The 64,923-nt window shown below is 44.3% G+C and overlaps 1 protein-coding gene across 7 annotated transcripts; it reads left to right on the top strand.

The window, feature by feature from the left end:
* The first annotated feature begins 15,402 nt into the window (after window positions 1-15,402).
* Window positions 15,403-47,687, top strand: SEPHS1 (selenophosphate synthetase 1). Of its 7 annotated transcripts, none has more exons than XM_075926027.2 (11): window positions 15,598-16,404; window positions 16,789-16,913; window positions 17,971-18,034; window positions 18,600-18,866; window positions 22,376-22,479; window positions 28,789-28,896; window positions 30,251-30,405; window positions 31,275-31,365; window positions 35,871-35,970; window positions 37,881-38,093; window positions 46,381-47,687. In XM_075926027.2, the coding sequence occupies exons 4-11, from the start codon at window positions 18,674-18,676 to the stop codon at window positions 46,593-46,595; spliced, it is 1,179 nt and encodes a 392-aa protein (XP_075782142.1). In that variant the 5' UTR covers window positions 15,598-16,404; window positions 16,789-16,913; window positions 17,971-18,034; window positions 18,600-18,673; the 3' UTR covers window positions 46,596-47,687. The 7 variants fall into 7 exon arrangements, with proteins under 7 accessions (XP_075782147.1, XP_075782142.1, XP_025037454.1 ...); XM_025181669.3 differs by having other exon boundaries at window positions 16,789-16,985; XM_014570479.4 differs by lacking the exon at window positions 16,789-16,913.
* Window positions 47,688-64,923: the final 17,236 nt, after the last annotated feature.

Below are 64,923 nucleotides of genomic sequence, written 5' to 3'. Positions count from 1 at the left end.
AGGAGTGGCATGTGAGTTGGCAAAAACTGGCAATTATATTTATCAGTGAGAAGTAGGGAAGAGTGTGAGAAACTCCAGGGGCCATTTAAATGTAACGTGGTTCAAATGTCAATGGGATTAAAAAATCACATATTTTGCAAATTTACTAACACATGAAACTGTTGGGGGTCACTATGTAACATATAAGGACCCAGTCCTGCAAAGACTTATGCTTAGAGCATGTGTAGGGAAGCTAAGGCCCAGGGGCCAGATGCTGTCCCCAGCTTGCCTAGATCTGGCCCCTGGGGTTCAGGGCTCCTCCCCGCCAGCATTGAGGAACCCGCGCTGGCACTCCAGCCCCTGCTGCTCCCTGCATGATTGATTTTTCTGTGGGTCAGCGGCCCCCGACCCAAAAAAGGTTCCCCTGCTCTAGCTTAGAGTTACACACATGCATATTCATTGCAGTCAGTTGGGACTACTCTGACTATAAAGCTAAACACATACAGGAGTCTTTTCAGGGTTGGATCCTAATTTACTTCTTCATCACTTATCACCATCCCCTCACCACCCTCCACAACTTGAATGAGGACCCTACAACGAATACTTTCATGATTCCCAGTTAGTGTTCAAATAAGTTCTATTTTCTAGTTCTGATACAACATATTAGCTGACCCAGCAACATTGCTTAAATGTAACTTGGCTATCTATGCTCTTTGACAAAAGGAATCTAACTCCTAATAATACTGAATCATCAGAGGAGGAGACCTAAGAAACTCAGTCTTTGATGGTGGTTTAACATGTAGCAAGGTTCAGAAGTGCTGCACACTTAGTAAGCTACACAGAAGACTATCTTGCTTCAATGCAGCTTATGACCTGTGTAATTCGTAAATACTGCAGTAGAGAGACATAGAACAGAGCAGTGGCATCTGGACAGCTAGTTTTTTTTATTTTATTTTTGTTTTGTTTTTCAAGCCAGATAGCTCTGAAGTCCCCAAGGAAGAAATCCTTAACAAAAAACCCCTTAGGCTACGTCTACATTGGCCCCTATTCCGTAATAGGGATGCAAATGTAGAACTTTGAAATAGGCAAATCCGCGGGGGATTTAAATATCCCCCGCGGCATTTGCATTTTCATGGCTGCCGCTTTTTTCCGGGTTGTAGATAAGCCAGAGAAAAGCGCCAGTCTGGACGCGATCCTCCGGAAAATAAGCTCTTTTCTGGAGGATCTCTTGAAAGTAGGAATAAGAGATCCTCCGGAAAAGAGCTTATTTTCCGGAGGATCGTGTCCAGACTGGCGCTTTTCTCCGGCTTATCTACAACCCGGAAAAAAGCAGCAGCCATGAAAATGCAAATGCCGCGGGGGATATTTAAATCCCCCGCGGATTTGCCTATTCCAAAGTTCTACATTTGCATCCCTATTACGGAATAGGGGCCAATGTAGACGTAGCCCACAGGAATGGCACACAAAAATATTATGTATTTCTAAGCTTATACTTAAGAATTGTATGATAATACAGGAAACAGTTAAATTACAATGCAACCTTAGGCTGTGTCTAGACTACATGGCTCCATCGATGGAGCCATGTAGATTAGGGTTGTAGGCAAAGGCAAATGAAGCCGCGATTTAAATGATCGCAGCTTCATTTAAATTTACATGGCTGCCGCGCTGAGCCGACAAACAGCTGATCAGCTGTTTGTCCACTCAGCGCGCTAGTCTGGACGCTCCCCTGCCGACATCAAAGCCCTTTGTCGGCAGCCCCTTATTCCTCGTGGGATGAGGTTTACCGGAGCTGCCGACAAAGGGCTTTGATGTCGGCAGGGGAGCATCCAGACTAGCGCGCTGAGCGGACAAACAGCTGATCAGCTGTTTGTCGGCTCAGCGCGGCAGCCATGTAAATTTAAATGAAGCTGCGATCATTTAAATCGCGGCTTCATTTGCCTTTGCCAAAAAAACAAATCTACATGGCTCCGTCGACGGAGCCATGTAGTCTAGACATACCCTTAATGTTGGCATTTCCTGACTGCCAGGTGTCCAACCATGCAGCCTTAGTGTTCTCTTAAAACATTTTGTGTGGAATATTAATGTGGTTTACTCACCACAGGTGCATCTCCTCACAGAGTAGTGCTGAAATACTTTCCATAGAGGGGGTGACGAAAGCCAGCCCCTTATCCCTATCTGCACCCTCGCCCCACCCAGCTGGGCACGGAGCAAGGCTGTGTTTCTGGGAAAGGGGGACATGGTAGGGGTAAGGGAGCCAAGACAGAGGCCACACAGCTGGGAGCAGGCATGAGGTCAGAAGCAGAGTGCTGGGTGGACAACTGGTACCCCATGGGGGAGGGCAGCATCAGAGCCCCAGGTGTGGGGCTGGCACCCCATGTACAGAGCCAGGAGCATATCTGGGTGTGGGGCTAGCAGCTTGGACCCTGCCTCTAGGCCAGGAGAGAGCCCCAAATAAAACCTGCAAGTGGTGCCATACCCCACCAAATTCTTCATTTTCACGGGTATGTCCTCATAGCTGCATCTGGAGATTAGTTCTACTCAGTCTGATGCCCACTTCCTTCCTTCCATTGAACCACAGTCCCTCTTGCTCTCTAGGCTAGGGCTAGCACTGTGGAGCTATTTCAGGATACCGGAAGTAACCCAAAATAGCTATTCCGTGTCTTAAGAACAAGCTTGTTATATTGAAATATGACAGGCTCGCTATTCTGACGTCTCTGTAAACCTCATTGCATTAAGGGATGTTTTGGAATAGTGCTTTATTTTGAGCTACAGGTGCAATGAAGACGTACCCTAGGAGTCACAATGGCTTCTCTTAATGGCTTGGCTCTCCAGCCAGGTCACCAGTTTTGCCCTTCCAGGGGAACAAAGTTTTACTAAACATGCTGGCTGTGTGCCATTCTGGGCAGTCTTCCCAATCAAGTGATGGGTAGGGGAACGCAGGCCCATCTACTACTCCATGGTCCAGCCCGAGAACCCTACAGTCTGCAGCTAAGGTCTGCACTATCTCAATCCTTCTCACCATACCCTGCCCTCAACTTCCTACTTCAGGCTCTGCACTGCAGCTCATACAGAGAAGCAATACAAGAGATTCTAGCAAACCAGACCTTCAACTTGGCCAGAGACCACACTGATTGCACCAGCCAGTTGTATTTCCTGGTGTGTGCTCCTATGAGAAGCCAGTCCTTGCAGTCCTGCTGAGAGTCTAGCGGGAGGAAAGCATTAGCTAGAACAAGCATGTAGAGAAGCCAAAAGAAAATCCCATTCACTGATTTGCTTTTCAAGCTGTAAATAAAACTATAAAGCTCACCAGTCACAGACCCTATTGTTAGACAAAGCCCAAACTGACCAAATCACTGTATGGATTAGCAGCCTAAATATACTATATATTGCTGTGTTGTCATTTGCAGAAAGGAAGGAGTCCAGGGAGCAGTGTAACTCCCATGTGGCTGTTCCTGCCCTCTGCTGTTACCTTGTGAGCTATGACTTTAGGGGTGGAAGATTTTACAAACTCAATCCCTGATGGGAAAATGGGAGGAAACTGCAAGTGGAAACCCCTCCATCAGAAAACTTGCATCCATCTCATCTAGCTGAAATGGGGTGTTCAGCCCACACCACCCCTTAAGGGGTCCATGTAGCTCAGAAGGGGCTAGTTACCCCAGTGCACTATATCTGAGGGAGACTTAAGCTTGACTGTCAAGCAAAAATCAAAGATTGAGCCCACCTGGGCAGGAGTAGTGGGGTGAAAGGGCTTGTATAAAGCCAGGAAGTGAAAGCAGAAGAAAGCTGTCTTACAGTGGTCTGCAGTAGGGATGTAAGTGACTAATAGACTAGTCGACTATCTGACAAGCAAAAGCTTATCAGATAGTCAACACACTAGTTGACTAGTTGCTTTCCCCCGCCCCTCTTGCTGCCTCTATCAGAAAGAGGCAGTGAGGGGGCAGCAGGGGGGGAAGAGGTGCTGGGGGAAGCTGGCTTAAAAGCTGGTTCCCCCCAGCTCCATGGGAGGGGGCGGGGCACAGCGGCGGTGTTCCACCTTTGGAATGTACAAGAGTCTCTGCTGGGGCTCTTGCACATTTCACAGATGGAACGCCGTGGCACTTCCATCTTTGACATGTAGCAAAAGCAAGGCGGTCCCTTGATACATTTCAAAGCAGAAGCGCCCTTATTGACTAATCGAATAGTCGATGGAAATTCCATCGACTATTCGATTCGTTGATTAATCTAATTTTAACATCCCTAGTTTGCAGTCACTTTCTGGGGCTAGTGATGGGAGGAGAAAACCTGGTAGGGAGAAGTGGAAGTCCTGGCATCTGGATCCTGTAGGAAGGGTAAACCCAGAGGAATGGGGGGAAAGGAAGGAAATTTATCAGAGCTCTTGTAATTTTTGGTGTTTGGCTTAAAGCCCAGCTCCTAAAGTTGTGGGTAAGAGGTCTGGGAGATAATGCCCCATATCTCATTGTCTGCCCCCATGCACTTGCCAGTCCCCCTGACTTGGGGCCAAATTAAAGCCAGCACCTCTATGGAACAAGCTGAGAATCTCAGCTTTCTTTCAAAGTAGGGGCATGTCTACATTGCAAGGCTATTTCAGGATACCTAATAGCTACTCTTCATCTTTTGAACGTGTCTGCTATTGTGAAGTATAGCGGACCTGCTATTTCGGCATCTCTGTAAATGTTCCACGAGGGATAAGGAATGTCTCAAAATAATGTGTTATTTCGAAATTTGGCACTGTGTAGATGTGCTAAATTTCGAAATAGCCTATTTCAAAATCAAATCGAAATAAGATACGCAATTTGCATTGGGCAAATTGCATATCTTATTTTGAGCTAAGGGTGCAGTGTAGATGCACTATGTTTCTAACCCTCCTAACTGTGGAGAAAAGCTTGATGATATGAGTACTCTTAAAAGACTCACATTGTGAGACAAAGAAAAATAACCCACAGTGTATTATTTCACTTAAAAATCATGAGTTGTTTCTTTTAATCTCATTACTTTTTTTGTACCTTCATCTCACAATGCAGTGGGTTGGCAATTGTGAGATAACAAAAAGTTTGACAACCGCTGGTTAAGAGTACTAGCTTGTCACTTATGGAGACACGATTTTTGTTTAGACTTAATTAAAATCTCTATCAAAACCTCTAAGTACATGTACATATCTTATATAAACATGTACAAACACACTTACTCAATTTGCACAAAACATCAACTGATTTCCTACTCCCATTAGCCATACATCAACCCACCTTCTATAAAAGGTCAGAAGAGACTAGGAGGTTGCTCATTCTAGTTCCCATTTGTCCACATGATAAAAATATTCATGCAAACAGACAATATCCACTCGGGAACGTGGAACAGCTGAAGAACTTGAAGTACATTAACAAATCTACATAGGGAAGTTTGCAAAGCAGCTAAATGTTATTAGTCCTGTCCACTTATAGGGGTTCATCCTGTAAACTCCTCAGCACCTCCAACTTACAATGACTTCAGTTGCTTGGTATCTTGCAGGGCTGGGCCCTGGAATTAAAGAGTAATTAAAAACAGAAAAGAAAAGCAACAGTTTATTGTTCTTCATTTTGATTTATTTTAAGCAGTTCCACAAAAGACATTCTTTGAATTAGCAATCAATTATTTAATTAGGTACTTAATTGAACTTAAGAATATGCTAACAGCCTTTCTGATCTTTTCAGCAAGTACAAAATATGTTATCCATAAGAACAAAGTATCTACATTTGTGAAGAAAACTTACCAGGCATGTGCAGCCAGACAAGTTTTAAGCTAAAGTGTCTTGGCTTTTATTGTTAATGTGTTTTTTTTCTTGGAAATGAAATCAATTTAAACGAAATATGAACCATTTATGAGTTATACAATCAAATGAAAGAGACTGAAATCTGGACCCTTTTATTATTTTAGATTCCAATAGATCAGATTTGGTTTTGTAAACATGTTAACAGTGCATGCCACGGAATGAGACTCTGCATGTGTATTGTTTCAGCTTGGTGCATGTTTTCATTTATTTAGTTTGAGTAGCTGCAATTCTCGTTACCCTCCATTCCCCTTTCAGCTATTGCTGTACAGTACTTGATAGGCTTCTTCCTTTTCTCACATCAGTGTAACCCTATTGGAGTTTTATCTGATTTTACACTGATACAAGAGAAGAATCAGGCCCATTATCTTAATAAACCATGATGCGTCTGAAACATGTCAAGAGAACATACAATGTGGTCAAAATTCTGCCATCTGTGACAACCACACAACTGATTTCTTTGGGGCATCCAGCAACTTGAGGCTGCAATGACAGTAGAATTAAACTTTCTGAACAATTATTCGGTGAAACATGTTCCAGCCCAAGGGGCCATAACAATCCTTACACCCTATGTCTCACCCTGTATTAAGTGGGACATAAAGAGCACAGAGTAGGGATGTAAAATCCTGTTTAATTAGTTAAATGGTTAAACATTAAGTTTCACAGGTTAATTGATTAAACGGAGACAGGTGGCAGGGCCACTCCAGCTCAGCTGGGCTAGAGCATCCCTTGCCTGGGGACAGAGGCTGATGGCTTCCCGTCTGTACAGGGTTGGAAGCAGCAGCCCCACACAAAAGTCTGGAGTAGAAGGGGTGGGTAGAGCAGCCCTCTGCAGGTACCTGGGTACCAGATAATTGTTACCCAATAAGTATCACCAGCAACATCCCTAGCATAGAGAAGTTTGAGTGTGCTCCCTGAACTAGACTGAATATCATCTATGTTCCTTATGGGTATTCAGGTTTTTTTTAAATAGATTTTACCAGGTCTTTTCAGATTTAAACACAAAGCTTCTTTAAAAAGAGAGATGGCAGCAAGAACTCCTGCGTCTTTTACCAACTCACTTTTGGGCCTGTGGCAAGTATGTTGGCGTTATTGTCAAGGAATGGGAGCTCCCAAACTTTGATTTTGTTAATTAAAATAGCTGGTGGGAAAGGACTGGATATTAAAAAGGAACTCTTATAAATGGTGATAGAGTTTTAAACTGCCACCCAAGGAAAAATCTACTCTCTGGTCTGGCAACATCCATTGTCCAGCATGATTTTAGTTAGCTGGATGTCCACCTCTCATGGGTGTGGCCAAGTTTCCTACAGTCCCATAAAGTTTGCTTACAGCCACCAGTCCTGGCTGTCAGTGTTCTGTGCTGTTATTTAGCTCTACTTTATCCCTGTCTTCTAACACCCCCGTAAGCAGTGGAAGTGTTGGTAATGCTGCTAGACAATATTAACTTCCCGTGGTTAGGCAAATTCTTTGGTTCAGCACCAGTCAGGACTGGAGGGTGCTGACTAGAGAGGTTCAACCTGAAATAACAGAATAAATGTTTGAATTTAATAACCCATCAAATAAATATTTAAAAACATGCACCATTATAGTTCTTACACTAGGGTGATCACTACAGTACCTGAGCACCTTGTAGTCACGTTGTGGGCTAAAACATACCCTAAAATCCCACAACTAGTGATGAAGCAAGAAGTTTCACTGAATACTAGTTCAGTGGATATGTCTACCCAAGGTATAAAAAGTATCATTTCAAAACACATTCAATGGGGCATGTTATATTTTAACAAGTGTTAGCTGGTCAAAATGAACTGGGGGAAGCCTAGTGTAATACCAATAGGCAGAACCAAACCAGGGACCTCTGGAGTTTAGTGTATGAGCCTCCACTGCTGTGATGGACAGGAGGAGTCCTGTCCAGCAGCTGGTGACCCAGGGGTTAAACTCAGGTAGCTAGCAAGGGTGTTGGCAGGGGGCTAGAAGAACCAATAGGGATACAGTGTTGACATTTGAATTGGTTATAGATACCTGGTCTGCTCTTCCTTTGGAATTCTAAGTTAAGGGCTGGAGGGAGCAGACACAATACTCAGAATTACCATGCCTATGGGAGTGAATTGGCCTTGACGTATGGATCACTATGGATTGTGAGAAGAGGGGAAAGGTCATGATCAGGGTGTTTTTCTTTGTTTTGGTTGTTTGGTTAAACTTCTCTGTATGAACCTATGCCTTCCCTCCCCCACTCACTATCTAAGAGATGTTCTGTTCTCTGTGTTTTAATTTGTTTTACTCAGTTGCTCTGTAACACCTAGCAACCAAGTATGCTTTATCAAATATATCTTTTCGTTTTGCTAATAAAATCACCCTTTCTAAGGCGATGATTTGAGTCTTGTGTCCTAGAAAGAAACAGGTCTGTCTGTGTGTTTGTCTGCCTGCCTAAGACTGAGTAGTCAGCTACCAGAGACTGCAGTTGTTTTCTCTTTGGCTGTGTCTACACTGGCGCGATCTTGCGCAAAAGCGGCCGCTCTTGTGCAAAAACTTGCTGCCTGTCTATATTAGCCACGTGTTCTTGTGCAAATAAACTGATGTTCTAATGTATGAAATCAGGGCTTTTTGCACCAGAACGCTGATGCTCCTGCTCAGGAATAAGCCCTTTTGTGCAACTGTTCTTGTGCAAGAGGCCAGTGTAGACAGGCAACATGAATTTCTTGCACAAGAAAGCCCTATGGTTAAAATGGCCATAAGAGCTTTCTTGCGGAGAGAGCATCTACACTGGCATGGATGCTCTTGCACAAAAGTACATCTCTTGCGGAAAAGCACGTGCCAGTGTAGACGCTTTCTTCTGGAAGAGTTTTTGCAGAAGAACTCTTCCGCAAAGGAGTTTTTGCGTGAGAACACGCCAGAGTAGACGTAGCCTTTGTTTTTCAAGCTCTCTTGTGGTAAAAGAGCTTGGGGGCACCCCTCTGGAAGAAGTCTAAGTGCTTTCTTCCTGGGTTCAAGAAGAAAGGGGTTTTCTTTTGTTTCACTTGGTGGTGGCAGTGCCCCCTCCCCCAAAAAAGTCAGTGAATCTATAACTCTGGGGAGTTTTTTTAAACAGACCCTATAGAAGCAAGGTATTTAAGATCTCTTGTGGGCCCTATCTTCTGTACTCGGATTGCCAGAGTGGGGAACAGCCCTGACAACCAAATGAGCCAAAAGCCAGCTAGTTCTCAGCTAAGGCTATAGAGCAGACTCATTCTCTGTGTAAGTGGTCTAAATGCCACTGGAGTGTAAGTGGGCTAAACGCCTTTAGAGGAGACGGTGATCCACATCCAGAAGATGTGTGGATTATACTAGGCTACAACATGATAATGTGTGTGTTAAAATACAATTTACCGAATCTATGCTAGCATTTTAAAATATATTAGTTGACACGTGTTAGAGCAGTAAGGCTTTTCTGTCAGAAAATACTGATTTGATAAAATCAAAACATTTTGCTAGAACATATTTATTTCATTGACATTTTCTATGGAAATTTATCAAAACATTTTGTTCTGATTAGATTGTTTAAACTTTTACATTGCATTATTAAATATCATATAAAAATCAATTTGATAAAGTTGAAACATTTTGACCAAATCAAAACAAACATTTTTCTAAAGTTGAAATATTTCAGAATAATTTGTTTAAATGAAAAACACCAAGATTTCTACTCTTTGTCACAGTTTGGGATGAAACAAAATGTTGAAACATCGGACTTCCACAAGGGATAGGAATTCTGTTTTCATTCAGCCCTACATATTATCTAATACATTATAAAACAACACCACTTATCACACTGTTGGCAAACCCAGTAAAGGTTCAGACTCTAAATAATCATTTAAATGTCAGAGCCCGGGTCTAGAATAGAGAGTTATTTTGAAATAACCCCACCTTATTTAAAAATAATAAGCGGAGTATCCACAGGAAAAGTTTTTGTCCAGCTGCCCCTCCACCCTCAGCAGTGCGGCCTTCCTGCTCCCTGGTGGAGGTGGTGGTGGGGAGGGGGGACGGAGAGACCGGAGAAATTGGTGGATCCTTGCCCCTGTCCAGGGTGAGCAGCCCCTGGCTGGCCAGCCCTGACAGCACCAAGGAGAATCTCTCCTTCAGTAAGGGGCTGTTCCAGGGCTGGGCTGGGTGAGTTGGGATTGTGATTAGCCCACTTGCTCAGCGGTTTCATGAGCTGGGTGTTCAAGACCCTCTCCACCCTGTCACACTACACCACCAAGCCAGAGGCAGTGTGGGGCCCACCCCCCTCCCAACTTGACCCCACTGAAGGCAGCCCACGGCCTGAGCACATGCTTCCAGACGTAGCCTCCGCAGAACCCTGAGCTGGAGCCACTGCCCAAGGCAGTGGAGTTGGGGCAGGAACCAGTGGACGGGAGCCTCCTCTGTATGGGGAAGACACCCTCCCTCTTCCCCCGTGCAGTTGGAGCATCAGTGCTGGCTTCCCACTGCAAGAGGGGCGGCAGAGGGAGAAAGCCCTGAGCCTCCTTGCACAGGGAAGAAGTGCTCCCCCTCCCGGGCTGGGGGAACAGCAGCATGCAAGCCTGCTGTCGGGAGTCTTTCCCTGCACTCCCATTGGTCAGAATCTGGTTAATAGGAGCAGTGGGAGGCTGAGCCTCGTATGGGTGCAGGCCAAAGACAAGTAAGTGCCCCCTCACGCTCCCCCAGGCCCAGACCCTGCCCTCCCGGAGCCCTCACTCACTTCCCCACTAAGACCCCGCCTCCCTCCACCCCCTCCATTGGCCAGATACACCCTGCTCCCAACTCATTCCTGCCCAGACACCTGCCCCTACCCTGCTCCTGCCCTCCAACCCCAGACCCCTCACTCATTGCCAAGATCCTGCCCCCCCCACACTCACCTCCCTGCTGAGACTGCTCCCATCCTGCTCCTGCACCCTACCTCCCACCCAGACCTTGTACCCCCATCCCTATCCCACTCACTGGCAGCCCTGTCCTCATACACTGAACCTCTCATTTTTGGCCCCACCCAAGAGCATAGGAGGCCCACAAAATCCACTAAACCTGGAACCCTAGAAGAGTTAATCTGGCCTGAGGACTTGATCCTCAGTCCTCCCCCTCTCCTCATCATGGGGCCTGAGCACCAGAGCACTGAGGTGTTTCAGTTAGGCGACACATCAGTGAGGGTTGGAGGGTTTTTTTAGGTACTTTTTTCCCTTCTCGTGTGGTCCCCAACTGATTTTTCTATGGGTTAGCGGCCCCTGACCCAAAAAAGGTTCTCCATCCCTGCCATTAATAAAGGCAATGCTGAAACCTTTTTGTGTTGGACATATTTTACTTTATTTAAAACTAGCAGAAATACCCAGCGCCGCCCAGGGAAAATATAGTAAAAGGTGTGATGAATGAACTACGTCAATGACATTAACATAGCATATTTTATTTGAAATACTTTTCTCGTATATATTACTAACATATCTAGTACTTTGTCTGTTATCATAGGGAAAGGATCTCGTAGTTGCAGTTTATGTGACACAGTTAACGAAAGAGTCCAGCAAATACCTATGATGAGGCACCACTAAAAGTTAATTAGTGGCCCAACTGGGGCTCTGGGGAAACCGATTTCGAGATATAACCAATCCAGTGATTGAAGTTAGGAAATCAGGAGTATCCATGCAAAGTTTTGTGTTTCTATGATCAGGTGCTACTAAAAGCTAATTATCAGTAGGCCCAATTGGAGCTCTGGAGGAACTGGGGGAACTGATGTCAAGATCTAACCAATCCTGTTAGTAATGTTAGGAAATCAGTACTATCTGTTCAAAATGTAGTGTTTCTAGCTCTTACCATTTTGGAGGTCTTTCGGAATTATCAGTGGGCCCAATCAGGGATCTGGGGGAACCGATTTTGAGATATAACCAACCCAGTTATTTAAGTTAGGAAATCAGTAGTAACCATGCAAAATGTGGTGTTTCTAGCTCTTACCGTTTCGGAGATCTTTCAGGACAAACAAACAAACAAACTTTCAGAAATATTTATAAGATGAAATCTGGCCAGAAAGGCCTGTTGGGGCCCAGCCTTCATCTGGCTGGAGCGTCCTATTCCCAGCCCTGGCCCTTGGGCAGGCCCCGTGGTCCAGCCCCAATCTAGCTACAGAAACGGCAGGTGGTGGCCCCCCTCCTGCTGTGGCAGGAGTAGGAGGAGAGGCCATGATCTGGCTGTGGCAGAGAGAGAATGATGAGCATAGCAAGCAACTCCCTAGTAGTTATTCTGAAATAATTTCCTGGTGTAGACATGAGTGTAGGCAAGTCAAAGGCAGTCAAACACTGAGTCTTTCTGAGCATTCAGTTAAACTAACTTTTCAAGCCTTGCCTTTGCTAGGAAAATAGATTGAATTTATTTTAATATATTATAATCCTAATATAGACAAACAAGCTATAATTGTAGTATGTTACCTGGATGAAGTAAACTTTATGTTCCTTTGTGACATTTACCTCTAATGTGCTTAAACTCCAACTTCCATTACCTCCACTATAATTTTCATGTTAAAAATGCAGATCGCCCCCCCCCCCGCTCCTTCCCCCTCCCCGCAAACATGGTCAAAGGTGGTATTAAAGTATCTACTGCTGCACCAAACATTTTTATTTTTCAGATTTGGACTTAAACTCTCTCTTGCAGTATTTGCAATCCAAACACTGCCACCTGGGACCAGCCCACACAAACCACATGAAAGAAAAAAAAATTATCTTGTAAACACCTGAAACTGACTCTACAGTTTATCGCAGTCCACATGAAAAATGTGAACAAATGTAACTGGTTAAAGTAATATTTTTACATTTTCTCTTGATGTTAATACTCCAAAGCATTATTTGCAGCACAGGTAAGGATTTCTTTTTAAGCATAGATTTTTAATCCAAATATCCCTATATGTTGCCTTTATATAGGGCTTGAGAAAATATTTCAGATGCCTAATAGATCAAGAACTAAATCTTGTCATCAGGTTGAAATGCAACCATGCAGAGCCATGCACCTCCTGATCTATACTCCTTTTTTGCTGTCTCCTTCTGGTCAATCAAGATCCTAGGGTTTCAATCAATGCTGCCACATAACATCTCACCAAATTAGTTACCATCTGGAGAGTCTTCGTGTTAGCCCCCAAACACACTGAGTCCTCTTCTGGGGTGAGAAGTAGGGGCTAATGTTTCTCTTCTCCAGCATTGTCCCCCCAACTCTGTCCCAAAGCAGGAAGGAGCAGCTGAAGAACAGAGAAGTCACAGCCATCTTGAAGACCCACAGTAATGGGCTCCCTGTCAATACTACCCCACCAATCTGCTCTTGGGTGGGCAGATCTACCAAGTCATCAGAGAAGGTTTCTTATGGGGAGTCCACACTCATATCCTGCAAAAACCCTCCGCTGGAGTGGTTTTAGAACTAGCCTCCACTCTTTCCAAAATCCTCTGCTGGGTGGCAAGAGCCAATCCTCCCTAATGAAATAGTACCATTTTCTGTCTTCTCCCCTTCCACAAGTATGCAGAGACCTCTTCTGGGGTAGAGGGACCCATGCTCCAGCTAATGACACACTGCCCAAAGTTTCTCTGCTCATAACTGCACCACTACCCTGTCTCCCCGCAGTTTTGTCGCACTGTAAGTGGTATAAGCACAAAGTGGAAAAGAGTGCCCACACACGGAGTAAAAGTGGTATAATTATGTTGGTACATTTTCCTGTGTAAAAGACAACATTGCATTACTGACCCTCCAGGACAGGTTATTTGGGCTACCTAAGGGCTAGCAATGTGTAGCATTTGCTTTTTAAAAGAAAACTTAAATTAACACTCAAAATCACCTTATATGATCTGAAGAAGTGGGTTTTGCACACAAAAGCTCATGATACTATATATATGTATTTTGTTAGTCTATAAGGTGCCACTGGACTTCTCATTTTTCTTTTGTAGATGTAATGGCATTCTCCAAGAAAAATCCTAAAATCCTGCTTGGATTTTTTTTCAAGCTCTATGTGTTGGTATGAATTAAAGAGGTTTTTTTTTTACAAAGTGATTAATACTTCTCTCTGGAAGAAGAATGTGCTTTGAAACTGAAATAATCTAGACGGAAACATATCAAAACCGAGCTAGAAATCTTTCAAACAATTCGCAAAATATCATGCAAAACACAGTGCAATTTGCATCTGCTAGCTGCATGCTTAGGATTCCCCACTCTCCCAGGTTCACACAGAAGACTCAAAGACGTTAGCAATCCCCCACCTGGTGTATGGCTGGCTCTCTCAGATGTATACAGCAAGAAACCTAGTGGAGTTAGCGAGCCTCTCACACTCCACTCCCCACAACTACACGTGAGAAAATCAGTCGAGTTTGCAGTTCCCCCGCAAAGGGGAATCCTTCTTCCCGGTGGTGGCAGGGCCGGGGATCCCTGGGGGTTGCACCCCCTTTCCGGAGGGCGGGGGGTGACATGCCGGGGATCCCGGAAGTCTTCATGGCCGGGGATTCCGGGGAGCTGCATCCCCATTCCCTAAGGGAGTACAGGGCCGGGGATCCCGGGGAGCTGCACCCCCCACTCCCCACGGGGCTGCAGGGCCGGGGATCCCAGCGAGTTGCACCCCCACTCCCCACGGGGCTGCAGGGCCGGGCATCCCGGCGAGTTGCACCCCCACTCCCCACGGGGCTGCAGGGCCGGGGATCCCGGGGAGTTGCACCCCCACTCCCTACGGGGCTGCAGGGCCGGGGAGTTGCACCCCCACTCCCCACTTGGCTGCAGGGCCGGGCAACCCGGGGAGTTGCACCCCCACTCCCCACGGGGCTGCAGAGCCGGGGATCCCGGCGAGTTGCACCCCCACTCCCCACGGGGCTGCAGGGCCGGGCATCCCGGGGAGTTGCACCCCCACTCCCCACGGGGCTGCAGGGCCGGGGATCCCGGGGAGTTGCACCCCCACTCCCCACGGGGCTGCAGAGCCGGGGATCCCGGCGAGTTGCACCCCCACTCCCCACGGGGCTGCAGGGCCGGGCATCCCGGGGAGTTGCACCCCCACTCCCCACGGGGCTGCAGGGCCGGGCATCCCGGCGAGTTGCACCCCCACTCCCCACGGGGCTGCAGGGCCGGGGATCACGGGGAGTTGCACCCCCACTCCCCACGGGGCTTGCAGGGCCGGGGAGTTGCACCCCCACTCCCCACGGGGCTGCAGGGCCGGGCATCCCGGCGGTTAGAGGCCTCCCCAGTCCCGGAGTCTCTCCCGGCCCCGCTCCAGCGCAGCCCTCCGGGCGCCTCGGCTCTTTCCTCCCCTTAAAGGGAGGTAGCTGCAGTTAAAGGCCCGCGGCGCCCGTGCTGGGGGGCGGACGCAGAGCCCGGCAAGGAGTATTGGGGGGGGGTAACCTCCCCCCGGCTCGTGCCGCGCGGCGGAACTCGTGCGCGGCGGGGAGGGGGGGGGGAATTAGCCCCCCGAGTGGAGCCGCGCGGTGTCCGCTGGGGGTGGGGCGGCGCGTGGGGAGAGGGCTAACCGCCGGCCCGTGCGCGCGGAGTCCTGGGGGGGGGGCGAAGGCCGGACCGGGCGGTTTTCTGGGGGGGGGGGGGTTAACACCCCGAGTCGTGCCGCGCGAAGTCGGCGAGGGGGAGGGGGGCGCGAAGCCGGGCGGGGGGGGGGGTTCTCCTCCCCCCCCCCCGCGCCCGGCGGCGGCATTTCCATTCAGGCGGCGCTGAGGGAGCCCGGCGCGCCCGGTGCATTGTGGGACTGGGCTGGGAGTCCCGTTCGCGGGAGGAGGCGGAGGGAGGGCGAGGAGCGAGCCGGTAAGAGGGAGACCTGGGGAGGGGGGGGGCAGGCGGGGAGATTTAAAGGGGAATCCGCCTCCGCCGTTAAACACCCGGCCCTGCGCCGGGCGGCGGCCTCCGCGCGCTGCAGCGGCCGGTCGGGGCGCACGGGGCACGCTTGGCCCCAGCCCCAGAGCCCGGCCGCGGGGGGGGGGGGGGGGAAAGGGGATGCGAAGCGCCGCCGGGGCCGCTTTAAAAAACTCCCCGCGCCGAGGCCGGCAGGCGACGGGTTAAATTTTTCACCCGCCGACATTTTTGTTGCCGCTGGGGCCCCGCGCCGTAGAGTCCCCTGGCCGGGGAGCCTGGCGCGCGCCGCTCGCGGGGAACGTTCCACCCCCTCCCCGCCCTCCCCGGGGCGGCGGCGGCGGCAATGGGGGGCGGCTGCAGCCCTTCGCCTCCACAGGCTGCCCCGGCACCTCTGCTTGCAGCGAAGGGTTAACTCTGCTCCTGCTGACATTTTACCTGTGGCCCCCCCCTTCCTCCGCGCTTTTCCTGCTCATAATTTCGTGTGGAAGGGAGATCGTCCGTGCCCCCCACCCCCGCTTCTGCACAGCTCCGTGGAGGAGCCTCCGGGGGTGGGGTGGGGTGTTGGAAGGGGATTGCTGTGTGCGCGGCTCTTTCCTGTGCACGGCCAGCCGGGCTCCCGCACGGCTGCACAAAGAGCAGCAGTAGAGGCCCTTGCTTGCCTTTAAAGGCAGCAGCTTGAAATTTAAGGTGTCCCAGAGCCATGTCTATCCGCAGCCCTCAGCGCTACACTCAATGGAGAAATGCTCGTTGCAGTTTTTCACCCTGTAGATATCCCTCACTTGTGTTGCTATTCCCTGTCCTTGGGTTTATTTTGGGTAGGTACCTGGTCCTGTTCCACAGTATTTTTTTTTTCTCCACCCCTCAACGTATGGTTTTGTTTATGCTTAGGGTGATACAGTGGCGAGGGTTAAACTTTTAATATTTGCGATTGTTTTAAAGTAACAGCATCTGGCGTATGGGGGGATTTGCTCTAATAGGGAGGGTTGTTTATTTTGCAAATACGTTTAATGCTAGAAATGCATGTTTGTGCAGGGTGCCAAAGTCGCATGAAATTGGATCTTGTAAGGTTGCTTCCATGACCCTGTAAGAAATTATTGCTTGCAGCACCTTCAGATCTTCATAAAAAAGCCTTTTATGTTCCTTTCCCTATTGAGTTTTTTGTCTAAATAACTTTGTCTAGCTCAAAATTTATTTTTCAGATGAGAATATATTTAAGTGAGTGTTGTGACTCAGACTATGCAAAAAGTTCTGCTTGTTGCCTTTGGCCTCTAAATCCTTTCCTAGAGAAGTGGATGGGGGGTGCTAAGAGTACACCAGTCTTTGGGTGAGTGAAGGGAAGTGTTGCCCAACTTGGAAAATGCTACTTTTTACAATTTTTCTGGAAATAAGTAGGCTGGTGAGTTCAAAAATCTCTTTTCATTAAAAGCCACTTTTCTCCTATTTCTCTTTACAGGTTGTTTTCTAGTTAGTATTATCTCAGATTACTAGTTTTTATTGCCTAGCATTGAAGACAGACATTTACAAACGAAATGCATTGCTCATCCAAGACACGTTCTTGTAATGAGCACTTGGATTACTGCCCAAACTTGGGCTTCTGAAGATTTGTTTTAAATAAGTGACACGCCTCCTAGGGAAGGAGGGAAAACACTGTAAAAGGGGAGTTCAGTTCCTGATCATAAGTTTTCAAAGACTTTACAACTAGAATTGCCGTTCTGTGCCACATTCAATAAAATAACATCCCTGAGAGTTTGTAGAACTTGTTAGGAGATTACGAAGTTTGATGATAAGCAATATTTTGGGGGACCCAGTTACAGAAGGCTATAGATGGGGAGGGGTTTTAATAGAACCAAATGTACTGATTAGTGGCCAGTAGTGGTGTTAAACTTCTCTGCTTAACTCAGTAACAACCAAATCAGCAGTCAGTCAGTGCTGCATGTTGAACCCTTTTGGTAGGTATGATGTTTGCTTTTTGAGACACTGCAGTATGTAGGTCACTTTAATTCCAGAAAAGCTTTTTTTCCCAGGAAGATAAATTGCACCATATCACTACCATGCCTGAGAAGTTAAATACTTCAGCTACGCCTCTGATTAGTTTTGGAGTGTGTTATATGTCTGACTCAGAGTGGAAAATGTTCTAAAATTAGATGTGCATTTTAAAGAATTTTATTAAATTTCATCAGTGTCTTTTCACATTAACTTTCTAATGGGCAGTTACTGTACTATGATTAAATATTTTCATTTCCAAAAAAAGTCCTGAAAGGCAAGAACTCTGTGTCTTTTGAATAACTTTAGTGTATGAACATCAAAATGTAAAGGTAATATGTTTTTAGAGGAAATATCCTGATTAAATATTTTCCTTTCTTATTACTTTATATCACCAGCACATATGTCCTCTGGGGAAAATAGACCACTGGTGTGAACAGGTGTATTTCTGTTTACACCAATGTGAGTAATGAGTTATGCTTTCTTACAATCAGAATTGAACTTGCCCCATTGTTTGAAAGATGTAATGAGTTTAGTGTAGCTTTGTGCCTTGAAATCTTGCAGGATCAGGGCCTGAAGCTCCCCTAAAAGGTTGTTCCTAGTAACTAAAAACTGTACTCTCCCCTCCCCCCCTGAAATGAGGTCTGTGTGTAGACTTGTGGTTGGGGTGGTTTTTTTTTTATTTTATTTTTTTTAAATGAAACATCGCTGTACCATAACTGTAGGGGAAAAGTCATATCACTCCTCTGACTGACCTGACAGCGTATAGTTACGTGTCAGAAGATGGAAGAGGGAACCATTCCCTTGTAGCCCAAACTCACCTTGTGGAATATGCCTGTCTCTTGTAACAGATAATCTCTGTTCAGTGCTTTGCTTTACTTATTTTTAAAACAGGGAAGAGAAGGGGGGAAAAAAAAGATTCTTCCAGCCTCTCCCCTCCCCCATTGATGTATGCATTTACAGTATATACACGAACCTGTTGTCTTGTAGGTTCTAAGAATTTTCTAATCCCAATTTTTCTAACTAGGTTGATCAGCAGAGAAATCAACATATACGTTTGCTCAAGGTGGGGGGGAAGCTAGCATTCTCTGTGAGAGAACCATGTCTGTTCGGGAGTCCTTTAACCCAGAAACTTATGAACTGGACAAGAGCTTCCGTCTGACTCGATTCACTGAACTTAAAGGCACAGGTTGTAAAGTGCCTCAAGATGTTTTACAGAAACTGCTTGAGTCCCTACAAGAAAACCATTTTCAAGAAGATGAACAGTTTCTCGGAGCAGTTATGCCTAGGCTGGGTGAGTATTTGTCCCTCTAGTAACAAGATCTATTTTTATGAAACCGGGAGAGAGCAGTATCATAAGTTAGCTGTTAGCCTATTAATTTATGTTTGTTAATTTATTTAAAATTAAGGTATTGTCCAATGCATACACTGTGTCCAGGAATGTAAAGGATAAACCTGCAGTTGTCACCTAATAGCACTGATTAATACAAAATTATTATGCTTGTACTGTAATTATAAATATCCTTTCTGCAAAGTATTTAACTAAAGGGAAAAAAGGAGCGCTATAATGAACCTAAAAGTAGAGAGAAAGTTCTTATGAGAAGAACAATAGTTTTTTCACGAATAGATTCTTGTACATGAATTATGTGGAAGTTCAGTAACCAAAATAGTAACAATTGATTTCTAAAAACAAATGTATCCATGTTAGCATTTCCTCAGTGAATGCAGAATAAGTAATGAATGCTGAAACAGTGCTATGACTACAGTTGTAGATTCTCCCCCCCCCCCCCCCCCAAAAAAAAAATTGCAATTATTTTCTGACTTAAAGTGAAACTGAGAATTGACTGTAAATAATTATCCGGCTCCAAACCCAGTCTCTCTTCATTTCTAAATTGAATCCACCATTGTGAGCCAAAAGAGAGTGTGGTGTGTGGGTTTTTTTTTTTCTTTCAGTCCCCTCATTGTGTCATGTTCTTTATAACTTCTGTTCTGCCTGTAGCGGTTTCATGGGAAAGGTCTTGTAGAGACAGCCTATCTGTCTCTTGCCAGATTTGCTTTCTCTTTGGCATTTATATAGTGATGCAAGGAGAACTGAAGAGTAACCTGCGGAAGCAACCCTTACAGGGAACAGGGTCAATATGGATATTTTGATACCAGCTACAGTTCCTAATACTGTATTGATATAAATACATTAGACAAGATAAAATATTTAATGATGATGGGTTTTTAATTCAGTTCATCTGTTTATTTAGCCATATGTATTTAATATCTTCTCCACAGTGCAAATTTTAGAAACTCCTACACTTCAGGCTTATCAACTTAGTTGTTTGGTTTTTTTGGAAAATATTTTACTATTATTTAATCTAGCATACAGTGAGCTCACGTTAAACAATTTTAATGTACCTAGAAAGCTCTTATTAGACTAACAGGTTACAACATGGTTTTACCGAAGAGGGCAGAATCAGTTGAAAGCCAATGTTCCCACTTACAAAGATTGCCCTTGTTTATCTCATATACAGGCAGTCCCCGGGTTACGTACAAGATAGGGACTGTAGGTTTGTTCTTAAGTTGAATTTGTATGTAAGTCGGAACTGGTACATATTGTAGGGGAAACTCTAGCCAAACATTTCTCCAGAGCTCAGTTTTATTCTCCCACACCTCACTTCCCTCGGTCCTTTATTCTCAAGCTGAGGTGTCTTCTGAGAAAAGCCGCTCCGCATCTCCCTAGTCTATGGAGGGGGGGGGGGGGCGCTAGCTTCGCGTCTCCCTGGTCTGCTGGGGGGAAGCAGCTAGTGTGGGGTTGCCTCACCCCATTTGTAAGTAGGGATCCATGTAACCCGGGGACTGCCTATGAAAGAATTGTGTGTGAGGCTGAGTGGCAATGTAAGCTAAGAGAATACCATGATAAGGGACACTCTGATCTCATTTTGGCCCAAGATTTAATGTTTGTGTGGCACTTTAAATAATAGAAATATTTTCTTAAGTTTTAAAAAAAGTGTTCATTTAGTTGCATTTAAATCTGCAGTTTTTCAACTCAGTATGGGATCTAGAAAGCAAAACTGGCTCTAAGCAACAATAGAATTGCTAGCTTAGTTTTTATTCAGCCTTATGAGCAGCAATAAAGTTAAAAGCTGGAAGGAATTTTTCTCACCTGTTATTAATAGGCTTACTTATCTTTTACAGTGTGCTTTAAGATGAATATTGCTTTAACAAATGAATTTGGTAGTATGTCTTTTGATGTTTTGTGCATTTAAAGAAAGGGCCAGTGACTTTATCTGCACATATGGATGGTACTTCTGAGATGCTGTTAGGAAGGAAAATAGCAATAATAGGATTTATAGAATTGGGTCCTACTTCCACAAGTAGTTATGACTCACTCATATTAGTCCCAAATGCTGTCAGAAATACTTCCATGAGTAAGATTGCAGATTTGGGTACTCTGGCCCTAATCCTTTGCACTGTTAATGTATTGCAGAATCTCGTGCCCCTTTGAAACCTCACTGAGCTCAGTACGGCTTCATATAGTTTCACGGTGTTCATGTGCATGAACTAGTTTGCAGAATGAGGTCCTAAGATACAGACTGTAGTAGACTTAGCATTTTTTCAAAGTGGGGAGAACTATATATTAAGGATATTCATTGACCGTTTCTTTCATCAGAGTTGTTCAGTTTCAGCAGCTTTCTTGGTATGGACTTACTAGGAGGGAAGACCAATGGATTACATTGCGGCTGTGTCTAGACTGGCAAGTTTTTCCGCAAAATCATGTGATTTTGCGGAAAAACTTGCCAGCTGTCTACACTGGCCGCTTGAATTTCCGGAAAAGCACTGACGATCTCATGTAAGATCGTCAGTGCTTTTCCAGAAATACTATGCTGCTCCCGTTTGGGCAAAAGTCTTTTTCCGAAAGACTTTTGCGCAAAAGGGCCAGTGTAAACAGCACAGTAGTGTTTTCCACAAAAAAAGCCCCGATCGCGAAAATGGCGATCGGGGCTTTTTTGCGGAAAAGCGCGTCTAGATTGGCCACGGACGCTTTTCCGCAAAAAGTGCTTATGCGGAAAAGCATCCTGCCAATCTAGACGTGCTTTTCCAAAAATGCTTTTAACGGAAAACTTTTCCGTTAAAAGCATTTTCAGAAAATCATGCCAGTGTAGACGTAGCCTGCTTGTTTACCAAGGAATGCTGCTATACAATTAATGATCATGTGGGTACCAAATTTTGGCATAAGACTGCTGCTAACAGATTTAGACTGAACAGCCAGCAAGACTGTCTTAAGGACCTAGTTAGAGATTGATCCTGACCACTTTTCTTCGGCAAGAAGGCTACATCCCTTTTGAGATTTGTCATAATGGTTATGATAGTTCATTGTTAAAGATTAGAACTACTCTTATATGTTTGGCAAGGTAGTCAAGAACAGCCACCTAGCAGACTTGAAGTACATCTGCCAGGTTTTCCCCATAATGAGATGGTACAGGGCAAATGTTTTCAAAAAAGGAGAAACCTCCCATCACAATTAAACTTGTTATATATATTAAATTACATCAAATTGTAACTCCTGGATGTTTACTCCTTACATTTATACCTTCCCCACTTTAGTCTCCTGTCTCATTCTCAAGTTTTTCTTTGTCTCTCAGTTTCATTTGTTTCTGATATGCCTCTTGTAAGGAACAAAATCTTGATGGTTGTTCTTTTGGCTGTGGCTTGTATTTCATAGGCCTGTTTTACAAATTCCCTTTTATTGAGAAATACAGTCATCTGAGGGATGAACAAATTATTCAGTTGATTGATGGTTTCCTGTCCTTGCAGGAATTGGGATGGACACTTGTGTCATTCCTTTAAGACATGGTGGTTTGTCTTTGGTCCAGACAACAGATTACATTTATCCCATTGTGGATGACCCTTATATGATGGTAAGTTGACTAAACTTGCAATTGCCTGTATCAACTGACTTTGATTTGTCTTTCATTAATCTGAATTGTCTGTGTTGATTGGAACATGTTGTCTCTTATTCAATCAGCCATTGCACTGATTGGTTTGTCATGCTCTGTATCTCTCTGAGATATGTATGAGACACAGAAACTCTTTCATATTTCTATTCCTGTGTCATTCCCATATTTGCTAGTGCAGTTGCAGCAATGCTTTCTAAAGGTGGGAATGTCAGGAGAACAGCTAAATTGAAAATCAAAGCTGCCTCCTTCTGCTCAGAGAGTCACTTTGGTTGGGAAAGTGCTATCAAGGCAAATGAGGTTTTCTGGGAGGCATTGGTTCAGTTTAAATAGGAAGTCCCTTTTTAACTTCTGATCTACTTGGGGAACCAAATTCCAGTTGGGATGTCTTTTTTTGAGGTTTTGGAATGATTAGATTAAACTGCAAGACTGGAAGAGCCAAAATAATAATACTTTGCTGTTTATAGTGTGCTCTTCAACTTCAGAACTCTTTGCAAAATCACTAATCTCCCCAGCACTTCTTTGTATTGTCTGTAGCTGTTGGGGGAGGGATAGCTCAGTGGTTTGAGCATTGGCCTGCTAAAGCCAGGGTTGTGAGTTCAATCCTTTAGGGGGCCATTTAGGGATGTGGGGCAAATCTGTCAGGGATGGTACTTGGCCCTGCCATGACTGCAGGGGATTGGACTCAATGACCTCACAAGGTCCCTTCCAGCTCTGAGACAGATAGAAAAATTGAAATTCAAAGAGATTATGACCCAGATCCTCACAGATACCTAGGTACCCCAATGCTCATTGAAATCAGTGGGCATTAAGTGCCTCAATAACTTTGAGGATCTGGGCCTGAATGAGTTGTCTAAGGTTATATATAGCATGTAAATTGCAGAGTGTTGGTTAAAATTCTGGAACAATAACTAGATTAGGATTTTGGGCTTGCTTCTAGTTCTGTACCCTGATTATATTACTATCTCTCTCTCAAAAAGATGTATGTATTTTTACAATCTTATGTGTCTTGGTGGGCATCTGTATTGTGCACCAACATTTTTTTAAAAACCATAATAAAAGTTGCAAAGTCAAACACTCAAAAATTAGAATATGTCCAAATTAAGGTTGCCTAAGCAGCCTTAATACAGTTCCTTTGCACATGAGCATTCTGTTAGAGCTGTGGTGTCCAACACACCAGCCACATGTGGCTATTTGGCTCGTTGAGCGTGTCTAGTTTGCTAGTGGCTACTGCTTAAGAACTGGTTGGACACCAGGGTATTAGAGTCTTTAACACAATCATACTATTTTTCTGCAGCATGTCTGCTTCAGTTTAAGCATGGATAGGGTTCAGACAACCTTAATTTTTCCAATTCCTAACTTCTGAGTGCTCAATTTTGCAAACTTGCTAGTGTTCTTTAAACAAAGTTTGTATATGATTTTCTGGTTTTTTTAAAATATATATACTGAAAAAGGAAATTCCATCATCTGGCATCATAATTACATCTTTGTGGTTCGTCAGCAAAGTTGGAACCTTTAGATTCACCATACAGGCCTCTACCAGTTGAACTAATGGAGTAACAGATATAATAGCAGGTTGTCAAATCTCACTGTGAACAGGGTGCTGACACACATTTTGCCAGTGAATTTCCTAGAAACTTGCTGACAGCGAGACTCCAAAATCTTGGGTTCCATTTCAAGGCCTGGAGGGGGGGGGGGTAGTGTTGTGTGCGTGCTAACTCTTTCATTCACACTCCCCAAGTTTGATTCTTCTGTCTCATCATCTCCAACCTGTCCCTGTTTTGTCTCTTCTCCACTCCTAACTCCTTGTTCCAGTCTTAGTCTCTGCTTCTTAAACATCTCACCCTAGTCTCCTTGTTAAGCCCATCCTAGTCTTCCCCCTCTGAGCACACTCTTGAGTCTAATTTCCTCCTCATTCCCATTCTCTTCCTTTTCCCACACCCAGTCCCAGTGTCCTTGTCCAGCAAAACCCAGTTTCTCCACTGCTGGCTCCTCATTCAATCTGTCCTTCTACCTCCTACTTTATGCCTATCTATTCCCAGTTTCCCTTCTGAACTCTAGCTCCTCATAAGATTGGTATCTCCTCCCCTACCACACGCACTGTTTCCTAATTTGTCTCCTTGTCCAGGTAGCTCCAGTCTCCCTTCACTCAGCTCCCCCTCCAATCTCAGGCTAAGTCTACACTGCGAGTTTTGCCAGAAGAGGCAGTGCAAATGAAGTGCAGATTAGCATTTTCTTGCGCTTCATGTGCATACTCTTTTCCAATCCATTTTTATGCTAGGGTTTTTGCACAAAAACCCCTAGCGCAATAATGGACCAGAAGAGAGTATGCAAATCAAGTGCAAGAAAATGCTAATCCGCGCTTCATTTGCACTGCCACTTCCGGCAAAACTCATAATGTAGATGTAGCCTCAATGTCCTCTCTTCCCTGCAGGCCAACTGGCTCCAAATCTCACCTCCATCCCCTGCAGTCCCAGAGTTACTGTACATACTTTCCTTCATGTCTATATTTGAGTCAGATGTTTACTTTTTCATGACACTTTGGGAGCACTGAAATGAGGGGCATGTGCCCCTTACTTCTGGTGACTGGCATTACCCCAGCTCAGAGCAACAATTACAGTAAACTTCCGATAATCCGGCACCTTTAGGACCCCGGGGGTGCCGGATTATCAGATATGCCAGACTATCGGAAGGGGGGGCTATGAGGGGTCTGGGGTAGAGTGGGGGGGATGCCATCCCAGACCCCTTATAGCCCCCACTTTCAATAGTCCGGCTCTGCCTCAGGCAACCCTGATTACACCGCTGCTGGTCAGTTTCAGCAGCGGCTGAATCGGGACACCTGAAGCGGAGCAGCTGGAGTGCTGTCGGGTTGGTCCGGTAGCGCCAACCCTTGGTGTAGCGAGACCAACCCGGCAGCACTCCAGCTGCTCTTGGGGACACCTGGGGCAGAGCAGCTGGGGTGCTGCCGGGTTGGTCCCGCAGCGCCGCTCCTCGGCGCTACTGGACCAACCCGGCAGCGCCCCAGCTGCTCTGTCCCAGGTGTACCCAAGTCAGCTGCTGCTGAAACTGATCAGGGGCTGATTCCAGGAAGCTGGAGCAGAGCAGCTCTGCCTCCGGCTTCCCCGATTCAGCCGCTAGTCAGTTTTAGCAGCGGCTGAATCGGGGAAGCTGGGGGCAGAGCAGCTCTAATGGTCTGGCTCCCTGGAGCACTTCTGGGTTCCTGATGGTGCCGGACCATCAGGAGTGCCGGACCATCAGGAGTGCCGGACCATCCGAGTTTTACTGTATAGAGAAAGGCCTTATGAATCCCTGTAGCCCTGAGTTGAGCATGGTCAGTTGCTCTGTGAGAATAGCACATGATGTGCAGTCTGATTAAACATTTAGTAACTGTGATGGGCTAGAGCAGGGGTCTCCAAACTTTTCAGCCCGAGGGCCGCATTAACTATCAAACAGCAGTTCGGGGGCCGACTACACACTTGAGGTCCAAATAAAAAACAATCAAAACATGGATGTTGTTTTTAATTATTTATTTAATATTATTTTATTCAGTTATTATTTAATAACACATTGATACACTACACATGAACACCTGTATTAGTGTGAATGGTGAAATTGTTTCCTGGATGCCAAAATAGCAGACATTTCTGGCTTTGCGAATCCGTTTCTCCCGGAAGGGGGGGGCTTTTCCCCCTGCTCTCCCCTTCCTCTGCACGCTGTCCTCCCCTCCTGCTTGCCACCGCTCACTCCTTCTCCCCCCCCCGGGCGGAAGGGGTCACCTTTTTAAAGTTCCCGCTGGGGTTCACGTTCCCCCGCACGTCGCCGGGCGGGCGTTACCACCACCGCCCATCCTGCCCCCTGATTGGCCGGCTGCCCTGTCAGTCTGGGCGGGGGAACGCCGCCCGTGCTAACCCCCGCCCCCTGCGCCGTTTGCCGCCGCGCGGCCGCTTGTCAGCAGAGCGGCCCGCTTCTCCTGCCTCGGCGCGGCGTGAGTACATGCCGCACACCCCTGACAGGGCCCCCTCCCCCCCGCGGCAAGAAGGGCCCGTTCGGCAGCGCCCCAGGGACGGTCTCCATGGGCCGGATGAGAGGGCCTCGCGGGCCGCATCCGGCCTGCGGGCCATAGTTTGGAGACCCCTGGGCTAGAGGATAGACTCTTTGGACATTTTAGCTGATAAGCTCTAGGAAGTCTGTGTGTGTGTGTGTGTGTGTGTGTGTGTGTGTGTGTGTGTGTGTGTGTGTGTGTGTGTGTATACACACACACACACACACACACACACACACACATATATCATTCAAAGGACTTATAACTGGGACATATCTGGATACATTTTTCACCTGGATAAAGCTCATCTCTGACACAAAGGTCATCCTCTGGTTACCAAATTTCAAGTTCTAACTTCAAAGCATGGGTATGGTATACACTAGGTCTTTTCTAAGTAAAGGTGCCATAGTTTTTTAATATGGACAAAACATTTTGCCTAATCTTGGTTTTTGGAAATGGGTGAAATATTTTGGTTGAACTTTTCCAACAACATTCAGCCTCAGGCAGATACAGGACAGAATTTCAGTCCAAAAGGTTATAGTGCAGCAAAATTATAAGCAATTGAAAATCATTCTAATGGAAAGTGAGTCTTAATAGGTGGTGTGTGCTGCAAGCCCCAGATGGAATATAAGAGAAGCATGTTTTAAGTAAAGGAGCAGAAAGAGAGCTTTGTTTTCATGAATTGTCCTTATTCCTTAAAGTAGATCTATTTAGTGGGACTAATCATATAGCTAAAGGTTTTCAAGTTGAGGCCCCAGTTCTACAAACTGAAGAGGCATGTATAGCTCAGATAAACATCCAAGAGCTTGGACACTTGTACTCAGACTAACCACAGTTATGACTCTTTTAGTGTTCACCAGCACTGTAGGCAAACTAAATGTGGTGTTGCCAAGTTTGTCTCAGTTTTCTCAGACTTGAGATCTGCAATTCCTGAGTTTTACCTATTGGCAGGGTATTGCATTGACCTGCCATTAGACCAGAGCACTGTTATCATTATGGTTTTGAAAACCTTATCATTTGTTCTTAAGAGAACATAAACTAACAGCTTGCTTGGTAAACACTGAAGATAGTACTTAATAGTTTGATAATCCTGGTACAAAAAGGAAAATGACATGCTTGAGTCTCCTTAGTCATCTACACAACTAGCAGTGGGTTTCCTTGGAGCCATTCAGTGTGTATAGTAAGTAAGCCTTTTAAAGTACTCAACTGTATTCCGGTTTCAGATACATGCTGAGGGCTCCACTAACATAAATGGGGAGGAGAGGGTTGTATCTGAAGCTTGATGATGGTCCATTGTGGTCAGATTATATGCTGCCTGCTAGCAAAATTTCAAGACATGGTCTTTGTTCCAAAGAGCTTGCTTTCTAATATATCTCATACAGAGAAGATTTGCACTTTAGGTAAAATATGTTTTAAAAATCTGCTTTCTATCTAGGATGTTTTTCATTGGCCAAATTATTGCACTTAAATATACAGATTAGATATTTTATCATATTACTGTTTTGGGAAAATTGCAGAAAAAATGGACATTAAAAACATAGGGTAAGATTCTGTTCCATCTCTATAGAAGTAAATCCAGATTAATTTTTATTAAAGCCTGTAGAATTACCCTGGCTGTTCTCAATTATGTTGGTGTAAGAATTTGGCTGATGTTGTGGTTTGGTTTTTATTTTTTGACATCCCTTCCTTCATCAGAAAGCTCAGTGTCTTCAGCTATGTTGGCTCATTAAGGAGTGCTTGCTGTCTCCACTCTGCTGCCTGCATTCTGACAACTATTTGTTTCCCATTGCTATCAGTAGTTTTGCTTAGGCATAACTGATGGGAACTAAAGGAAACAGTTCAGAGATAATATAAAATAAGGATTAGAACCCAATTTACTGTCTCGTAGCTATGCTGGTTCTGAAGGTCTAGCAGAAATAGAGAACAATATCAATTTATTAATAAGCAATTTCAGGGTGAAATCATCAAATGATGCAAATTACCATATTATAGCTCTATTGAGTTCAATGGAGGTACAGTTTAAGCTAGTTCAGAACTGGGCTCATTGTCATTAAAGTGAGAAGTTCTGACTCAGTGTGGAGGCAGCGAGCAGACCTGTGAAGTGAGAGAGTACCAGTTTTACAATCTGAGTTTAACCATTTATTAAAGTCTATGACTGTCCTGTTCACTAAGTGTTATCTGAACATACAGAAATACTGATCTGGATTTTTTTTGTCTTTGTTTATTTGCAGGGACGTATAGCCTGTGCTAATGTCCTAAGTGACCTTTATGCTATGGGGGTCACGGAGTGTGACAACATGTTGATGCTCCTTGGGATCAGTAATAAAATGACAGATAGGGTAAGGTCTTTGGTGATTACAGTGAAACAAATGGACCCAAGTAACTCTACCTGCCACAGTGTGTTACCCTACATAAACATTTAGCTTTGCAATTCATGTTAATGTTCTTTTTTCCCCTCAAAGTTTGGGGTCTTTTTAAAAAGGGCCTTTGTGGATGGTCTCAGGATGTTACACCTAAGAATCAGTTACTTACATATTGATGGGACTTTTGGGTTTGCTTGCTGACAGGCTGGTCCTGAGCAGCTCTTCTCTGGCTGCACGATTTCTGCCCTTATTTCAGTTGTCTTCTCCCAAATAGTGTCCCTGTTTCTGCTCAACCTTGTACAGTAGGGGCCTGAGCCAGCTTTTTAATACCATATTGATAGGTGTAGTGTAAGAACTTGGTGTATCTAGACTACATGGTTTTTTTTGAAAAAGGTGACCTTTTTTCGAAAAAACTTCCCCTGCATCTAGACTGTTGCTGCATTCTTTCGAAAGTAAATTGAAAGAACGCAGCAGTTTTTTCGATCGTGGAAAACCTCATTTTACAAGGAATAATGCCTTTTTTCGAAATTGCTTTTTTTGAAAAAAGCCGTTACTGAACACAAACTGTGCTTTTTCGAAAGAGAGCATCCAGACTGCCTGGGTGCTCTCTCTCTCTCTCTCTCTCTTTTTTTTTTTTTTTTTTTTTAAAGGCAAGCCACTTTTTTGAAAGTACTGGCTGTAGTCTAGACACTCTTCTGAAAGAGGCTTGTACTCTAGACGTATCCTTGTATAGGTACTCTGTGGGGTCTCTTATGCCAGCTTTGGCATCAGATCAATAGTACTTCAAAGGAACAAAAGAGAGTGAGGTGGATTATTCAGAACCACCAACACCTGTGGCAGAGAAAGAGCTGCTTTGTTGGAGGAAGAAATAACCTCAGACACTGTGGGTTGCTCTGCTGTGTGGGATAGTGGGAAGCTGAGAACAGAGAACAATCTTTTTCAGGGGCCAAATCCCACTTTTGCCTGTGGCATTAACCTATAGGCTGCCCCAGATTAAGCAGTAGGATGTGGTTCTGATTTACAGAACTTTCTTCAGTCCACAAGGAATAGACTTGGATTTATGCAATCCTTAATTCATGTCCCAGATTCTTTACCTCCTGTGTGACCTTTTGGGCATGTTCCTACAAGGAGCTTTGAAACCGTGACTCTGTTATATGGAATGTCAGTTGTTGAAGGCTAATTTTTAAAGGCTTGATCCAGCTTCTTCTGAATGAGAATCTTGCTTGGGACTTCAGTGGGAGCTAGATTGAGTTCCTAATGCCCTGATCCAGTTGTGAAATGAGTAGATTCTGCTTATATGAAACTCTGACCTCTGTACTTTGATCTGTAGGAAAGGGACAAAGTGATGCCTCTAATTATCCAGGGTTTCAAAGATGCAGCAGAAGAGGCAGGAACATCTGTGACTGGTGGCCAAACAGTGTTAAATCCTTGGATTGTTTTAGGAGGAGTGGCCACTACAGTTTGTCAGCCTAATGAATTTATAATGTAAGTTAAATCACTGAACAAAATCGCATGGTGTCATATCAAAGGATTAAATAAAGGTGCCTCTTCCCTTTTAATGCCATATCATGCTCTTACATCTTTTTTTAATCAGAAGAAATTAAAAGTATTTTTTCAGCTTTTGGGTTCTCTGCTGATGGATACCTTAGAGATATCTAAGGTTGCTGCCAACATCTGTCTTGCACCAGTTTGCTTTTTCAGAAAGAGGGGTTCATTTCTGATAAGTTGTGCTACTATATGCTGCTTCAAGAGGAAGATTTAAGTTTTTTGGAACTTTTAGATCTGAATGATAGTTGGGGGATGGATAACCTGTTTTTGAAAAAAACTGGTTAGAATGGTACTTCAGATTTAAAAAAAAAAATCAGCAGATTGATGATAGTTAAGAATAGGAGAAATATCACACCAGTGTAGTGCCTACAGCCTTCAGACTGTTACCTTGTATCAAACATTAGCCAATATTGAATGCTATGGAGGAAAGCATCAGCCCTGCTTTGTGTGTAGTATTATACCATAAGAAGGAATTTCATCCTGGCCCCAGCTGGTGATTCATGTATGCCTTGAATTAAAGAACTGATAACATGTCTTTTGTTTCTTCTGGTCTAATGTACCCCACGAATTAATAGAAAAAACACATGATCTTGTTAAACTGCAGGCATTGTCCTTTTATATGAAGCTCTAGTCTTCTTTTAAAATATATTCATAAGCAGTCTATGGAAAACATATGCAACTAAATACCCATTGTAAGTGCAGCGGAATGTATGGTACTGTGGAAAAAGTAATTCCCAAACTAATGCAGCTAAAGCATTCAAGTATAAATTTCACTTCCTAATTAATGTCAATACTTTTGTTTGCAGGCCAGACAATGCAGTTCCAGGAGATGTGCTTGTGTTGACTAAACCCTTGGGAACACAAGTGGCTGTAGCTGTCCACCAATGGCTAGATATTGTGAGTAAACTGCTTAGAATGGGTTGAAATGTCAGTGTTATTGCTCAAGGCCACAACATTTTGAAATGCAAATGTTCATTAGTTTAAGAAGTATTTAAGGGGATTGCTGTCTTGCCCTTTCCCCAAACCCTGTATCTGTCGTTTATATTTAGGTCACGAGTTGTTCTGGGCAGCAATTTTTCTGCTATTCTTTATTTGTACAGTGCCTAACACAATGGGATGCATTTTTGGTGTCCTGAAGCACTTACGGTACTGTAGTTTTTTAAAAAAGTTTTGAAATGGATTTGGATGCATGGTGATGAACAAAGCAATGTCTTGACATCTTGGGTGAAATACTGGCTCCACTGACTTCAGTACAGCCAGGATTTTATCTTGTGTTCATAGACTTTCTGCATCTGGATACATGGAAACATCTCTCATGCTCCATGTATTGCGATTTGAGTTTAAGAAAATATGTGTAGTTGTACTATGTGCATGGAAATATTTCCATGTGTTACTTATGGCAAATGTAGCTACTGAGCTGAAAAGTGAGTGTAAAATTGGCATCTGTTTGTGATTTGGCTCTCATTGTATGTCTTCAGAATTACCACTGCTTAGTTTGCATTTTAAAAAGATGCCTTTTTAGTGTTAAGGGAACTACGAAGCCAATAGACTGGAAGAAAAGTGAGCTGGTATCTAATTTGCCTGGGTGTCAGCCTCTAAATTACCAGATACATTCTGGAATTAGAATGTCTGTTAGCAAAAGAATTGGGGGGGGGAAACTAGCTTCATTTCCCCCACCTGGAGCCTAGGTTGAGTCTGAAGAATGGAGAATTAGAGAGAACACTTGTTTTCTGTCCTTTTTTTAGGTTTATAAAAGAAGATCTAAGGTCTCATCTTGCAATCTGCAAAACTGTAGAGTTCTACCCATGCTAATCCGATCTCAGGATGGGGACTAGAGGGAGGCGGGGGAGATGGGCACTGAGAGAAAAATGTAATGTGAAAATCATTTGTGAGAAATAAACATGAAACAGCAAGATTATCCTTTTTATGGTCTCTTTCTGTTTTTTCTGACCATAATCTTACTTATTGACATCTATTTCACTGACATACAGACTCACAAATGAAGGGAATTCTGAAGTTCCATATATTTCAAGTACTTCTAATTTTCTTTTACGTCAACCAAATTTGCTTTCTGCTGTAAACAGCAGAGGCAGAAAGGAAATCAATGTATATCTTTTAATTGTAAGCAAAAGAAAAATTCTGAGGCTGCACCACCTTTTTTGTGTTTTGTATAAAAGAGAACAGAAAATAGAGAAAATAGAGATTACCCATCATATTTATATATAAAGCTTCTAAAGGGATATTACTTTATATTCTAGAAATCGATTCTTTGTACAAGAAAATGCTTTGCAGAGAGACTGTATGGTACAGCAGTATTTGTATAGGGAAGAAAGGAAAGCTTGCATATGGAGATCACTTACAGAGTTAAAAAGTGAGCTAAAACATTCAAGGTGATAAAGAAATAATAAGTTCTTGCAGAATATAGGTACCAGGATAATGAAATGGAAGGATGCTGTATTAGGGAATATGAGTGAGATTTGTACCATTCATGGGCAAAAACAAAATGGAAGATAGGGACGATCTGCAGCCTAAGGATGTTAAGGAGCAGTTATTTGGCAAATCATGTAGTCGATACAAATCCTGTAGTCCCTCTTATCAATAAGTTGATGAGGGTTGCCACTCTGCAGTCGCAGCAAGGGTAGCTCACAGAGCTGGCACGAGCAGGAACTGAGCAGTCCCGGCTCGTGCTGGCTTCAGACCACGCATCTCTGCGTTTTAAATGTAGTAAGAGACGCTGGGCTCTTACTATATTTAAAATGCAGAGGCGCAGCAGTCCTGGACTGGTGTGAGCTGGAACTGCTCAGTCTTGGCTTGTGCCAGGTCCAGCAGCCCCTGTTTGTGGAGGCTGGGGCTGACTGTGGCCAGCTTGGTCTGCCATGGGCAGGGGCTGCTTTGCAGCAGCAGCCCTTCTTGGGGGGGAAGGGGGAGGAATGGACAGATTCCTTCTGGGACCCCCATGGACAGGGGCTGCTGCTGCCTCAGACTCCCCGCAGCACTGGCTTCTGTCATCCCTTCCCCCACTCCCAGCACTGGCTCCTCTTGTAAAGAGGCAGCAAGGGCAGGGGAGGCAAGTAGTTGAGGACTCAACTCGATTATCTGATAAGACCAAGCATTTCGGATAGTTGAGTACTTGATTACTTGCTTACATCCCTGCTGCATCCCTGTATCTTCCTCCTTCAGTTAAGTACCATAATTTAGCAAATATAACCTGCAGAATATATTCGGGTGCGGGGTATATAGGTTTTTTTTTTTTTAATTTACCCGAGACTGAAGGTTCCTGCTGCTGCACAGAAATGGGGGGGAGGTGAGCGCTCCCTCGCCTGGAGGATGGTGTTTCCTGCATTTGTGCAGGAACAGGGGTGGGGGGGAGCGCTCCCCCTCCTGGAGGCTAGCGGTTCCTGCGGCTGTGCAGGAACCGGGGGATAAGTGCTCCTCCACCTGGAGGCTGGCGGCTGCACAGGAAATGGGGTGGTGAGTGGCTGGCTAATTCCCCCCCACACACACCGTAAATTAGCAGATAGACCCTCGGCACAGAAAAGTCTTGTATACCCCGTGGGTTATATTCGTGCATGAGGTATAAAAGATTTTTTTTTTTTACTGAAATAGAAAAAACGCAGGGTATATTCAGGTGCGGGTTATATTTGGGTGCAAGGTATATTCGCTAAATTACAGTAATCCTGGGAAAGAAGTAAAGTTTGAAAACTTTGGAGTGGAATTGCTATGATTGTTGATATGCTAGATGTGTCAGTACTTGGCTGGGAGAACTTACTAATGAAACAGTATGTGCTTCAGGAAGTAATGATGATATTGGGAGGTGGAATTCTCAAGGCATTACCAAACCAGTGCACTAGACTGCTATTAGAGGTAACTATACTATTGAAAGTACTGTACTTTCCTTCAGATATGGGTTAATACCAACATCCACTAGTGGTTATTAGTGATTGTAAAGACCTTATAAGTGTGTTAATCCCTGTGTTCTTGCCAGATTCTAGCTTGGATAATTATATTCTCTTTCCTGGGTTTTTCATTGTATAAACTTTTCATTTCCAGTCCTAAGACTATGTTGCTCTGAATTGTTTGAAACAAATCAACTATTAATTTTGATGTGGCATTATTTCCGGTAATAAATTGCATTATCTCTGTTTGAGTATCGGTTCATGAAGTGTTTTGAGATTGTTTGGAATGAAAGGTACTATATAATTACAAGTTGTTAGCACATGATGTTAGAATGGGATGGAATATAGAGTAAATCTATAAAAACATTGGAAAAAGGAAGATAACTTGTTAAACTGGAGGTGAACCTTACAGGACTGGTATGGTCCCAGCTTGCTAGAATGAGAGCATGCTCAGCCTTAGCCTATGTCTACACTACAGCCTGGATCAATCCACCAGCTGCTCTGAGATCGATCCACCAGAGGTCCATTTTAGCTGGTCTAGTAAAGACCTGCCAAATTGACTCCTACTCTACCCCAGATGAGAAGAGTAAGGCAAATTGATGGGAGAGTTTTTCCTGTTGACACCCAGCGATGTAGACTCAATGGTAACATGATCTAGGTATGGCAACTCACCACGCTATGTTATTCACATAGCTGGAGCTGCACAATTTAGGTACCTTTACTACAGTGGTTTAGATGTAGCCTTACAGTGTTCAGAACTGACTGAACAATGAAAAGTCATTTGAAACTCTGGCTGTCAGTCCTGAGGATTGAACTCTTCAGTACTTGTAGCTCAGACTTGTTAGTGGAGAGTTCCCAGCTGTGGAATTAGGATTTATTCACTTTCTTTGTCCGAAAGTGTCTTGGTTAGGTAATGTTTTAAGGTGCATCTCTTTTGATCCTGCATACGCTCTCTGAGGGAGGTATTTACTATCCTAGGGTACCTGCCCACAGAGGGCAGTATAGAATGTGAACAACCACTTAAATGTTTAAACAAAAAACAGGACTATGTAGCACTTTAAAGACAAACAAGATGGTTTATTAGGTGATGAGAGCTTTCGTGGGCCAGACCCACTTCCTCAGATCAAGTAGTGGAAGAAAATTGTCACACCCATAACCATCTTGTTAGTCTTTAAAGTGCTACATAGTCCTGTTTTTTGTTTCAGCTACACCAGACTAACATGGCTACATTTCTATCACTATTCTTAAATGTTTAATACATTCTTTAAATACCAATGTCCTATGAACTGCAATATTAAGGCACAGCAGGGTAATCAGATATAATGGAGAAACTTGTTTTATATTTCTACAAAGACATTAAAATGTTAGCCCTTTAAAAATTAAACATTCAAGAAGTGGAAGTACATCCTGGATTAAAGTTGCATAAATTTGAATGCGTTTTAAAACACACATCCACAAAACTAAGAAAATGCACTAAATTAATCCTGTCTCTCCTTTCGCCAATAGCCAGAAAAATGGAATAAAATCAAGCTAGTGGTAACTCAAGAAGATGTGGAGCTAGCATACCAAGAGGCAATGATGAACATGGCAAGGCTCAACAGAACAGGTATGAAGAATAAGAATGTCCTAGAGGATGTTGTAGCCTGCGGGGCAGGGAGCCGTGTTGGGAGCCAATAGGGCTCACACCTGAAGCCCCAATGCTTCCTGCAGAGTTAAATCCTGGAGGTGAAGTGCCCCTCCACAGGATGGAAGTCCCGAGTTCTGGTGTCCTTTGTGGGGCTGGAGCTCTGAATCCCTGGATGAAGTTGGGGGATAGGAGGGTATTGTTCCCCAGAATACAGTGCCTTACACAGAGTGGGGCAGCTTCTCACCTCCTCCAAGGCCCCATTCTCTGGCCAGAGTGAAGGCTGAAAGCTGGAGCCAGGCAATGCAAGATAGCTGATGCTCTGGCTAGTGCCATGGAGCCAGGCTGCTGCTGCTGCATTCCCTCATCTACTGCTGCTGGTGCATGGGGTTGAAGCTGCTTCTCAGCACCCAGCCCCTTTCGATTGCCTGTGCAGCCAGTGAGAGTTGCCCAGGCACAGGGACTTGTTTCTGCAGAGTCCCCAGGGAGCTGCAAATGCAGGAGTGCCCTCCCGCTATCCCTCTTTTTGCACCCTGAGTTGCCCTCTGTGTACAACCTGAGCTATTTTCAAACTTTTTGGTATGATGATCTCCCACCCCTACCTTGAGTTTATATTTGTTGGTTGTGTGCCCCTGCACCCCAGACAGAGTGGGAGGCTTGCCAAGCTTATTCGAGGGTGAAGGTGGCACTTCTTTCCAGGCCCTGCTGCGCAGAGCTGAGCAGCAGTGGGGCTTGCCCCTGCAATACCACAATATAAGATGTCCCTCCACTGTGTGCCTCCTTCCCTATGTGGGCCCTGGAGTACTTATAGAATGTTGGAAGGGGACCTCAGGAAAAAAAGGCAAGAACCTAAAACACTTGAGCTACGTCTACACTGGCCCCTTCTCCGGAAGAGGCATGCTAATTTCAAACTTTGGAATAGGGAAATCCGCGGGGGATTTAAATATCCCCCGCGGGATTTAAATAAACATGTCCGCCGCTTTTTTTCCGGCTTGGGGGGAAAAGCCGGAAAAAAGAGTCTAGACAGGCGCGATACTCCGGAATAAAGCCCTTTTCCGGAGGATCTCTTATTCCTACCTGAAAGTAGGAATAGACGCTTTTTTCCGGCTTTTCCCCAAGCCGGAAAAAAAGCGGTGGACATGTTTATTTAAATCCCGCGGGGGATATTTAAATCCCCCGCGGATTTCCTATTCCAAAGTTTGAAATTAGCATGCCTCTTCCAGAGAAGGGGCCAGTGTAGACGTAGCCATGGGGTTTGTGCAGCTGCATTGCTTTTTTGTATTTCTCTGTGATGCCTAATGAAACCCTGGATGTGGAGGTGGTCAAAACTTTAAAAATTTTCACATACTTTTCAATTTTATATTTTTCATTTGTTTTGAGTTCAGGATTTTTCTCCATCGGTGCTCTCCCCATTGGTGTTCTTTTCTCTCCCCATCTCCCTTCTAACCCCCTTCCCTCTTTCCTACTGGAAAAAAGTGTTGTCGTGTTTGGGGTATTTTTCTGCTCTTTTTTTTTAATCATAGAAATAGCAATGATACAAGCCAAAACTTTGGACACTCAACATCTTCGTCCCAAACACTGGGGAAAACTTGGATCTGGCACCATTAACACATTTTATATAACTTATTCATAAATATAATTATTTTGCTGTATTTAATTACACTGCAAAATCCACTATCAAATGACATGTTTAAAGAGAATCTGATTAGTGCTTGTGAATTTCTGTCGTCACTCTGTTTTAACTGAATTTTCTATTGAAAGATTTAAAACATGATGGCTTTTATTAGAGCAGGGAGGTTATATAGATATTTTAAAGGTCTGGTATACCATGGTATTAATGTTGCTTTCTTTGTGTTTTTGTTTTTGTTTTTGTTTTTTTTCCCCTTGTCAAGCTGCTGGACTCATGCACACTTTCAATGCACATGCAGCTACAGATATCACAGGATTTGGAATCCTGGGGCATGCACAAAACTTAGCCAAACAACAACGAAATGAGGTGTCCTTTGTTATCCATAATCTTCCTGTCCTAGCCAAGATGGCAGCAGTTAGCAAAGCATGTGGCAACATGTTTGGCCTCATGCATGGGACCTGTCCTGAGACATCAGGTGAGTGACTTATTTTTTCTTTTCAGAATTTCAGTCTTCCAGATGTGTAGCTACCATCACCATGTATTAAATTCTTAATGGTGTTATCAGGTTAGTAAGATTGTTTACCCAGTTTACTCTTGTGGGGAATAGTTGAAGCATTTACAGTAGTATTTACAGGAGCTTCAGGAAGAAGTGGGTTGTGCCCACGAACGCTCATGATACCATCTACATGTTTTATTAGTCTGTAAAGTCCTAGTATTTACAGTTAGTGATGGTTCTGAATTTCTTTACAATCTTCATTTCTCTTAAAATATTAATTACCAATCAGTGAATTTGAATATGTACATATTCCAGTGCAGCCAACACTTCATTTTCTCAAAAATAACAGTCTGCAATGCTACTGCCAATTAAATATGTGGTTTTTGTATTTTTTGTTATAAACTGTGTGTGAATTTTAGTGTTAGGTTGCCAACCCTCAGACTGAAGCCGTCCATATAGATTGAGTGCTGTCATTCTCCTTTAAGTTTTTTTTTTTTTTTCTCTCTGTCTAGGTCTCCTGTTTCTTCTTCACTTTATTTTTTGTCTCATCTCCTCTGCATCCCTTATATTTATTTCTTCTCTCCAAAAGTACATAACCGAAGTCCAAGTACCTTAACTCAACTTTTGGCACTGTCCACACTGCAAGAGATTGAAGGGAAAACACTCTCCCTTCAACTTCCCTTACGCCTCCTGGAAGCAGGACTACAGGCGTTGACCGGAGTGCCCCTCTCAGTTCGCAGTAGCTGTCTTAACTCGTCCCGCTAATGCAAATCCTGGAGGATTGACAGCGGCAGCTTCAATCTTCTCTGTAGTGCAGACTTACCCTAACAGTGCTGAGTTGTAGCTTGGCTCACACTGGTGCTTTACAGCTCTGTGTCTAGCTATGCTGTGGGGCCCCTGAGCCAAAAAGTGACAGTGCTGTAAAGTGCCACTCTAGACTTGGCCTTAGTGGCTCAGATGCTGAGGGTATATGATGTGATCACTTTTAAGAGTTCAGATCCAGACCTAGTCAATATAGATGAAAAATATCATTTGGGGACCTTTGTGAATATGTTTACCTGAGTTGTAGACGCTGACTTGTTTTCTGTCTAGGTGGTGCTCGACCCACCCACACCCATTCCATTCCTTTCCCCCAACCTAGTGCCCTGCCTCTTCCCCCTCCCTCCAAAAGTGTCCTAAATGTTGCATGGTGGGAGACTGTGGGAGAGGGAGGAGTTGATTAGCAAGATGGCTGGTGGTTGAGAGGCACTGGGGAGACATGGGAGCTTGGCTGCTGGTGGGTACTGTGCACCCACTAATTTTTTCCAGCCTCCAAGCACCCACAAATCAGCATCTGTGGCCTATTTTTCTGGTGGATAGATGTCTGTGTAACAAATTTCACCTCACATGGGGCTAAGTGCCACTCTAGTTCATGCTTGCAGGGAAGCCCAAATGCTGCTTTCAAATGAAGACTGAACTATGGGTGCTTCCCTCATATGAGGGAGAGGCTCTGAAAGCACTGCAGAAACTTGCACTGGTGTATCCTGGCCCTTGCATTAACCCTGCTCTGTGAATAATACACTTCAGTCTCAGGGGTGTCCTCCCACACTGCAGTGTCTACCTAGAAAAGATGAACTCTGGAAAACAAATGAGATGATTTATAAGGAAGCATGTCTCTCAAATTCTGGTGTGAATTCCTTTCAAGTGGCTTCTCCACAATTATTTACCAGCACTGTAGATGTGAATGTTGCTTGAATACTCTTGTGGATTTTCCAGGCATTTATGGATTTGGATTCGATAGGTGTTTGTAGTGAGCATTGACCCAGAGGGGAAAGAACCCCTCTCCTGGCCCAGATAGGCCGAGCCTGGTCCTGCCCCTTTAACTCCATGGAAGCTAAGGGGAGGGGTGAGTAGTATAAAAGCCCAGCACAGTAAGGCCACAGTCACCAGAGGAAGCAGAGGCCTGCCCCAATCTCCCATGTAGGGAGGCCGCTGAATACCTGGCTGAAGCTGAGGACTAGCCTGGACCACTAGGTCCCCACACCAAAGAAGAGATCTTTCTACCCCTGCCTAAAGGCTCAGACCCTGAGTACCGGCAGCAACCGCGGAGCCAGGTACATTCCAAGGGGGAGTTTGGAAGTGGCCCAGGGAAAGGCGATTATGGTCATGCTGACCTCATTATCTTTGAGTGAGTCAGCATGTTGTGGGCCGGATCCCCGCTGACCCCAGTGGTAGCCAAGCCTGCCACTGTTAGGGCCCTTGGTCAGGATGCGATGGAGTAGGGAGGGGCCTGCATTTCCCCCTACAACCCCACAGACTGGGTGGCAGTCTCCCCCTCTCCTGCCAGAGATCTACTGTTTGCCTGCCCACCCTGCACCAGGGCCTGGGCCTACTTGAACAGTGAACTGCTTTCAGTTTGTCTGCCCTGCCCTGAAATAGGACCTGGGCCTACCTAGACTGTGAACTACGATTTGTCTGCCCTCCCTGTACTCAGGGCCTCGGCTTAAAGAGGGCCACTGGGTGTTGGTTAACAGGCCTAAGCACAGGACTGGGACCCAGGACTGAGTCAAGTGGCCTACAGTGTTACAGAACATGTGAATTGGATTTGGGATATTTGTAACATTTCCTGTATTTACTTTTTGGATAATTGTAGCAGTTATCCTTTATTTACTTAAGCTATAGATGTAATATTTCAGGAAGTTTCATATTTTGCAAACTTTTTTTTTTTTATAGCAGAGTACAGCAAATGATGGATAGCACTTATAACTGCTGTTTCTTGAGTATCCACCAATACCAGTATTAGGGTAACAAGACTTTAGTAACATAGCAGACTCTACAGAGGTGGGGCCAACAGACTTCTCAGAACCCTGGGCAAGGTGAGGGGAGAACTGGTTCCACAGCCCCGTAGGGGTGGGGCTTTGGACAGAAGGGGCAGGGCTGGAGATTAGCCTACCCAAGGCAGCACTCCATGTCATATGAGGCTCCTGCTGCCACCATTGCCAGGCAGTTCCTGCCCACCCCGGTGGCAGACCTGACTCTACATTAGGAGTTGCTGATGATGTTCATATGAAAATTATGAAATCTCTGTTTCTAAAGATCGTAAACCAGATTAGCATATGGTATCAGGAGAGAGTGAGGGGGAAATTGATGTATGCAGGTTACTTTCTTGCACCTTTATTAATTATTTACCATACTGTACTTCCCACCACTCCCTGTTTGTCCATTTGGTATTTAAGTTATTCATTGAATGCCAAATGCAAGATAGTTGGTTTAATTATTTAAAGTGATTCTCTGACCCATTTGTATCACCAATGAAGTCGCTATTCAACTTGAAGTAGACTTCCATGGAAATAGCACTTGCTTCTGCCAGAGATTAATTTGGGCCATTGTGCCTGGAATAGTTGAAACATTATGGTTGTTTTTCCTATCTGCTTTTGTTGCTCTTGATTAAAGATACACACAGGAGAGTGTATGTCTTCAGATGCTTGGGAGATGCAGCTTTCATGCATAGCACGCTTAGTGAGTCCACGTAACACCTAGAAATAATGTTTACGTATATTATTTTGTATTAACATTACTACTGGAAAAACTGCTTCTTCTGCAGCCTTAAATTAAAGATGGTCTTGTTCCCATGTAATTCCTTTCCCTTTTTTGCTGGCATGAGAAGGGCATCTTGAACATGAAGATGCTCAGTATGCTTGGGGGAAGGAGAAAAAAAAAACCCTAAAGGCCATGGCATGCCATTAGCTTGCAGTTACTTCTGCAACCTATGATCCATAAGATTTTAGTTTTGTTCATCATCTTTATTGATGACCTGGATGAGGAGATGGCTTGCACTCTCAGCAAGTTTGCGGATGACGCTAAGCTAGGGGGAGAGGTAGATACATTGGAGGGTAGAGATAGGGTCTAGAGTGACCTAGACATATTGGAGGATTGGGCCAAAAGAAATCTGCTGAGGTTCAACAAGAACAAGTGCAGAGTCCTGCACTTGGGATGGAAGAATCCAAAGCATTGTTACAGGCTGGGGACAGAGTGGCTATGCAGCAGTTTGGCAGAAAAGGACCTGGGGATAACAGTGGATGAGAAGCTGGATATGAGTCAACAGTGTGCCCTTGTAGCCAAGAAGGCTAATGGCATATTAGGGTGCATTAGGAGGAGCATTGCCAGCAGATCTAGAGAAGGTATTGTTTCCCTTTATTCTGCACTGGTGAGGCCACATCTGGAGTATTGCATCCCATTCTGGGGGCCCTCCACTATAGAAAAGATGTGGATGCATTGGCCAGGGTCCAGTGGAGGGCAACCAAAATGATTAGGGAGCTGGAGCACATTACCTACGAGGAGAGACTGAAGAATTTGGGCTTATTTAGTCTTTAAAAGAGAAGAGTGAGGGGGGATTTGATAGCAGCCTTTAACTACCTGAAGGGAGGTTCCAAAGAGGCAGGAGAAAGGTTGTTCTCAGTATTGACAGATGGCAGAAAAAGGAGCAATGGTTTCAAGTTACAGTGGGGAAGGTTTAGGTTGGATATTAGGAAAAACTATTTCACTAAGCCTGTGTCTACATTGGCGCAATCTTGCGCCAAGGCAGCCACTTTTGTGCAAAAACATGCTGCCTGTCTACACTGGCGGGGAGTTCTTGTGCAAGAACACTGACATTCTAATGTGTGAAATCAGTGCTTCTTGCTTAAGAACTATGATGCTCCCGCTCAGGAATGAGCAACTGTTCTTGCGCAAGAGGCCAGTGTAGACAGGCAACATGAATTTCTTGCACAAGAAAGCCCAATGGCTAAAATGGCCATCGGAGCTTTGTTGCACAAGAGAGCGTCTACACTGGCATGGATGCTCTTGCGCAAAAGCACATGCCAGTGTAGACGCTCTCTTGCGCAAATACTCTAACACAAAAACTCTTGCGTTAAAGAGTATTTGCGCAAAATTATGCCGATGTAGACATAGCCTAAGAGGGTAGTGAAGTACTGGAATGGGTTACCTAGGGAGGTGGTCTCCATCCCTAGAGGTTTTTAAGTCCCAGCTTGACAAAGTCCTGGCTGGGATGATTTAGTTAGGGTTGGTCCTGCTTTGGGCAGGGGGCTGGACTCAATGACCTCCTGAGGTCTCTTCCAGCCCTAGAATTCTGTGATTCTAAGATTGCAGAAGATAAGCAGGATTGACACATTTTAAAAGAGGTCAAAGAAATTCTTGTGTATTCTTGGAATTTTTGTTGGTGATTTAGTAGATGATGATCTTTTCCCAGAGTCTCTTCCAAATCAGCGACCTTTTATGATGATAATGGGCATTGTGCGACTGGATATGCCATCTAGATTAGACATAAGACCCAAAGTCTTTACTGTTTCTGGCCACTTAAGATACTGTGGCACTTTTCATAAGTGTAAGAGTGCCCTGGTTAGATTCTTCTGGGACTATCCATTTCTTGTTTTAGAGGGGTCTGTGAGAGTGCTATGTATTGAATGCGGTAGTTTTTTAATAACCTATCAATTCTATGTCTCTTATCAGGTGTTGTGAGGATTGATTAGTGAAATCAACTTATTTACAGAACTTTCCATGGCACTTATTGCCATAATATCTGATCATGTCCTATGCACTATTAAGATTTGTCTTCACAACAGTACTATGAGGTAGGGAAGTATTTTCAGCTTTCTACACATCAATTGAGGTGCAGAGAGATTAATCTCCCTGCCCAAGGTCCCACAGGAAGAACCAGGTCTTGAAAAGACCATTCCAGTTCCTTTCAGTATACTGAAAAAGGGTGGTCTCGCAAGTATTGTTGGAAGACAAGTTTTGAAGAAGCACCACAGTATTCCTATTTTTACTAAGTGAATGCTAAATATGCTACTTTAATTAGTAAATATTCTTTTCAATCCATGATGAGTGTGGGGGAGAGGGATTTGTGAAGAAGACTGTATGTTTCTTATTCATATAAAAAGTCCTATTAAAATCATACAGACTGAGCAAGACATGTAGGGTCAGACCTAGACATAACTTTGGGTCATAATCTGAAACCTTTACTCACTCTTGAACAGTACTGCTCTGAGTAGTTCCAATGAAGTCATTGGGAATATTTGAGGATTACCATGGCTCCCATGTGCATGTCAGATAAGGGGCCTTTATTCATTATAACGATTTTTATTTATTTTTTTTAAAGTAGGGGTGAGTGGCAATATTTTATGTTTTTGCTATGCCTTTTGTGTTTCTATATATCTTTTGTTATCCTTAACACAGTGGTTCCGAACCTTTTTGACACCAGCGACTGGCAAACCCATTTAAAAACTTTCAGTGGACTGGCAACACTTCATTTGCATAATTGCATATTCATTATGTAAATGAATATGCAAACAGTGTTGCCAGTCCACCAAATGCTCCAGCCTCTAGAGTACCCCAGTGCCAGCCCTAACCCACTAGAGCCATCCACTACACCCCAGCGCTAGCCACTGATCCCAGAGTCCCCTGCATCCACCCTCCCAGTGCCAGCCTCCCACCCTCAAGAGTCCCCCAGTGTCAGCACCCCAATGCCAGCCTCTTGTTTCCAGAGCCCCACTGCACCCAACCCCCCCCAGAACCTCCCCTCAGTGCCTGTGCTGCCTCCCAGCTGAGCACGGCTGCCTGCATCGCAGCTGCTCTAAGGCTGCCGTGCCGGGCTCCGTGTGGCCCTCCTGTCACACAGCAAAGTGCTCTTCCACAGCTGGAAAGAGACCCCACCCACTGCCCTGCCAAACCTGGCAACAGCCCAACCCCTGATGAATGCACAGGATCAGTGGTGTCTACGGCGCAAGTGACAGGGGTAAGCACAGGTTTCTGGTGGCTCAAGAGTTCCTCTCCAGGCCATTAACTATTGGGCTCTAGAGGCATCGGGTCATTCGGCCAGTGTTCTCACGGCACCCACCCAACAGCCGGGTGGTACTAGCCCCCAACACCTGCTGGTTTGAGTCAGGGAGCCCAGCTCCTCCCCCTCTTCCCCAACTCCAACTGGTTTTGCCAGCTGCAGCACCGTGGGACTTTAAGAAGTGGCCAGACATGAGGTGAAGATGGGGCAGATATTGTGGACACCCAGCATGGCTCCCTGGGACCTCTAATCTGATCCTCCTCAGTAATATTAATAAAGGCTAGAACACTCAGGGCTGTGAAGGCTCTGTTCCCTGGTCCTGAACACGCCACTCGCAATGGAAAGGACACAGGGCAGCTGCCCACCACGCAGCCGTGCCAGCTGGGCCACGTGGGTGCCACCAGAGCTGGAATCAGGACTGTGATGAGGCTGCCCTTACAGGGACAGCCTCAATGGCTGCCCAGCTCCAGCCATGGCACACTGAGGCAGTCCGCAGTGCCACTCGCCATAAGAGGGTGGGAGAACTTTTAGTGGGCATGGCTCATTAGCAGTAAGGATGTTAAGTATCGACTAATTGACTAATCGAATAGTCAGTGCATTTTGCATCAACTATTCGATTAGTTTATAGGGCACCTCCACCTCTGAAGTGTACCAACAGCCCTAGTGCTGTTGCTACACTTCAAAGGCGAAAGCGCCATGTGGAGCCCAGGGTCAGTTAGTGACTCCCTTGCTGACCCCAAGCTCCCTGCGGCATGGCTCTTTTGAAACGCCGTGGGGAGCCTGACACCGGTCTCCCTGCAATGTTTCAAAGTGGCAGAGCCACACGGAGCCTGAGGTCAGTGGGGGAGTCCCTGGCTGATCCCGGGCTCCACACAGCACTGATGCTTTGAAATGCTGCGTGCAGCCTGGTGACACCCCAGCTGGCCCTAGGCTGCATGTGGTGTTTCAGAGCAGCAGCATCACATGGAACCCAGGATCTGGCCCCAGGCTTCAAGCAGCGCTGCCGCTTTGACACATCCTCTCTTCTCTTCCCCCCTCCCCCCTTCTCCCTCGGTTGCCTCTATCTGATGGGGAGGAGAAGGGGGCAAGTGGGGGAACAACTAGTCCTTCACATCCCTAATTAGCAGCTGGGGGTGTGGCATGGCACAGTGCCGCGGCCTGCCACTGTTCCGCGGACCAGTGGTTGGGAACCATTGCCTTAGCATGTTGCTTTTTTACTAACTTGCCGTGCATATTTGGTTACATTTACTTAAATTTAAGGTTCTAGTAAACTTCCTCCTTCACAGTAATGGCAGAAAGACTTCCACCAGATCAACTTCTGAGGCCTTTATTCAGTCAGACAACCTGTGAAGTCAACAAGAGTGCCTGAATAAGGGCTGCAGGATCAGGTTCTAAATGTTTTGATGATGAAATGCAACCCAAGGTTAATGTGCTGATTCTTTTTCTTCGCAGGAGGTCTCCTCATCTGTTTACCACGTGAACAGGCAGCCCGTTTCTGTGCTGAGATCAAATCTCCAAAATATGGCGAGGGTCACCAAGCATGGATTATTGGGATTGTAGAGAAAGGCAATCGTACTGCCAGAATTATAGATAAACCACGAATCATTGAAGTTGCACCACAAGTGGCCACTCAAAATGTGAACCCGACACCTGGTGCCACTTCTTAATTTAGATTAAATAGCGATTTGTTTTGTTTTTAAATAGATCTATTCCTTTATCATCTTACAATTTAAAGAACTGTTTAAAAAAAAAAAAAGAACCTTCGTGTCTGCACATCTGATGGCCTTAGGTCAGTTTGAGTGGATACAATTAATAAAATATAAAATCCATTGCCTTTTTTTCCTGTTACATTAACTGAAGATGCACCTAATCTTGAGGCAGCTTCTGAGTTGAGAATTATATTGTTATCCAATACTGTTGATTCATTTTGAATCTTTAGACACTTATCTCTTGCCGCATAGGCTCTTTTTAAAGGTGCTTTCACGTAGCACAGACATTACCAGTAGTAGTGTCAAATAGCAGTGTGTGTCCTTTCATTATATGTATATTTATCATTACGTCTAATTTTGGATGCCTTGAATGATCTTCTGGAAAGGCAGTAAATTGATAGGTGACACAGTGGGTATACTCAAGTAGTAAGAGGGTTGCATGATTACATTCAGTCATTGGTTTGTAAAGTTTAGTTTTATCAGAGCGTTACAACCCTGGACATTGCTTGGTACCACACTCTGTTAATCAAGCAAGTGCTAACTTTGCATGGAAGGCACTTCATAGTTGAAGGAGAAATTTTAATTTCATTATTTGTAGACCTGACAATATTTACTGTATTATCAATAATTGTTTTCTTTATTGATAGTAAGGAAAAATAATAATTGCTCAGTTTTGCAACGTGATTGGATGTGCTATAGTACAACAAAGGAATTGCAGACCAAAAGGAGTTTTCTGTATAATATTCATTTACAATTCACTATATAATTAACTACACAAATAATTTTTAAATATAATCACTTCAAAAACAAACCTCTGTTCTGTGGATGGTAGTGTTTAATACATTTTACATTTTTGTATAGTGATTACAAATCTTTTTTCTTTAAAATCAGCAGCTATTTAGTATAATTTTAGTATTTTTGTTCTTTGCTCAAATACCTTTGTGAACGCTTCTGTGATCTGTGTTTAAAATCTACATTGCCAACTTTGCAGCTTGAACTTAAGCTTGTTATTCAAATAAATATTTAATTTTTTTTATTGCTCTTGTACAAGTGCATGACCTTTTTGATTTGTACTTAAATTACAGGGATAGAAAACATCCTACCTATGTTTTTAAAAATGTGGACTTACTAGGTCAAGTTTTAATAGGAAGGATGTGAAAGTTGTTCCATCCAGCTTGACATGTCTTGTGATGTCAGTTGTAGGATGAGTTGCTTATATAAAAATGTCTTATTCTTTTTATTAAGAAGTATGAACTCTGGGATGATTTTTTAATCAGTTCATCCATAAGTCAGCAATTAACTCCTGCTGTAAGACACCCAAATGAGATTCCATTTAGCAGTGGAAAGAATGCATCTTCTCTTAGGGAGCTAGTCTCAGCCCATCCTTGGGGCAAAGAGTTTATGAACAGAGGCAGAGTAATAACAAAAGGCTTGTCATTTACAGTGAAGTAAGGATTGTCTGATCTGAAAAGCATAGGCAGGTACTCTAGTCAAAAGATAAGAAACAAAAGTGGGCTAAGGGGAGTCTTGCTAGGGAGTTTAGAGGCAGAGTTTGAGGGAGTGCTAGATACACTTTAAACTAAACCCAAACCACCTGATTTTAAAAAATAAACATCAAGAAAGGATAAGCTCTAGGAGTAAAAAGAAAATGCAGGTAGAAGCCCATCAGAATGGGTGCTGTCCTATCTATTGTACCTAATGTAGCATGTATGATAACTTGCCTTATGTGCAGGTGGTGTATGTTTGCATTTTGGTGCAAGGAGCTCCTGGCCCTCGAGGCCTATGTACAGGCTTTGGAGACCAGAGTGGCTGAACTGGAAGAATGAAGGGAAGCAGAGATGGGACTTTCTGGGTCATAGAGTGGTATCCTCTCCAGTCAGTCAGCCTCTGTGCTGTTGGGGAGAGCGAAAATCTCATGGAAGGAGAACATCCAACTGGAACAGGGGAATTATCCCATAGTTGGGACCTTCCTTCTAGATGATGTGGTCCTCTTGCACTGAGGATACATCTCGGGGGGGGGGGCGAGTGAACTCCAGTAGAAATAAACAGCTGGGTTTGTGATGACCAGAAGAACAGCCTGGTGACTTGCCTTCCTGGAGATTGCAGGTCTCTCAAGACATCCAGATAGGGTTGTGTAGTGCTGGGGAGAAGCCAGTGATCCTGGGACATGGGAAGGACAGAGAGGTCCTAGAGGCCAAGTTTAGGCTGCTAGGTAAGAGATTAAAAGCCAGATTCTCCATGGTAGCATTTTCTGAAATGCTTCCAGTTCCATGCTCTGGGCTAGTTAGGCAGAACTGCAGGGTCTCAGTGCATGAATGACTAATGGTTTAGGGAGGAAGGGCTTAGATTTCTTAAGAACTGAGGGAACTTTGGGGAAGGGGAAGCCTATACAGGAAGGATGGAATTAGATTGCTGGCACTTAAAATTAAAAAGGTCATAGAACAGTTTTTAAGCTAAGGGTTGGGGAGAAAGCTGTTGCACTGTATGTGAAAGAAAGTTATAGAATTAAATGAGGTAAAAATATTGAAGCAATTTGTACTATAGAATCTCCATGGATAGGAATTCTGTGCTCTAATAATAAGAATATAGCAGTAGGGATATATTACCAACCACCTGACCAGGCTGGTGATAGTGACTGAAATGCTAAGGGAGATTAGAGAGGCTATGAAAATTAAAAAAAAAAAAAAAAAACGGGGGGGGGGGGATTTCAACTCTCTCCATATTGACTGGGTATTGTCACCTCTGGGTGGAATGCAGAGAAAGTCTGACACCTTAAATGAGTGTTGCTTGGAGCAGCTGGCTCTAGAACCTAAGAAGAGAGGCAATTCTTGATTTAGTCCTAAGTGGAACGCAGGATCTGGTTCAAGAGGTGAATAAAGCTGGACCACTTGGAAATAGTGAATGAATTAAATTTAGTATCCCTCGGGTGGGTGTGGGGGGGGGGGGAACAACACAACAGCCCAATACAGTAGCAATTAATTTCAGAAAGGTAAACTACACAAAATGAGGTTAAACAGAAATTAAAAGTTGCCGTTCTCAAACAGGAAAAATTTCAAAAACAGACTGCAGAAAAAAACTGCTAATCTGGCATTCATATGCAAATGTGGCACCTGAACCAAGGTCTAAACAAACACATGGGCTGCATCTAGACTGGCCGCTTGAATTTCCGCAAGAACACTGATGATCTCATGTAAGATTGTCAGTGTTCTTGCGGAAATACTATGCTGCTCCCCTCCAGGCAAAAGCCCTCTTGCGCAAATGCTTTTGCGCAAGAGGGCCAGTGTAGACAACACAGTATTGTTTTGCGCAAAAAAGCCCCCGATCGCGAAAATGGCGATCAGGGATTTCTTGTGCAAAATTGCGTCTAGATCGGCACGGACGCTTTTCCGCAGAAAGTGCTTTTGCGGAAAAGCATCCATGCCAATCTAGACGCTCTTTTCGGCAAATGCTTTTAACGGAAAAACTTTTCCGTTAAAAGCATTTGCGGAAAATCATGCCAGTCTAGACGTAGCCATGGAGTGGTTCTTGCATTTCAATAAGTAATTTCCCACTCAGGTTCTCTCACCACTGTGGGGAATGAGCCATAGCCATTCTGATTTAATTAGCTCTGATGTCACAGTCCCCATCTCTGTATCCTTTTTTTTTTTCCCTCTTTTTCTTTCTCTGAGAGTGAATTGTAGCTCACAGAAGCTTATGCTCTTAATATCCTAATAAATCTGTTAGTCTTTAAAATGTCACCAGACTCCTTGTTGTGTTTGCTAATACAGATTATCATGGCTATCTTTCTGAAACCAGAAATTGCACCTTTTAATGTCAGAAGTGAAATCCCTGCAGGCTGCATGAAAACTTTTCAAAGACACCATAATAGAGATTCTAATTAAATAAGGGAACCAAAAAAGTGCCTCAAGGGCTTGGCTTAACCAAGTAAAAGAAGCAGTGAGAATTTAAAAAAATGTTTTAAAAGTGAAAGTTAAACTGTCTTGAGGAAAATAGAAAGGAGCATACACTCTGGCAAATAAAGTGTAAAAATACAATTAGGAAGGCCTAAAAACAAGAACAGTTAGCCAAAAACTCAAATAGCAATTTTTAAAGTACATCAGGAAGCCTGCTGAACATACTATCTTCAGGAGCCTTAGGCAGGTATGTGTGTTGGGGAGGGGGAGTTTGGATGGTGGAGGGGTTTGTGCTTTCGGCATTCTGGGCACCACCAAAATTTCTGAAATCCTAGTGCCTCTGTTTGCACCCTATACAGCTCTCATGGGGTACATCTAGACTACATGGCTCCGTCAACGGAGCCATGTAAAATAGTTTATTCAGCATAGTCCAAGAAGCGGGGATTTAAATAATCCCCGCTTCATTAAAATAAAAATGGCTGCCGCGCTGTGCTGACAATCAGCTGAGGCATAAAGGAGCGGTCGACAAAGGCTCCCCTTGTCGACCGCACTGTGTCTAAACTGCCGCGCTGTGCCGGATCAGCTGATTGTCGGCACAGCGCGGCAGCCATTTTTATTTTAATGAAGCAGGGATTATTTAAATCCCCGCTTCTTGGACTATGCTGAATAAACTATTTTACATGGCTCCGTTGACGGAGCCATGTAGTCTAGATGTACCCTTAGTCCTCATCTACATTAGGGAGTTATTTTGAAATAAGGGGGGTTATTTCAAAATAATAAGCAGAGCATCCACACTACCACACGACCATTATTTTGAAATAACGGGCTGGTTATTTTGAAATTTGTACTGCTTTCCTGGGAGAATAACGCTTATTTTGAAATAGTTATTTCAAAATAGTGTTAGTGTGGATGCTCTGCTGTTGCTATTTTGAAATAACTACTCCCCAGAGTAATTTGAAATAATTACTCCCCAGTGTTCCCTGGGGCCCTTAAGTTGAGGGAGTGGGTCCACAATAACAGAGCCTGCTTCAGACTAATTTCAAGGCTCCCCTGTGGTAGGGATACGCTATTTTGATTGTTATTTTGGGAGTTATTATTTTGAATGTAGTTATTTCAAACTAATTTCTTAGTGTAGACATGCCTTTACTGGGTAGAATTTAGTGTACTTTGCTGAACCAATTGCTTTCGGTGTGTTTAGCAGATTGTTGTATGCAGTGTTGTTGTAGCCATGTTGGTCCTAAGAAACACAAGGTGGGCGAGAACTTACAGTGGAGGAAAAGATGCTACTTCATCCACGAGGTCTCATTAACTGATTACTATTCAGGCTGGGAAGGAAGAAAATCTCCAATTGTTGTTACTGCAAGAAATGTGTCCAGGAACCACCCTCAAAAATAATGGTTGTAAACTGAGAATTTCAAATAAGAGTTGCCATAGTCATTAGAGATGAACCTGTCTTGTTCATCCAGCAGATACCTATTGGTCCAGTCTTGTTTCTATTGAAATCTTTGGGAAAAAATCCCATTGATTTCAGTGGTAGCAGACTCAGGCCTTTAGTTGCTACTTCATAAAACTTCAATCATCTCCTCACTGCTCCAGTCTCAGAAGATTACCATAACTTCCACTGACATGAATGGGATCTCTGGGTGCTCAAAAATCAGGCCTGAGGCACCCAAAATCAGACTGCAGGCTCAAAACTTTCTGCAGGGGAGCACCCACAACTTTAAATGAGCAGCTGCAGTTATTTCAGCTGTTCTGAAAGTCAGGCTGAACATTTGAAGTGGGGCACCCAAATCCAGTTGTCACTCTGGGGAAAAAAGCTTTTGATCTAAATCTCTATGGCCATTCTGCACTTCCTGTGCTCTACACCAGAGGGACTGAGGCTCAAAACTCAGGGTCTGGCTTTCATTAGCTTGCCTTTTGATTTTGGAGAAGACGCTTTACTTTTGTGAGACAATGCGGGCAAGATAGTATATTTTATTTGACTAACTTCTGTTGGCAAGAGAAACTCTTAAGTCAACAGAAGTTGGTCCAATAAAGATATCACCTCACCCACTTTGTATCTCTCATCTCCTAGGACTGATACAGCTACAACTACACTGCATATTTTACTTTTGTATCAGTTTTAACCAGTTGTAAAATAATTCTCAGCCATCCTATTGAGGCTAAATAATTATTTATAACATCTGTGAGGAATGCAAAGCACTTTATAAGTGTAAACTTGTTATAAAGATCTATCACATTTTAGACCAGTGATTGATGTGAGACTGGCCTTGAACAGAAGAATGCACTGTTTTGTGGCTATTTCTTGTTACACTGCTTAGTTGACCAGTCATCTAAAAAGAACATTGAACATTTATCAAAAATAGCTTGAATGTTTATAAGAGATCAGCATTGTAGATAAGAATATATAAGGGTAGAATATTTAAGCTTAACAAAAGACTAAGTGTGAATGAGTATCTTCAACAATCAGGCTGTCACATTAACTCTTTTCATTCTGAGAATCTTTATACTAATGAGAAAGTTGCTTCTCCTATCAGAGTTTTGTGTCTTCTAGAAAACCTAACATTTTTGCAGTGTCTGACAAAGCCGTCAAGTTGTATTAACAGTCTGAATTTACATTCTGAAGTGCAGTGTTACCCAGTCAGAATTGATATGGATATTATTTCTAATTGAACTATTCTAAACTCCAAATGGGTTATTATTTAGGTGACACTAATAGAACACTCTACAACTAATCTTGCTAGAAACACTGTAATCTATGTCACAGGGTGTTTTGTGTGTGTTTTTTTGTTTTTGTTTGCTTTGTTTTGCCTTGGCAAAATGCAGATTGTAAATAAAAAAAAGACCGCAGGCAGTAGACATTTTAAAAAAAAGACACTGAGGACATGTTCTAGTTTTGTGCATAGGACAAAGAGACAGCAACTCCTGAGTTTTAATCATTGCACTTGCATTATCTTTCTCTACAGTTTTCAACAAGTTGCTTCAGTCCAGATTTGTCAGATGTGGATGCCAAAGATAATGAATGAATATGCATTATTTTGAAAGCCAGATTCTAACAGCCAGGTACACACAGCCATTTATATGTAACTTTTAGGCAATAAAAAGGGAATTCACAAGCCAACCCAATTAAGTTGGAAGGCAATTTTTTTGAAACTAGCATTTTAAACTCATTACTTTCAATGTTTTCAGAGCCTTTTGCTTTAAAGATGACCAAAACGGGAGGGGAGTTTTTTCTTTGATGTATAAAGAAGGCAGAAATGTTTTGCCAGTATAACTTTTCTGCTTTGTTGCTGCCATTTTCCAGAAATTCAGGCCTTGTTCACTCTGTTCTTCCTTGAAAACTTGATAACTATGAGGATCATGACATGAATCCCAAGGAAGTAAAATTTGAACAATTGCACGGAGAAGGGATATTTACGCAGATTGTTGAATATTTTGTGGTTTTGCTGCTTTTTAACTCACGTCTAGCAAATAGTTGGGAAGAATTACCCCTTAAATTTCCATCAAGGGAAGAGAATGCTTCTATCCTAGTTCTTTGATCCTCCAAAGAGAACTCCAGCAAGAACAGGGACACTAGAGATTTTGATTTTTAATATTTTTAGGCAATAAGAAAAAGCCCATATCATTTTCTATACTATGCCCTTCCTACTCACCTAGATTTCTCTTCCTATGGCACCATTATCTGAGCATCCACATCATAAATAGAAGCCCAACCATTTTCACTCTGTACACCTGCATATGCTTAGTTTAATGTAATCATCTAGAGCAAGAATGTTTTTAAGATAATTTTGCTGAGTTGCAGCAGCTTCCTCTCCACTATAGTAAATGAAGCTTTCAGGAGACCACATCTTCTGTATTTCAGCCCTGATCTTAATGTGGATTTAATAGTCAATCAAAATGCTTACTAAATGATAGTACTGTACATTAGGCCTGTTCTTACACTGCTGTAGACATTTTGATCATTCAGTTTTTATTACCGTGGTGATTTAATGAACAGAAAACATTAAAACTAAAAGCTAACTGCAAAACAGCTATCAAATTCAGAAAAATGAGATATAGCTGTAGAAAATACTTACCAAAGCCACAGTCCCTGGTAAATTCCATTAACTTCAATAGAATGCTTTTGGTGGCCTTCATTTCCCCCTCCCCGCTTCTACATTCCTTTTTCTTTGTTCAGAAAATCTGTACATCAGTATATCTTGTCACATGGCTTTAAAAATAACACATTCCAGCCTGTATTGTTTATGAGTTTAGGATTGAAAAGTCAGATGTGATTAATCACCTAACCTAGCATATAAGTATAGCTGCTATAAAATGAAAAAAATCTATTCAATTCCTTATAGTTAAAGAATCTGAATACACCACAGGCTGCAAGAATCTATGAAAAATGCTAGTTATTCTATAGAAATGATGAAGAGCGCTACAAGTTACTGCATTGTTTGGAATCAATACTATATTTTTTGTTACTGTAAAGATGAATGTGTACAAGTGCATTGGCTATGAAGTGTACTGGTCCACAAGCTCTTTCAAACAGGGATGATCATGACCACCATCCCCTTTTTATTGTCTACAAATGTACTGTTCTTCAAACAGGAATTATTTGTAGGACATTCTATGTCCTGTGTTATACAAGAGGTCTGATTAGATGATCACATTGGACCTTTTTGGCCTTGGAATCAGTGAATCTCTAGATATATAGATGTGGTGTCTCTGAACTGTTTTTCTATTGTGACATTAAGAGATGTGATAAAGGCTGAAAACCACTTCACTAGCCAATATTATTGTTGTTTTTTAAGCATGAGAGAGCAGCCAGAGATAAGGAGAATAACCATTCCAGAACACAAGTTTCTAGTTAGCATGGTTTGATTTGGTTTTATACATTTTTCTAGTCTCTTGTTCCTTGGTCAGTTTTGAAACTGACAGAGATAAAGCAATGCTAAATTGCATGATATAGACAAACACTCTAAATCAAAAAGTTTCTGTTTCTCTCATTGTTTCCCATTATACGAGCAAAACTGTACAAGAAGCTAGTAGGAAAGGTATTCAGTGCAGGTAGCATTAGCACCTATCTACTCTACAAACAGCGCCATATTAAGGGATTTGGATAGAAATGATTGTTCCTCATTTCAGTTAAATATATTCTATTGTGTAGTTTATATCAGGGGGTGGCAAAAGCCACTCAGCGGGCTGGATTTGGCCCGCCTAGGTCTTTGTTCTGGCCCACACAGCTGTTTCAGGCCCTGCCCCCTAGCACATTGCCTGGGAGCTGGAGCCCAGTGAGCCCTTTCAACAGCCCCAGGGACGGCACAAGCCCTTTAAACAGAAGCAGCGGAAAGGGCTCCCGTGTCCCCAGATCCCAGACAACGTGCTACCAGCGAAGCCGGGAGCAGTGAGCCCTTTAAAGAGCAGAAGTTGAAAGGGCTTGCAGCTCCAATCTCCGGCTAACATGATGCCGGGGAGTCGCAGGGGAGGTGCAAGCCCTTTCAACTCCTGCTATGTAACGGCTTCACCCCTTCCATCCAATGCCCTGTCCCTTCCATCTGAGACCCCACCCTTTCTGGGGTGGCCTGCAGCCACTTCAAAAATTATTGCCCACCCCTGGTTTAGATGGTACTTTTACTGTGTTCCCAAACAGTGCAAAACATTTACAGATGTCCTTTACTCATTCTTGGGCATGTCCAAGGCTTCAGCACAGTTCAGGAACACAACTAAGATCCCATCTGCCCTACAACATAAAACTGTATCAAACAGACCTTCTCATGCAATGCTACTGTAATTGGGCCTTAAGAATAGAAGTTTATTACCCTCATTTAACATGTATTCTGCCTCAATGTGTTAGCTGCAGTCTACTATAACCATCATGGGCTGGGTCACAGAGATCCCTCTAAGACTGTCACCTGATGAGGTGAGCCCATTTACCTCCCCTGTGGATATGACACCACCCTGTCTTGTTGAATCAGAAGATCTGGTCTCTCCCAGGAAAGGCACAGGATTGGTGTAACAGCTCCCCCCCAGAATAACTCAGACACTGAGAACAGCTCAGCTCAGGGAGGGCTCAGTTACAGGGACTTGACAGCACCCAGGATCACCGCCCCAAATAGGATCAAGACCCCCAAAGAAATCCACTGTGTAAAAGTTGTTCACAGAGAAAACTCAAAGTTTGCTCCCTTTATCAGTGAAAGAGAGAGGTGTACAATTGTTGTTCCCTTCCAGGTAACAATTACTTACACTGGGTTTGAAAACAGATCAAAGTAACTTAAGCTAAAATAAAAGAAAATTCGTCAGCTAAACCTAATACACTAAGGGCATGTCTACACAGCAGCGTTATTTTGGAATAACAGACATTATTCTAAAATAACATATTGCACGTCTATACCACAAGCCCATTATTTCTAAATAAATTTGAAATAATGGGCTTCTTACTCCAACTTCTGTAAACCTCGTTGTATGAGAAGTAAGGGAAGTTGGAAGAAGAATGCTCTATTTCAAAATCAGTGCTGTGTAGACATGCCCAAATTCAAAATAAGCTATTTTGACTTAAACCATGCAATTAGTGTAGCTCAAGTTGCATAGCTTATTTTGAGCTTTGCCCTGCTGTGTAGACATGCCCTAAAGCTGTGTCTAGACTGCAGGGTTTTTTCGAAAAAAGTAGTCTTTTTTCGAAAAAACTTCACGTGCGTCTAGACTACAGCTGCTTTCTTTCGAAATTAAATCGAAAGAATGCGGCTTTTCTTTCGACAGCGGTACTCCTCATTTCACGAGGAAGAATGCCTTTTTTTGAAAGAGATCTTTCAAAAATAGGCGTTCTTGAATGCAAACAGGGCTTTTTTGAAAGAGAGCATCCAGACTGCCTGGGTGCTCTCTTTCGAAAAAGCGGCTTGCTTTTTTGAAAGTACTGCTTGCAGTCTAGACGCTCTTTTTCGAAAGAGGTTTTTTCGAAAGTATCTTTCGAAAAAGCCTCTTTTGAAAGAGGCTTGCAGTCTAGACGCAGCCTAAGAGAAGTTGTTACAAATCATAGTTTCCCAACAGGTGAAATCTTTTCAAGCCAGAGCTGTTCTTTCTGACCTGGGACCAGAAGCTCATCTCTACCTCTGTCACTAGAATGTTTTAGTTTCCAGGTGCTTTCATGTATCCTCTCAGGCTGGGGAATCATCTGTGAAGCTAGCTGAAGACCATCCTTGTTTGTGTCCCATTTCTTAAATAGAATTTCCCATCTATGAAGTCTGTGTCTCATTTCCCCCACTCCTGTGGAAAAATACCAAATTCAAGATGAATTCCAGTGCCATGTGGCATGATCACGTCTTTGTAGAACCAACCAGGGCCAGACCTAACCATTCCAGTGCCCTGGGCAGACAGTTTAATTGCGCCCTGGGTTGGGGGAGGGGTGCTGTGCCTGGCGCGGGAGGGAGGGCGCATGGAGCTGGCAGCAGCAAGACGCATGTGCCCAGCCTGGCTACCGCCACTGGTGTGCAGACTGGGGCGGGCTAAGCCTGGCCGTGCAGGGCCCCGTGGCCACGGAAGGAAGGGTGCTACTGGTGCTGCAGGGGTTAATGTGGCCTCTGCCCTGGGCGGCCATTGCAGGGTGGCTGGGGGAGCTGCTGCAGCCCGCTACCTGGGAGCCAGGCGCCCCCCATAGGTTGGCACCCCGGGCAGCTGCCCGGCTAGCCCATGCCTTAATCCGGCCCTGGGACCAACCACAGTTCAGGCTTACAGGAAAAACAAGACTATTTATAGATCCTTGTCTTAAGAGCTGACTGGGCAGCCAGAGAGCGGTGACTGCCAACCAGCTACCCACCTCCAAAGACAGAGCCACCGCCAGAAGCATCACAAAAGTAAGGGTAGCCATATATGCCGCTCTTATTTCCGCACTGCTGCTGCCACCAGCAGTGCTGCGTTCAGAGCTGGGCACCTGGAGAATGGCAGCTGCTTAGCTCAGGCACGAATTAAGCACTGCTTACTGGTTCTGTGGAGGTAAGACACCCACCCATTTTTTCATTACTGATGGAAATGGAGCCAAAAATTAATGTGATGGAGCTAAACGTTGCAAAGTCCACAGGGAAAGCCAAGCTTTTTAACCCCAACTAGACATTAGATTTTCTTTTTATTATGCACCTCATTTAAATACAAACACCTTGTTTAATATGCAAACAACTGTCTGCCTCTAAGGTTGTCAACATGAGGTGCTACTTTGAATCAAAGCACAGGAACTTCAACACAGCGTATCTACCTGGCAGTGTTGCAAGACATGACAACACTGAAAATCCAAAATCTTTGTATCACACTTCAAATGTCATTCTTACAACATCAGCTATGGACCAGGAAAAAGCAACACCTGCTTTACTTCAGTAAGGTTGGTACTAGGGATGTTAAAGACTAGTCAACTATCCGATAAACAAATGCTTATTGGATAGTTAGTCAACTAGTCGATCCCCCCCCTTTGCTGCCTCTCAGATAGAGGCAGCAAAGGGGGGGGGGAAGAAGGGGTACTTCAAAGTGGCAGCATGACACAGCTGTGCAACGCTGCTGCTTTGAAACCCCAAGGCGGCATTTCAAAGGGGCAGCTGCCAAGGAGCCCAGAGTCAGCTGGGAACTCCCCATCTGATACTCCCCAGATGACCCAGGGTTCTGGAGTAATGCCATGTGGAACCCAGGGTCACGTGGGGAGTCCCCAGCTGACCCTGGGTTCTACTGCCATGCGGAGCCCAGGATCATCAGACTCAATGGCAGCTTCCCCTTTAAAACGCCAGAGGCGGCACTGTGGAGCCCAGGGTCAGCTGGGGGCTGCATAGCTGATCCCGGGCTCCCTGCAGCATTTCAGCGGAACCCAGGATCAGCTGGGGAGTCCCCGACTGACCCCAGTCTCAATGGCTTTGAAATGCAGAAGAGCCCCCGCTGGGGGCTCTTGTACATTTCAAAGCAGGCACACCGCGTGCATCCTGGAGTCAGTGGGACCTCCCGCTTGTCCTGGGCTGCAGGCGGAGTTCTGCATTCTTCCTTTGAAATGTACAAGAGCCCCAGCAGCAGCTCTTGTACATTTCAAAGGAGGTATGGTGAAGTGCCTATTGACTATATCAACTACTCGACTAGTCAATTAACCGCAATTTAACATCCCCAGTTGGTACTAGCTAAAAAGGCCTTTCTTGGATGCCAAGATTGTGAAGGAGTGCCCGATGGAAATGCTGGAAGAGTTACTTTGCCAGAAATAAAAGCAAAGATGACGCTGTGAACCACACGAAGACACGTTCTCCTGTCTGATTCCACAGTACTGTGAAGACTGGAGGTAGATTCCAAGGACTGTTTATCGACACTGCTTTGCAGTTTTAAAAAATGCCAAATACAAGTCTCTTGTAGTGGATTAGTGAAGCAATTTAGTGACACTGCTCTGCTATTGCTGTTGGTTAGATTGTATGATGGTGAAATTTTCAAGAAAGAATTTTTTTTGCTTAATATAATTAAAAACCTACACCATAGAAGAAATGACTTTTGTAAAGGAAAAAGGCTTTTTTTGTGAAGAAGAAGAAGAAGAAAATAAGGTTTAGCTGTACAGAAAACAAATTTGCTTGTTACTGGTAGAGGTCCCTCTATGAAAGGGAAAGAGAAGGGCTTTATTTCTCATTTGAAAGTGATACACCTTTCATTAAATACACTTTCACTGCATCATTCACCAGATTGTACTGTGTGGTAAATGGCTAGGGAACTTGAAAAAAAACAGTGGGTATTGTGAAGAGATTAGTGAAATACTACATACTCTCAACTTCTAGCTTGTAACATCATCATTTTAAAGCTCTTGTATGAGACTTTTCAGCCCAAAGCAGAACAATGATTTTCTGCATGTTAGAGAGGTTTTGTGCACTTAAAAAATGTTTTTCCTTCAAGGCACAAGACACAAAAAGGCTTGCAAGTTCCTTGAATTTATGAATGATGTCCTCTCTATGTCACAGGTAGCTTTTCTGTGTGATATTATTGGCAGGGACACCATTTCAGATTTTAGTAGAGGGGGTCGACTTGTGCATGCTATGATACTGGGGGGACAGAGCGAGGACAGCAGCCTCAGTAATGTTACAAAAAATGCTCAGTACAAGCCAAGCAGCAAATCGAGGAGGTGGGGATAAGAGATGACCCTGTCTGTCATCCTGCATACATCACCTCTTTATATAAGAATGTAGGAATGACCATAGTGGATCAGACCAAGGATCCATCTAGCTTAGTACCCTGTCTTCCAATAATGGCCAATGCCCGATGCTTCAGAAGGAATGAACAGAAGTGGTAATCATCAAGTAATCCATCCCCCTATTGCCCATTCTCAGATTCTGGCAAACAGAGAATAAGGACACCATCCCTGCCCATTCTGGCTAATAGCCACTGACGGACCTATCCATCTTGAACTTATTTTGTTCTTACTGGAACCCTGTTAAAGTCTAGACTTTTCCACCATCCCCTGGCAAAGAGTTCCATGGGTTGACTGTGAAGAAATAATTTATTTTGTTTGTTTTAAATCTGCTGCCTATAAATTGAATTGGGTGACGTTCTTGTGTTATGTTAGTGAAGGAATAGCTAACATTTCCTTATTTACATTTTCCACACAATTCATGATTTCTAGAGCTCTAACATATCCCTCCCACTGTCTATAGTCTTTCCAAGCTAAAAAGTCCCAGTCTTTTCAATCTCTTCATATGGAAGCTGTTCCTTACCTGCAATCATTTCTAATGCCCTTCTTTGTACTTTTTTCAACTCCAATATATCTTTTTATTTTTAGATGGGATGACCAGATCTACATGCAGTATTCAAGATGGCTGTGTCTAGACTGGCAAGTTTTTCCGCAAAATCATCTGCTTTTGCGGAAAAACTTGCCAGCTGTCTACACTGGCCGCTTGAATTTCCGGAAAAGCACTGACGATCTCATGTAAGATTGTCAGTGCTTTTCTGGAAATACTATGCTGCTCCTGTTTGGGCAAAAGTCTTTTTCCGAAAGACTTGTGCGCAAAAGGGCCAGTGTAGACAGCACAGTAGTGTTTTCCGCAAAAAAGCCCCGATCGCGAAAATGGCAGAAAAGCATCCTGCCAATCTAGACGTGCTTTTCCGAAAATGCTTTTAACGGAAAAGTTTTCCGTTAAAAGCATTTTCGGAAAATCATGCCAGTGTAGACGTAGCCGATGTGTCTGTATCATGACTTTATATAAAGGCAATATGATATTTTCTGCCTTATTATCTATTCCTTTCCTAATGATTCCTAGTATTCTGTTAGCTTTTTAGATTATCACTGAACATTGAGCTGCTGTTTTCAGGGAACTATCCACAATGATTCCAAGACCTCTTTCTTGAGTGATAACAGCTAATTTAGATCCCATAGGGTTTTTTTATGTATAGCTGGCATATTTTTCCATGTGCATTATTTTGCTTTATCAATATTGAATTCCATGTGCCAATTTTGTGAGATCCCTTTGTAACTTAGCAGTCAGCTTTGGACTGAACTATTTTGAGTAATTTTGTATCATCTGCAAATTTTGCCACCTCACTGTTCACCCCTTTTTCAAGATCATTTATAAGTGAGTTGAGCATCACTGGTCCCAACACTTACTCCTGGAGCACATGATTTATTTTTACCCTTTATTTTCTACTTTTTAAGTGGAGAACCTGGCATGTTTTCATGATCATCTAAAGATCCTTCAATTACTTTAAAAGACAAGTCCACTGTAATCTTAATCACCCTGCCTCCATTTACAAACAAACTCCTAGCCCCAAAGGCAAAGCAGAGAGCAGCACGAGCTCTGTTTCAATTAAAGGGCATGCTCTAGCCCTGCGGTAAACAACCAGTTCTAAAGCAGTAGCCACTATAGGTTGGATAGCTAACTAGCCAAGCTCAACCAGCCAAATAGCTACATGTGGCTAGAACAGGCAGTCCCCGGGTTACGTACAAGATAGGGACTGTAGGTTTGTTCTTAAGTTGAATCTGTATGTAAGTCGGAACTGACGTCCAGATTCAGCCGCTGCTGAAACTGACCGCCAGTTCTGACTTACATACAGAATCAACTTAAGAACTCCAACCGTCCCCAAGTCAGCTGCTGCTGAAACTGATCAGCAACTGATTCCAGGAAGCCCGGGGCAGAGCAACTCTGCCTCGGGCTTCCTGTAGTCAGCGCTGGTTAGTTTCAGCAGCAGCTGACTTGGGGACGCCTGGGGCAGAGCAGCTGGGGTGCTGCTGGGTTGCTCCAGTAGCGCCGCTCCTCGGCGCTACTGGACCAACCCAGCAGCACCCCATCTGCTCTGCCCCAGGCGTCCTGATTCAGCCGCTGCTGAAACTGACCAGCAGCGGCTGAATCAGGACCAGAGCAGCTGGGGTGCTGCTGGGTTGGTCCAGTAGCACCCAGAGCGGCGCTGCAGGACCAACCGGCAGCGCCCCAGCTGCTCTGCCACAGGCGTCCGGAGAAAAGCCTAGTCTGCTGGGGGGGGGGGGGCGTACTAGCTGCGCCCCCCCGCACCTCAGCAGACCAGGAAGACGCGGGCGGCGGACCGAGACGCACCGTGGTCTCGCCGCCTGGATCCTCCGCGGCTTTGCTCCCAAAGCCTCTGAGGACGCCGGCAGCGGGACAGCCGCGGGGGGTCTGGGCTGTCCCGCTGCCGGCTTTCCCCGCGGCTTTGCAAAGCCTCGGGGAAGCCGGCAGCGAAGCAGCCCAGGCGGCCTGGGCTGCCTCGCTGCCCGAGCCCCTCCGTGGCTTTGCAAAGCCTCAGGGAAGCCGGCAGCGGAGCAGCCCAGGCGCGCCTGGGTTGCCCCGCTGCCCGAGCCCCCCCGCCACTTTGCAAAGCCTCGGGGAAGCCGGCAGCGGAGCAGCCCAGGCGCGCCTGGGCTGCCTTGCTGCCCGAGCTCCCCCGCGGCTTTGCAAAGCCTCAGGGAAGCCGGCAGCGGAGCAGCCCAGGCGCGCCTGGGTTGCCCCGCTGCCCGAGACCCCCCGCCGCTTTGCAAAGCCTCGGGAAAGCCGGCAGCGGAGCAGCCCAGGCATGCCTGGGCTGCCTTGCTGCCCGAGCTCCCCCGCGGCTCCGCTGCCGGCTTCCCCGAGGCTTTGCAAAGCCGCGGGGGGGGGGGGGGGGTCGGGCAGCGGCTTTGCTCCGCGTCTTCCTGGTCTGCAGACCAGGAAGACGCGGAGCAGCTTTTCTCACCCGGAGTACATGGGCGGCGGGACCACGAGGTCCCGCCGTCCGTGTACTCCGGGGCAGCCCCGTTCGTAACTGCGGATCCGACATAAGTCGGATCCGCGTAAGTCGGGGACTGCCTTTAGCTAGCGTGCAGGACACCACGGCTCTAGCCCCAAACACAGCTCTTAAGCAGACCTCAAGTATGAAATGCAGAGGTTCAACCTTTGAACAGGAAGGGGGCGCTACAGCACCTCCTAATCCTCCTAAATCACGCACCTGACTACTGGTCACTTGAATTCCTTCAACTTGCAGCTCTCGGTTGTAAAAGCAATGTCAGGGATCTATTTCAAAAAGTGTGCACCTTTCAGTGGAATCCTTAAATCTTTCAGCAGCAAAATGCAGGACAATGTAGCACTTTAAAGACTAACAAGATGGTTTATTAGATGATGAGCTTTCATGGGCCAGACCCACTTCCTCAGATCAAATAGTGGAAGAAAATAGTCACAACCATATATACCAAAGGATACAATTAAAAAAAACATCTCAGACACTTCGCCAAAGGATTAATGCCTACAAAACAGATATCAGACAAGATCACAAAGAAAAAAGTTCTTGCCATTTTAACCAGAAAGGACACTCTCTCGATGACTTAACCACCTGCATTCTGCTACAAAGACCTTTTACATCTGCACTTGAAAGGGAATCCTCTGAACTGTCATTCATGTTAAAATTCGACACCCTCCAAAAAGGAATGAACAAACACTCAAACTATCTTACCTATTACCAAGATAGCTTCCCCAATATCACCTCTAATACCATTAACTCACAAACATCCCACTCTCCCCACCTCTAATATAATCAATTCACAGACACTTACCTTCCTTCCTTCCCCCCCCCTCCCCCGCATCTCCCTCCTGTTCTGAAATGTGATTTGTCCTTTTCATACGTGTTCATTTTTTTAATTGTATCCTTTGGTATATATGGTTGTGACTATTTTCTTCCACTATTTGATCTGAGGAAGTGGGTCTGGCCCACGAAAGCTCATCATCTAATAAACCATCTTGTTAGTCTTTAAAGTGCTACATTGTCCTGCATTTTGCTTCAGCTACCCCAGACTAACACGGCTACATTTCTATCACTTCAATCTTTCAGACAGACTTAACTGAAAGATCTTGTATTTTCCCACATGGCAAGTTGTTGTTGCTAGAGACAAAACTGACAAAGATGAAGCAGGAATTTCTAAACAATTTGATCAAAAATTT

Source organism: Pelodiscus sinensis, chromosome 1 (genome assembly GCF_052426305.1).
Source record: "Pelodiscus sinensis isolate ZL-2025 chromosome 1, ASM5242630v1, whole genome shotgun sequence".
Classification (NCBI taxonomy): Eukaryota; Metazoa; Chordata; order Testudines; family Trionychidae; genus Pelodiscus; species Pelodiscus sinensis.
Note: the sequence above shows the minus strand (reverse complement) of the source record. Positions and strands in the feature narration are given on the sequence as shown.

What these genes read in the sequence shown, in the direction of transcription:
- SEPHS1 (XM_075926032.2), top strand. Translation starts at nt 18,674, where the DNA reads ATGTCTGTTCGGGAGTCCTTTAACCCAGAAACTTATGAACTGGACAAG. An exon ending in AGCAGTTATGCCTAGGCTGG is followed by an intron (nt 18,867 to 22,375) that starts GTGAGTATTTGT and finishes CTGTCCTTGCAG; the next exon opens with GAATTGGGATGGACACTTGT. An exon ending in TGGATGACCCTTATATGATG is followed by an intron (nt 22,480 to 28,788) that starts GTAAGTTGACTA and finishes GTTTATTTGCAG; the next exon opens with GGACGTATAGCCTGTGCTAA.